General features: G+C 37.4%; 2 long non-coding RNA genes and 2 other non-coding genes across 5 annotated transcripts; all 4 read right to left on the bottom strand.

The window, feature by feature from the left end:
- Nucleotides 1-19,486: 19,486 nt before the first annotated feature.
- LOC141600122 (uncharacterized) lies at nt 19,487-23,269 on the bottom strand. 2 transcript variants are annotated; one of them, XR_012524173.1, is made up of 7 exons: nt 23,121-23,269; nt 22,828-22,919; nt 22,385-22,420; nt 21,722-21,852; nt 20,932-21,000; nt 20,601-20,654; nt 19,487-19,904 (listed from the first exon to the last, which is right to left on the bottom strand). It is a non-coding gene; the product is annotated as an uncharacterized LOC141600122 (long non-coding RNA). The 2 variants fall into 2 exon arrangements; XR_012524174.1 differs by lacking the exon at nt 21,722-21,852 and having other exon boundaries at nt 23,121-23,246.
- A 9,896-nt stretch (nt 23,270-33,165) lies between these two features.
- LOC141603537 (small nucleolar RNA R71) lies at nt 33,166-33,272 on the bottom strand. Its single transcript, XR_012525407.1, has one exon. It is a non-coding gene; the product is annotated as a small nucleolar RNA R71 (small nucleolar RNA).
- Nucleotides 33,273-46,975: 13,703 nt separating this feature from the next.
- Nucleotides 46,976-48,910, bottom strand: LOC141598324 (uncharacterized). The gene is made up of 2 exons (XR_012523420.1): nt 48,622-48,910; nt 46,976-47,205 (listed from the first exon to the last, which is right to left on the bottom strand). It is a non-coding gene; the product is annotated as an uncharacterized LOC141598324 (long non-coding RNA).
- A 3,640-nt stretch (nt 48,911-52,550) lies between these two features.
- Nucleotides 52,551-52,657, bottom strand: LOC141603362 (small nucleolar RNA R71). The gene has a single exon (XR_012525243.1). It is a non-coding gene; the product is annotated as a small nucleolar RNA R71 (small nucleolar RNA).
- Nucleotides 52,658-72,089: the final 19,432 nt, after the last annotated feature.

The raw sequence follows: 72,089 nt of genomic DNA on the forward strand, positions 1-72,089 counted from the left end.
GAGTTGGAGGATGGTGTAGGAGTGACGATGTTGAGATACGATGTGAGTTGTGATAAGGCCCAAAGGCGGGTTCTCGCAGACTTGCCCTGGTGTCCTCAACGAGCCGCGGATCGGCTACGGTCGATGTATATAGTCTACCGGGGATCGGTATGGCTGGGTTGTCCGGGGTATGAGATATGAGATATGAGTTGAGATGGAGATGGAGGTGACGGAGGAGCATGCATATCATATTTGATTGTTGCATTGTTTTCCCTACTCGCCTTCGCCGACCACCGTGTATTCGTGTACGCCCGTGATGATCCAATTATTGGGGAGCAGATTGACAGTATTTCGAGACTCGATGGGAGTTGGCCGGAAGAGAGAGCTTGGATGACCGACTTAGTGCCTAGCCCACCTTAGTCTTATTAGGAGTTTTATCAGACTTTATCTTTTGGTCATATGTTTGGAAGCTTTGTTTTAAATCCATTGTAATCTCACTATAAACATTTTAATAAAGTACTTGTGTTTCTTTCCTTTGTTATCTACTTGCCTCGGGTTTCGAGATGGTAACACCGTTATTTATCTGAGGAGTCCTAGTTCAGGCCCTTAAATAAATGGGGTGTTACAAAGTAATGCAACAGTTCGTGTCTGTTAGGTTTAAGTGATGTGTCAAAAGTGTGTGTTAACTGTGTTAGAAATGCGTGACGTACGTATGTACGATATACAATACCCTTCTGATGTTGAGTACGGGAGCGAACTTCGGGACGAAGTTCATTTTAAGGGGGGAAGACTGTAATACCCCGTATTTTATATCGCTAATTGAGTCGAGTTAATTGGTTAGTCATTATATATCATAAGATCGAGTTATTCGTAAACTTGTTGAGACGGGTTGAACTGAACTAAGTCACGTTAGCTTACCCAATCACGTTACCCATGACCCATTTACCAGACCCATTTATCATCTAACCTAAGTTTAACCTAATTCTACCCTAACATTTCACTACTCCCTCAACCGCCTCCCTTCTTCACCAACACCAAATCTCAGCCTTTCACGCCTAGAGAGGGAGGGAGAGTGGTCGTGGGTGTTGACGGCGTAGCAAGGAGGAACTAGGGGTGTTTGTCGACGTTCCTAGGCGGCTCTGGTGGCGGCAGTGGTGGCAGAAAAGGTAAGAACTTAACCCACCTCCTCGGTTTTCTCTTTTCTCGCGGTTTTGAGTGGTTACGTGCCTTAGGGAGGGGTTGCTGGTGGTTGTTGACGGGGTATATGGGTAGTGGCGTGTGTGGCGAGGGACGTGGTGGTTGTTGGGGTGGTTGTAAGCGGCTAGGGTGGCGAGAGCAGCAATATCGATTAAGGGGACAACACGGGTTTATACACGGGTTGCAGGGGAGTTTGAGACGGGTAGGTTTTGGGTGGCACCACCGTGGACTAGGGGAGGTCGAAACGGTGGTGCTATGAGGTCCGTGTGTGCGTGGGTTGGCGGGCGGCGAAAGAATGGTGGTGGTTTCACAGGGGTTTGGTGAGTGTTGCGGTGGTGGTAAGTCACGGACAGAGGGTGGTTGGTGAGGTTTGGCGGTGAACCAGGCCAAATGCCAGCCCTGGTTCGACTCACGGCGTGGCAATCGACCAGCCGGTGGTGGTTGTTGGTGGTGGGGTTGAAGTGGGGACCACGGCTGGTGGTTGTCGCGGTGGTATAGGTGGTGCGTGAGGAGAGTGGGTGCGTGTGAAGGGGGTAGTGTTGATGACGGGTCGTTTTGATTTCAAACGAGTTTTTATTAGTTAATCGTTATAATTCGTTAATCGGTCGTATTCTTAATTAATTAATTTACTTCCCGAGTTGATTAAAATAATTAAAGACGGGTTGTTGAGTTGTTCAAATGTTTGAGTCGGGTTTCTTAATCGTATAATTCGTTTAACCTTTAATTATCGTGTTGGTTATTCAATTTAATTCCCGAGCCAGTTAAATAATTCAAGTCGGGTTTTGAGTCGGGGTTTGTTAAAATGAAAAGTTACTATATCGGGAAAGTTTCCACTTTGGGAGATTTCTATATTTAGTAGTTAGTAATTATAAATATTATAATTGTTTTAGGTGACGGATTCGTGAAGGTTCGATAATCGATTCGTTGCTTTATTTTCTGACTCGCTTGAACTACTTAATTGGGATTTGCTGGCTCTTTGAGGTAGGGAAATACACTTGACCTATTATCGTTGTTGTTGAATTGTGTTGACTTGATCCGTGAATTGTTGATTTACGTTATGATTCATATACGGGAAGGTGATTGACTGAATTGATCGTGTTGAGTATGTTATCACAACATTCGGTAGCTGGCATGATTTCATTCATTAATATACATATTATGTTGCATTATTACTGTTGAGCATTTCATATGCATTGGAGTTGGAGGATGGTGTAGGAGTGACGATGTTGAGATACGATGTGAGTTGTGATAAGGCCCAGGCGGGTTCTCAGACTTGCCCTGGTGTCCTCAACAAGCGAGTCGCGGATCGGCTACGGTCGATGTATATAGTCTACCGGGATCGGTATGGTGGGTTGTCCGGGGTATGAGATATGAGATATGAGTTGAGATGGAGATGGAGGTGACGGAGGAGCATGCATATCATATTTGATTGTTGCATTGTTTTCCCTACTCAGCTTCGCGGCTGACCCTGTGTATTCGTGTACGCCTGTGATGATCCAATTATTGGGGAGCAGATTGACAGGTATTTCAGAGACTGATGGGAGTTGGCCGGGAAGAGAGAGCTTGGATGACTGACTTAGTGCCTAGCCCACCTTAGTCTTATTAGGAGTTTTATCAGACTTTATCTTTTGGTCATATGTTTGGAAGCTTTGTTTTAAATCCAGTTGTAATCTCACTATAAACATTTTAATAAAGTACTGTGTTTCTTTCCTTTGTTATCTACTGCCTCGGGTTTCCGAGATGGTAACACCGTTATTTATCTGAGGAGTCCTAGTTCAGGCCCTTAAATAAATGGGGGTGTTACAAAGTAATGCAACAGTTCGTGTCTGTTAGGTTTAAGTGATGTGTCAAAAGTGTGTGTTAACTGTGTTAGAAATGCGTGACGTACGTATGTACGATATACAATACCCTTCTGATGTTGAGTACGGGAGCGAACTTCGGGACGAAGTTCATTTTAAGGGGGGAAGACTGTAATACCCCGTATTTTATATCGCTAATTGAGTCGAGTTAATTGGTTAGTCATTATATATCATAAGATCGAGTTATTCGTAAACTTGTTGAGACGGGTTGAACTGAACTAAGTCACGTTAGCTTACCCAATCACGTTACCCATGACCCATTTACCAGACCCATTTATCATCTAACCTAAGTTTAACCTAATTCTACCCTAACATTTCACTACTCCCTCAACCGCCTCCCTTCTTCACCAACACCAAATCTCAGCCTTTCACGCCTAGAGAGGGAGGGAGAGTGGTCGTGGGTGTTGACGGCGTAGCAAGGAGGAACTAGGGGTGTTTGTCGACGTTCCTAGGCGGCTCGGTGGCGCGGTGGTGGCGAGAAAAGGTAAGAACTTAACCCACCTCCTCGGTTTTCTCTTTTCTGTCAGTTTTGTGAGTGGTTACGTGCCTTAGGGAGGGGTTGCTGGTGGTTGTTGACGGGGTATATGGGTAGTGGCGTGTGTGGCGAGGGACGTGGTGGTTGTTGGGGTGGTTGTAAGCGGCTAGGGTGGCAGAGGCAGGCAATATCGATTAAGGGGACAACACGGGTTTATACACGGGTTGCAGGGGAGTTTGAGACGGGTAGGTTTTGGGTGGCACCACCGTGGACTAGGGGGAGGTCGAAACGGTGGTGCTATGAGGTCTGTGTGCGTGGGTTGGCGGCGAAAAGAATGGTGGTGGTTTCACAGGGGTTTGGTGAGTGTTGCGGTGGTGGTAAGTCACGGACGGGGTGGTTGGTGAGGTTTGGCGGTGAACCAGGCCAAATGCCAGCCCTGGTTCGACTCGCGGCGGCGATCGACCAGCCGGGTGGTGGTTGTTGGTGGTGGGGTTGAAGTGGGGACCACGGCTGGTGGTTGTCGCGGTGGTATAGGTGGTGCGTGAGGAGAGTGGGTGCGTGTGAAGGGGGTAGTGTTGATGACGGGCTGTTTTGATTTCGAAACGAGTTTTTATTAGTTAATCGTTATAATTCGTTAATCGGTCGTATTCTTAATTAATTAATTTACTTCCCGAGTTGATTAAAATAATTAAAGACGGGTTGTTGAGTTGTTCAAATGTTTGAGTCGGGTTTCTTAATCGTATAATTCGTTTAACCTTTAATTATCGTGTTGGTTATTCAATTTAATTCCCGAGCGCTTAAATAATTCAAGTCGGGTTTTGAGTCGGGGTTTGTTAAAATGAAAAGTTACTATATCGGGAAAGTTTCCACTTTGGGAGATTTCTATATTTAGTAGTTAGTAATTATAAATATTATAATTGTTTTAGGTGACGGATTCGTGAAGGTTCGATAATCGATTCGTTGCTTTATTTTTCTGGATCGCTTGAACTACTTAATTGGGATTTGTTTGGCTCTTTGAGGTAGGGAAATACACTTGACCTATTATCGTTGTTGTTGAATTGTGTTGACTTGATCCGTGAATTGTTGATTTACGTTATGATTCATATACGGGAAGGTGATTGATCAATTGATCGTGTTGAGTATGTTATCACAACATTCGGTAGCCGGCATGATTTCATTCATTAATATACATATTATGTTGCATTATTATTGTTGAGCATTTCATATGCATTGGAGTTGGAGGATGGTGTAGGAGTGACGATGTTGAGATACGATGTGAGTTGTGATAAGGCCCAGTGCGGGTTCTCGCAGACTTGCCCTGGTGTCCTCAACAAGCGAAATGGGCAGATCGGCTACGGTCGATGTATATAGTCTACCGGGGATCGGTATGGCTGGGTTGTCCGGGGTATGAGATATGAGATATGAGTTGAGATGGAGATGGAGGTGACGGAGGAGCATGCATATCATATTTGATTGTTGCATTGTTTTCCCTACTCAGCTTCGCGGCTGACCCTGTGTATTCGTGTACGCCTGTGATGATCCAATTATTGGGGAGCAGATTGACAGGTATTTCAGAGACTGATGGGAGTTGGCCGGGAAGAGAGAGCTTGGATGACTGACTTAGTGCCTAGCCCACCTTAGTCTTATTAGGAGTTTTATCAGACTTTATCTTTTGGTCATATGTTTGGAAGCTTTGTTTTAAATCCAGTTGTAATCTCACTATAAACATTTTAATAAAGTAATCTTGTTTTCTTTCCTTTGTTATCTACTGCCTCGGGTTTCCGAGATGGTAACACCGTTATTTATCTGAGGAGTCCTAGTTCAGGCCCTTAAATAAATGGGGGTGTTACAAAGTAATGCAACAGTTCGTGTCTGTTAGGTTTAAGTGATGTGTCAAAAGTGTGTGTTAACTGTGTTAGAAATGCGTGACGTACGTATGTACGATATACAATACCCTTCTGATGTTGAGTACGGGAGCGAACTTCGGGACGAAGTTCATTTTAAGGGGGGAAGACTGTAATACCCCGTATTTTATATCGCTAATTGAGTCGAGTTAATTGGTTAGTCATTATATATCATAAGATCGAGTTATTCGTAAACTTGTTGAGACGGGTTGAACTGAACTAAGTCACGTTAGCTTACCCAATCACGTTACCCATGACCCATTTACCAGACCCATTTATCATCTAACCTAAGTTTAACCTAATTCTACCCTAACATTTCACTACTCCCTCAACCGCCTCCCTTCTTCACCAACACCAAATCTCAGCCTTTCACGCCTAGAGAGGGAGGGAGAGTGGTCGTGGGTGTTGACGGCGTAGCAAGGAGGAACTAGGGGTGTTTGTCGACGTTCCTAGGCGGCTCTGGTGGCGGCAGTGGTGGCAGAAAAGGTAAGAACTTAACCCACCTCCTCGGTTTTCTCTTTTCTGTCAGTTTTTGTGAGTGGTTACGTGCCTTAGGGAGGGGTTGCTGGTGGTTGTTGACGGGGTATATGGGTAGTGGCGTGTGTGGCGAGGGACGTGGTGGTTGTTGGGGTGGTTGTAAGCGGCTAGGGTGGCAGAGGCAGGCAATATCGATTAAGGGGACAACACGGGTTTATACACGGGTTGCAGGGGAGTTTGAGACGGGTAGGTTTTGGGTGGCACCACCGTGGACTAGGGGGAGGTCGAAACGGTGGTGCTATGAGGTCTGTGTGCATGGGTTGGCGGCGAAAAGAATGGTGGTGGTTTCACAGGGGTTTGGTGAGTGTTGCGGTGGTGGTAAGTCACGGACAGAGGGTGGTTGGTGAGGTTTGGCGGTGAACCAGGCCAAATGCCAGCCCTGGTTCGACTCGCCGGCGGCAGTCGACCAGGCTGGTGGTGGTTGTTGGTGGTGGGGTTGAAGTGGGGACCACGGCTGGTGGTTGTCGCGGTGGTATAGGTGGTGCGTGAGGAGAGTGGGTGCGTGTGAAGGGGGTAGTGTTGATGACGGGCTGTTTTGATTTCGAAACGAGTTTTTATTAGTTAATCGTTATAATTCGTTAATCGGTCGTATTCTTAATTAATTAATTTACTTCCCGAGTTGATTAAAATAATTAAAGACGGGTTGTTGAGTTGTTCAAATGTTTGAGTCGGGTTTCTTAATCGTATAATTCGTTTAACCTTTAATTATCGTGTTGGTTATTCAATTTAATTCCCGAGCCAGTTAAATAATTCAAGTCGGGTTTTGAGTCGGGGTTTGTTAAAATGAAAAGTTACTATATCGGGAAAGTTTCCACTTTGGGAGATTTCTATATTTAGTAGTTAGTAATTATAAATATTATAATTGTTTTAGGTGACGGATTCGTGAAGGATCGATAATCAGATTCGTTGCTTTATTTTCTGGACTGCTTGAACTACTTAATTGGGATTTGCTGGCTCTTTGAGGTAGGGAAATACACTTGACCTATTATCGTTGTTGTTGAATTGTGTTGACTTGATCCGTGAATTGTTGATTTACGTTATGATTCATATACGGGAAGGTGATTGACTGAATTGATCGTGTTGAGTATGTTATCACAACATTCGGTAGCTGGCATGATTTCATTCATTAATATACATATTATGTTGCATTATTACTGTTGAGCATTTCATATGCATTGGAGTTGGAGGATGGTGTAGGAGTGACGATGTTGAGATACGATGTGAGTTGTGATAAGGCCCAAAGTGGTTCTGCAGACTTGCCCTGGTGTCCTCAACGGGAAATGGGCGGATCGGCTACGGTCGATATATAGTCTACCAGGGATCGGTATGGCTGGGTTGTCCGGGGTATGAGATATGAGATATGAGTTGAGATGGAGATGGAGGTGACGGAGGAGCATGCATATCATATTTTATTGTTTCATTGTTTTCCCTACTCGGCCTTCGGGTGACCCGTGTATTCGTGTACGCCTGTGATGATCCAATTATTGGGGAGCAGATTGACAGGTATTTCAGAGACTGATGGGAGCTGGCCGGGAAGAGAGAGCTTGGATGACTGACTTAGTGCCTAGCCCACCTTAGTCTTATTAGGAGTTTTATCAGACTTTATCTTTTGGTCATATGTTTGGAAGCTTTGTTTTAAATCCAGTTGTAATCTCACTATAAACATTTTAATAAAGTACTGTGTTTCTTTCCTTTGTTATCTACTGCCTCGGGTTTCCGAGATGGTAACACCGTTATTTATCTGAGGAGTCCTAGTTCAGGCCCTTAAATAAATGGGGGTGTTACAGAGCGTGGTGAAAATCTTGTTTGCACCTTGGGCAATGAAGCCTCTCTGCAAATTGGTTTCCATTGCAAAGATGAGTACGTTCTTTATCGTACCCGCTTCCATAACGAAGTCACTATAAGCGAGTGACTCGTTGGCTCCTGCATTGGGGCCTGGGTTGACCGGTATTGGCTCAGTTAAGTACCTGAACTTACCGTCAGCAATGGCAGCATTCCGTAGTGCCGCCTCCCAGTCCGCAAAGTTGGACCCGTCATTTTTCAGACTTGTGAACTGATTCATTTGGTCCATAAAGATTTTAAGCCAGGACTCGCGTCAAAGTGTGACACTCGGCATTGGGATTTCGTTATTTCCAGCCATTTGTTGTAACAGTATTATCAAAATAAACGTGTTCTACACTGCGAGAAGAAGAATAAAAATAATAAGCATGTGCATCGTTTGTATTTTAAGTCTAATGAACTACTGTCATAACCGCGAAGACTCAAAACATTTATACAATTGACCTCCCTCAAGAATTATATAAATGATCCCAAGACTCAATTCTCTGTAAATTGATAAGCTAACCTTTTAGCTAATTCTACCGTTAGAATTATTGGTCGATAAATTTCTGTAAATTCTATCTTTAGTCCATCATAATCACGAGAAACTCTTCGGACTATGATGTTGAGGTAAACTAAGTCAACACAACTACTTACCCAACGTAGAAGGGGTCATATTAGGCCTACCGACGAAGAAGGGATTCATAGATGGTTGCCCTTATAAAGACTAATCTCAATTTCCGTTTTAGAGGAAGATCCCATCAACTTTATTTTAATTCATTTTAAGTGAACTATAATCTAGCATGCGAGAATGAATAAACTAAGGTGATGGCTTAAAGACTGTGACATCTGCATGTCCATGAAAACTAACATACAACCTATATGAGTCAATTTCATGCATTTTAGTAGTAGTAGGTGGTTTGGTTTTAGGCGGAATATGATGCAAAAACTAACATGTGAATGATAAGCAATAAGAATGAAAACGTAAAAACAGTAAAAGTCCTAGTGTGGCCTATCCTATCAAAATGAACAATAAATACAAGTTTGGAATCCTCCTTGGACCCGAGAAGCTTGTCTTGATGTTCCATCTTGATTCATGTAGCGGGAGTGAGCTCCAATCTCCATCTTTAGTCTTCTTTTGAAAATTACAATAAATAAAATTTACATAATAAACCTATTTATTACATTCTAATTTCAAAACCCAAAAACTAAAGGAAAAATAATGGAGATTCGAGATCTCATAATTACATTAAAAATCATGTTTCCTTCATTGCGAAAACATAATTTGACTAAGGTCACACTAAGTATTACAATTTACAACCGATTGCAAAATTAAATACGTAAATAAAAATTCATTCAATCGATTCATTCAACAAAATTAAAAGCATCAACTAAAAATAAATTAAACATACATGACACAATTCCTTAATTATGTTGACTAATTTATCCAAACCGCCTATTTAAATTAAATTAAGTGACAATTCCGCAATTAATAACATTAATTTCATTCTTAATCCATATTAAACTTGTAATATGAATTCTATCCGTCAAAATTTTAAACTGCTTTAAAAATAACTCGGTATCTTTAAATTGTGAACCGTTTCACAATATCTAATTGGCCAAAAACAAAACAAAACAAAATCCCCTTTTTTTTATTTGGTCTCGGCTGGAAAAATAAACAACAAAAAATTATTTTTTTTTTTTTTTTATAAAATTCCAGCTGCTCTCGGCTGAAAATAAAAACAGCCCCTTTTGTTTTTTTTTTTTCGGCAATTAGGCAAAACAAAAGAAAAAAAAAACTTTCCAAATTTTTTTTTTCTTTCGGCAATCCAAGGAAAAAAAAACAAAAAAACAGAAAACTTATTTTTTTTTTTTTAATCCCAAGGCAAAACCCTAAAAAAAAATTAAGCCGTCTATTTTTTTTTTTTCTGCGGCAATAAGCCCTAGATCAAAAACGATGAAGAAAAGTTTACAGTTGCTATTTAGAACATGATTTAGCAAATAAATTAATGAACATGATTAATCGTATATGCTAAAACTATATAGCAAAAACAAGTTCTTGAATCATCGTCATGACTATCCCATATACAATTCAATTTAATCCGAATTAAATCAAGGTATCTACAAATTCATTTTATTATCATCTTAACCGATTAAAACAATAATTTGTATGAATCATATGGAAATTAAATCATCAACAATAAGAGGGAAAACCGAAAAAAAAAACAGACGGTAAAAAAAAAATTTACCTCACGGCCAAAAAAAAAAAATTTACAGCCGAAATTTTATTTTCTCTTTTCGAAATTCCTTATGTTGTTTACATACACTTTTATGAAAATCATCAAGATTAAAATTTTGGCCTAGTGCTCTGATACCACTTGTGGGAAATAATCTGTATACTTCCCTTAATATAGAAGGATTATAACCAATTTAACAGTGATGATCAATAGTCATAAACAAAATACATAAACAAAGTATAAAGGATTCAGAATTAACCTTCGGTCCTAGCAAAATTGGCCTAAGAACAATATCAAAATTCATATTCGCCTATCAGTTGCACCCAAGACGATATGAGATATGCCCTATTGATTGTGCTAGAATCGATCTAAAATTTTCTGTAAAATTTAGTTGTTTTGTGTTTTTTCTGATGAGAGAGGAGGCTAGTTCAAGAAAAAGAAATTCAGGTAGAATAATTCTCTCCCTTTCTTTCTTATACTGACCGAAAATTAGGAAGAATAAATCTCTCCTAATTTCGGCCCATCTGACCGAATAAGGAGTATAATCTCCTTAATTTTGGTCTTTCCAAAAATATATAAAATGTGTTGAATTGTCATCTAGTGAGGATCGAACCCAAGACCTCTTGGTATGTGTACCCTCACTATTACCACTATGACACATTCATCTTGTTGATATTAAATATAACTGATTATATTTAATTACGAATTAACAGATTAATTCGTCCAAGCTAACATTACATACATTTAATTAGATATAACTTATTATATTTAATTTACGAATTGACAGTTAATTCGTCTCAACTAATATTATTTAATTTTCATTAAATAATTATCTCATCAACACATTGACTAACTTTTTAGTCATTTTGGGCATCAATGTGATTATATTTCTATAACCACATTTCTCAAACACATCCTATAGGTGTGACCTTTAGGGACCAGTTGATCACCGCCATCTGTATGATAATAACGTCAAACTTTCTAGCAAGCCAACCATTATTAGGTAAACGTTAATCAACTGATTAAATATACGAAGTATACCCTTGTGAACCTGTAAGAGATTTACAAATGTTATCACACTAATTTGTGGAGGACACAAGCTCCAACACAAAGATCCTATCACGATCTTCTGTGACAATAGTGGGGCGATCTTTCAAGCTAAAGAACCCAAGTCTAGCAATAAATCTAGACACGTACTTAGAAAATTCCATGTAATTAGGGATTTCGTTGAAAGAAAGGAAGTAGCGATTTGTAAGGTTGGAACGGATGACAACATAGCTGATCCATTGACCAAACCTTTATCGCAAACAAAGCATGACCATCATGTTGTATCCATGGGTCTAAGGCGTATGCCAAATTTTAATTAGATTATAAGATATGAAATAAAAATCTGAGTTTTTAGTTCATATATGATAATCGCATTTGTTGTTTGAGTTTATTTATACAAACTCGTTTATTTATAACCTTGTTCTATCCAAATGGGTTGTGGAGACAAATTGAACCCCATAAAAGTGAACTGGATTAACATGGTATATGCCCCTAGTTACTTATATGAGGTGACGTCTCGAAGTGACTAGAGTGTGATGCGATTGATGGCAAGTTCAAGTGCCATAGAGTCATATGGGATGACTAGTCGATCACATAGACAGACTGTATGGGACATTCTGTCGGGCATTGACCGCTTATAGAGTTCTGGTAATTCATAAAGTCTCGTCGTGGCAAGAGCTACTATAGTATTCTTATGAGTCAATTCTTTTGACTAGAGACTATTCACCCAAGTTGGCACATCTTCTGATTAGCTTTGATTTATACTTTACGATTTCGTAAATGAGGTCAAACTGGGTATATTTTGGGTTATGATGGACTGTGGCTGAATGAAGGGAATATGGCGATAGGAATTGTCCACCCCTTGTCAGGGTTGTTTGAAATCTCAAGGCCACTCGAGGAGTAGTTAACTGGAAATGCGTGGCCACGCTCGGAAGACATCTATGATAGATAATTCCGGTCGACGCTTAATCTCCGGATCGAGAAAACCACTCAAGATATGATCAAATGTAAGTACGACCTGCAAGACACCTTGCATTGAGTGGGAGATTGTAATAGGACAAGAGAATTGGTGACGCACACTTGTCGAGGACAAGTGGGAGATTGTTGGGAAATGTGTCCTCAACAATAGTGCGATCACATGATTTAAATATCATTATTAAATCTCATACTAAGAATACGTGAGGGATGATTCTTTATATAGTCGACTGACCGTCATTAATCGGTAATGATTGGCTAACTAGAGTTTGACATTACTGTCGTGTGACGGTGATGGTCAGTTGATCCCTTTAGGTCACACCTATAGGATGAGGCCCAAATAGATATTTAATTAATTGTATGCGATACAGATTAATTAATTCCTTAATTATGGGAGTGCAATTTTACGTCTTATTGTAATGTGATTAAATAAGATTTAATTTAGTAATTAAGTGTTAAATTATTAAATTAGTTGAGGTTTTAATATAAGTTTTGAGGTAGAGGTAATTAGTTATTTAAGGTTACAAGAAGTTGTAATTTTAACTAACTAGCAATTATGGGACCCATTATATGTTGATATAATGGTAGTATACTACTAAAAAAGTGGAGTGTATATTATATTATTAATTTTAATATTTAAGTGTTAAATGATTACATTAATAATTAATTATGTAAGATAGTTAAATATATGACTTATAAGCATTTGTGGGACAAATGACAAAAGGCAAAAATGGACCAAAATAGGTCCAATATTTTGGCCAAAATAAGAGAGCAAACGATGCTCTTTTGTCTTTGTTGTTTTTTATTAAAGCATGATAGTGACACTACTTAGAAGCTTTAATCATGCCTATATCTTACACTACTCTACCTAGACTTGATAAGAGAGTAAAACAAAAGCAAAAATATTCCCCTCCTTATGGAAGAGCCACCGGTTTTGTGCTCCATAAAATGAGCACTTGTTGCTCATTTTTCCACTATTAGTTTTTGCTTATGCTTCTCTCTATATTTTCCTTACATGCAATTGCTATAATCTTTCATAAATACTAATACATTAAATCTATTACTAGAAGTAGTAATAATAGAAATATTAGTATTGTTAAGGTTACATTTCTACTATATATCTAGTTAATATTAGTAGGAATTTTTGGGATTAATCTTGGGTGCAATTTATTGGAGTGGCTTCTATACTTGGAGTCTTAGGAAGATCATCCATCATATTTAGCTCAAGAACAAGTGAAGGAAGGTGACCTTACTTGTGCCCATATTTTCGAACCATATATCAATGTGAGGAACATTGTTTTTCTTATAAATCTTTCATTTTGTTATGCATGCACTAGATCTAAAGAACAAATAATTAATAAGTTAATTAGTTCACTATTAGAGGAGTCTAATAATAGGTATATGAACTTTACAGTCATGGGTTCATAGGGAATTCATGTGATTTGATCATACAAACATGTTTTCTACTAGATGCAAGCAATTATTGTCATGATGGGATCGAGTTAGTGTATATCTTACAATCCCTAGGAAGGTTTGGGTCCCGGAGCCGAATCGATTAGATTGTACAACACCTACAAGTCGACTTAATCCTCCCTCTCCAACTATATGAATGGTCTAATGAGACTCGAGTTGGTTTATGTCTTACAAGTCTCATTGAAAAGATAAGTGATGGGTAAAAAATGCAAGGATTCATAGGCTCGCATTTCATCAAACATAACATGTGCATAAGTTGAAATCACAACAAGCAAGCAAATTAATTATGAAAGCATATTAGATTAAGCATGAATCAATCCCCATGTTGGTTTCCCCTAATTCCCCATTAACCCTAGTTAAGATGACTACTCACTCATTATCAAGTTTAACATGCTAACAAGGTTGTCAATCATACTAGCAAGACAAAACATGATGAATAAATGAAGATGATTAACAATAATTAAAAAAGGATTAAGAAAATTATACCTAAAGATGATTCCAAATAATAAAGCAAAGAATAATAGAGTTACTTGATGATTGATGGAAGGTTGTCAATCCTCTAAATAAACCCCAAATAATCTACAATTACCCAAAATAAATGATGAACAATAGAGAAATTAAGGAAAGATTAAGAAATGAGATTTGTATTAATGCTAAATTAAGAGTTGATTACAAGATTAAGATTGCATAAGAAGAAAATGATAATCCAATTAGTACAATGGAGTATTTATACTAAGGATTAGGTACATAAATTAGAGTTACTATGGGCTTAAATGACGATTAAGACCCTTAAGAAAAGTTGAGGAAGTGCTCCTCTCGAAGGAGATGCGCATATCCGTTTTCGTAGTCTTCAAGAAATACGCTCGTCCCGAGCAGCTTGGCTGAGGGACGGCTTGCACTGGAGAGGAATCCGAGCGGATTAGGGAAGGCGACGCTCGGATCATCAGGCACCAAGACGAGCGTCTTGGCCACGGGACGCTCAGATTGTGGGAAGGCAGGACGCTCGTCCCGAGCACTGCGACGCTCGGATTGCTGGGCAGTCACTTCTTCTTCTTTTCTTTCTTCAACATTCCTCAAGGATCTTGTTGGAGATGCAAGGATCTTTTCATCATTCCCCAATTTACTTCATTATCTACATAGGCCTTCTAGCATTGTCTTCCCTTTGATGCTTGGTCATTAGATTCAATCAATTTAGCTCCATTTTGCTGAAAATGCAAGGTTCTTACTCCTTTCCTACCAAGGGATGAAAACCTCAAAGAATATGCAAAACGAAAGACTAAAGATAGTAAATGACCCAATTATGCACTAAAAAGCATAGAAACGAGGCTAATTCGGGGATTAAATATGCTCAAATATGAGTCACATCATCCATTTCATAAGGATCCCGGTCCCTGGATTGGGCATTCGAAGGTGCTTTGTGGCGCAAGAACAAATCATATTCTCGAAAACTTACATCATTGTTGTGGCCTTCCACTCTTGAATTATCCGTCCCTTCTCGCTTCTTAATCATCTCAACATTACTTCCCGAATTTGCCATTTCCGAAAGAGTGTGATACTTCGAGCGAAACCTCGCTCTGATACCACGTGTCACGCCCTTATTTCTGCGGGTATGAAATAGGCCGTGCGCCACTTGAGTCAAGGCGAGAGTCTTGACGCAAGTCAAGCAAAACCCATTGACAAGTATCACTCGGAAGAATATGGCTCGTAATAACATTGCGAAACAATAGATGTGCGGAAACATCGCAAAGTATTATAATATATAATAAAGAATATGTAATGTTTTACAAGAGAATGATTACAAACTATTACAAGATTGTTACAAGATTGTAGGAATACAATGCTTGTAAAATATATATATATATAAGTATTTGGATAATAAAAGAATACAAACTGAAATCTACTTGATGAATGAAAATGAGGCCTAATGCCATCTATTTATAGGCCTAGGAATTGTGATGGTTGGTGTGAAGAGGTGCCTCCTTCGTGCCTCTTGGGAAAACATGTGAATAGGGGAGATGAATCTCCTTGTTCCTCTTCAAGTATGATGTCCAAATGAGATGCATGGAACGAAGGGGTGCGACCTTCGTTCCCCTTGGTGTTGGCGGCAAAAAAGAGGGGAGGGGCGAACCATCGTTCCTCTTGAGATGTGGCGTGAACAAGGGGGGGATGTATCCTCTTGTTCCCTTTCAAAGTTGGCACCAAAATGGGTAGGGTAAGGGGGATGTATTTGTGTGTGAGAGAGGGAAAGGATAAGGATGACAAGGGGGGTGTATATGCTTCTCTCTCACAAAGGGAATATTCCTTAAAGATAAGGATAAGGATAGGGATAAGGATGAAAGTAGGGGGGTGTATGTGGACAAGGGACTTGGTACATGGCCCTTGGTCGCACCTCTTGGAATACTCGCACCTCTTCGGCATATATGGACTTGTGGACTTCATAGTAGCTTGTCCAGCTAACCTCAACTAAGAGTGAGCTGCCCCGACTAGGAGTGAGCTGAGTACACTTGAGTGAGCTAGTCGTGAGCTGAAGTGAACTGTTGTTGAGCTGCTTGGAGTTGCCTTGGAGTTCGATATACGCTTGTGCGCATGTGTTGAGTTGCCCTGGACATTGTTAGGCCATGATGCATGCTTAGTAACATCAAAATGGCTTAGAAAAAAGTGACGGGTGACACCATGGTGTAAGCATCCTCAAAGACCTCAAGGAAAGGATTATGGTGAAGGAGAAAGGAGGCGACGACATCTAGGTTTAGGAAGAAGGTGCGGAAATGATTTGGGGTTTCACGATTATCGATTTATAATTCCCCGCTACAAACCCGTTACTCGATCGAGTAACTAACTTACTCGATCGAGTGACCTCTACTCGATCGAGCTCCCAAGCTACTCGATCGAGTAGCCTCAGCTAGACCGAGTAACACACAAACCAAAGCTCACATCGTCACCAGTCATCACTCGTAAGATTTCCGAAGGTCAAGATATGTGTCTAAGGTCGGTCAACGAGTCCCTAAAAGGTCGGGTATTACAAAAACACATACAATACTCTAAGACTAAATATGAGGGACTAAATCTATAAAATATAATTAAAAGGCTACCCTAAAATGACAAATAAACGCTACCTAGACAAAGCCACGTAGGATCCAAAAAGCCACCTAGATTAAAATTTAGTGTGACGTGGCATATTCAAATGTGATGTTGCATATTTTTGATGTGACATGACGAATTAATGTGACATGGATTATCAATTTATTATTACATGTCATTAATTTAAATCATTTATCTATAAATTAATTTAATTCACTTATATCTATAATATAAAAGGATATTATTATTATTCTTAAATTAATTTTGTATATTAAATATATTGTCTTCCAAAATTTATATAACCCTTACAAATTTACATCAAATTTCATAATTTATAATTAATATTGACATTTTAATTGAAATTTTTGTAATAAAACATGTTAATAAATTTCATAATTTTTAATTAAAATTGAATTTTTAATTAATTTTTTTGTAATAAAACATGTTAAGGAATTAATTAAACCTCTTCATATTACTAAACACTCACCATTATTAACATTTTCCTATTTATTTCATTGTTTTTAAAATTTTTGTAATAAAACCTGTTAATAAATTAATTAAACCTCTTCATATTACTGAACACCCACCATTATTAATATTTTCCTATTTATTTTTTTTTAATTAAACATGGTAATAAATTGATTAAAACTCTTCATAATACTTAACACACACCAAATTAATTAAAAAATTTTCCTATTTAATTAATTTTCGTAATATAATATGTTTATAATTTTATTAAAACTCCTTATATTACTTAACACCCATAATCTTCATTAACATTTTGTTCTATTTAATTCATCTCTTGAGGTCATCGGCAATCAATTATCTAATTTAATAATACCACAAAATAAATTAAAAATTAAATTAAAATATGGGAATTTATGATTGTGTAATGACTATAAAACCTACAATACCTATAATAGTTTCTATGCACTTTATTTATTTAATATATGCACATTTGTCATGAGTTTCTAAGTTGTGGATTGTATTTTATGGTTTAATTTATTTATTTGATTATATTGAGTATTATTATCGAGTATTATTTTTGAGTATTATTGTTGTTGTTGTTGTTGTTGTTGTTGTTGTTGTTGTTGTTGTTGTTGTTGTTGTTGCTGCTGCTGTGTCCCATAAAGTATATTTTAGTTTGTTATGTTGTTGGTTTTATGAATCGTTTGCTTTATATTTGAATTCATGTTTTCCAGTTGGTTTAATTTAAGTGACTTACATGTGACAATGTTTTGATTCGTTTGTCAAGTTTTTGCCAAGTTGATGTTTTATCTTTTGGTCAATGATATTTTATATAACTTTAAAGCACCATGAAACGTATGTAAATGCAGATAAGGCAAACCATCACGTGGGTAATCTGAAGAGGGAAGAAATACAAAAGGCACGAAACTGAGGTAAAATTAAAGGTAAAAAAAGTAAGGTAGAAACCGATAAGTAATGGATGATTGTTGATCTCAAAATAGAAGTCTTATAGTACTTCTTTTAATTTGTTATTAAACGTATATTGTGGTGTAATTTTACTATTATACTTTCCCGATCAACCTATTTGAATTTGTATTTTTGTATTCACGAGTATAATCATCTCTAACGTATATTTTTCTTTTTCATTTTATATGAACTATTATCAAGGCGTGTAATAAAAGGAAGCGAAAGTGAACCTTCGGGTAAATATTAAATAGTATGATTTCTAAATTCTACTTCGTATGTTTTTAAGTTTATGTGTTTTTTTTTGTCAAAACAGGAATAATACATAAAACTTACTCTCAAAATTTCCTTTAAAAAAAACATACTCTCATAATTAATGGTAAATAAATAACTACAAATAATTGAATGAAAAATCTTTAAAATTTTACAATTTACTTTTTGAACCATCATGACAATAATTAATCATTTTAATTATATAATTTCCTCTTCCAATTTAAGTTTTCTCCAACTCCCACCTTTTGATTGTTTTTCTATAAAATTTACTTTACTTTTTTAAGTGGTTTATGCTTTTTTAACCATTATAAGATGATCGTTGATCTCAAAATGGAGATCTTATAATATTTCTTTAAATTTGTTATTAAGCGTATATTGTTGTGTAATTTTACAATTATGCTTTCCCGATCAACCTATTTGAATTTGTATTTTTGTATTCATGAGTATAATCATCTCTAACATATATTTTTCTTTTTCATTTCATATGAATTATTATCAAGGCATGTACTAAAAGGAAGCGAAAGTGAACCTTCAGATAAATATTAAATAGTATGGTTTCTAAATTCTAATCCGTATATTTTTAAATTTATGTGTTTTTTTTTTCAAAACCGGAATAGATTATTTTATTGTCTTTAATACTATTTTTATTTTTATATAAGATCATGGACATAAGTATAACAAGAGATGGATCAAATTCTTGAAATAGTAATAAGGAACTTAAAAAATTTTATGAACCTTTTGGAATTCGGATTTAGGGAATATAGTTTTTTAGATTATTGAACGATTGAAATGAAAATTTAATTCGTAATACATGGAGTAGATACCGACCATACCGTTGAATCGTATCTAATATTTTTCTATCGATATAATAAATGTTTTTCGGATGTAAATAATATTTGAAGCATGCACGGGGTAACAAGACTTCAAAGATATTTCTACGAGAGGGTAGATGTAGAGCTCTAAAAATAATTTGGAGATGACTATACTAAGGTATTGAGTTTACAATCTTATAAGGCCTGATTGAAGATTTTTCCAAACGAAATTTATTATATATGGATGGTTTCAACTTTTAATATTTAAAAAACTCACTTTATTATATTGTAGAGTAAAACACACTTATATATAATGAGTCGTCTTTGTCATTGCTCCGTTGTCAAGTTTCTCAAAATTAGTAGCTACTACATTGTCACTCGCAGGATTCGATTTAAAAAAATAAACCAATAATTGCTCGAACAAATATAATACGATAAAAATATCAAAACTAAAACATATAAACCCGTGAATTTCACGGGTCACAAACCTAGTTACAACATTACAAAGGAACTGAAGTTTGTTTCTAATCTAAAACTTCTAAAAATTCCAAGAGTATGATCCATGAGGGAACCGAAGTCTGATTTCCTGCAAGTAAAGACAACAACCAAGCCCTGATCCTCGACTACCTACACCAACACCACCATATTAGCTTATTCAATGATATAGAATACAAAAAAAACTTCAGAGGAGACATACGCCCTCAAAAAAAAGAAACTAGTCAGAATCTTGCACAAAGTTATCATGCAGTGTCCCAAACTCGGGATGGTTGGGGAATCTTGTAACCAGCTTCAGTGGAGACCGAGCAAACCTGAATCAAACAAAATAAAATGTGAAAAGGACAGACGACATCTAATGATAGAAAGATAGCTAGGTGATGTACTAAATGGGCCATAAATTACTTCCTTAACAGCAGCAAAGACGACATCTAATGATAGAAAGATAGCTAAAAAACTCTATTGTTTCTCACTTCCATCAATGATTGTTCGAACCCACAATTGTAAAATCACACAGTTACTACAAGAAATACAAATGATAGCAGGTCACCCCAAACCTTCAACTCCCACGACCAAAATCAACAAATCAACAGATTTGACTGCCCTACAGAGGTGCAACTAGTAGATCAGAAGCAGCGAATATGATGTTCTCACTCTAATAAGAATAAGAATATGAGGAATGAAGTTAAGCAACGCTAAACAAATCTAACATCGCCCTAGGTAATAAAACAGCGGCAAACCTACCAACCTACAGGTCTACTAGTACGCAATCAAGAAATTCAATATAATAATTTCTCAGTTTTCCACTCAAGCCCAAGCAAATCAAACACTCAATCAAATCTGCACATGAACCGTCAAGAAAGAGACACTTTAGAATGACATAGCAATAAGTAACACTTGCTCCGCATGTAAAACCCAACATAAATATGAGACGACGAGAACAATAAGGCGTTACTTAAAATTATGAATTTTTCTCAACAAGGTTCATCATTAATTCATTCAAACTCTACCTGTTCGAGGCTTTGATGAAATACATCCATATGAAATAAACCCAAAAACCACACCTGTACAACAACATACACAAGGAATTAGAAAAGTATCAACACCCAATTGCCTAATTAAATCACAAGAAAAAGATGCATGTAACAAAGATGAGAAGAAGAATGTCCAACATTATTCAAGTCGGCAAGACTAACTAAAACCAAATGACAACCCCTGAAATAGTACTACAAGCTGGAAGACAGATTTCAATTGCATAAAAAAATCCCAATTTCATGAGCTTTAAACCCTAATTATCACATCTTCACAAGAAATGTGTAAGAAGTTGATAAAACAAATTACCAGCAATTTCAAAGGCATATTGGTCAAACAGAACTTGCTTCGTTTTTTGCCACAAACTTTGTCGAGTACCTGTTCAAGTGTGTTAAAAAGCACTATGTGTCTTAGCCACCTTTACTTCATTCTGTTGGCATACAAACTATCAATCTGCAAAGTATATAGCTACGAGTTCCAATAACAGAACTAAATTCATAACAACAGCCTAACCATTATTCATCTATATATTCCTGTAGCAAATTAAAGTTACCCAGAAACAAAAGAAAACGTCTAAATATGACACAGAAATCAAAGATGCCGTCATCAACACAATTGAATAACATGACATATGATTGAAAATTCTAGCAAAAAATTGATGACAAAAGTAAGTTAAAAGACTACAATATCAAAAATGACGATAGTTCAACAGATAACGAATACACTACTTGGAAAGTTAATATGGTGGGTTGCAGTGATGATCTTTGGTTAAATGGGTTCAGCATGTATATCTGAGAGGGCATGACTAAACTGACTATGAGCCTAAAACAGAAGCAGTTGGGGTTGGAAAAAAATCTGTTCTGTTAGGAACAGATGAAGGAGAACAATGGAGGGAGCCTAGCATGGAATAATACGATCTACATATAGTAAATGATTGGTATGAAAAGTTCAGAGATAAAGGAATGAAATGAGAATGGCATAATATTATTTTGAATGATTGGCAAATACCAAAACACTCTTTCATAGGATGGTTAGTTGTTAGGAATACTTCTAATATTAAAGACAGACTTTACAAATATGGCCTCAGTGACAATAACACCTGCTATTTGTGTGCAATGGAGGAAGAGAGCAGGGATCGCCTGTTCTTTAAATGTATGTACAACAGTGAAATTATCTCCCAACTGAACAGTGGTGGCAGTAGAACATTCCTGGTAGTTGTTCACTGCAATGCTGTAAACAAAGTAGGGGATCAAAACTGAGGAGAAGGCTATGGGCATCATAGTCATCAGTCATGGCAATAAATGTAGACTTAATGGAGTGCTGCAAAGACCTAATCTGATTGCACAAGAAATAAAGATTACTATCATAATGAGAATTAGACAAATGCTCAAGGGGGAGATGCAAAGGAAAGATCAGCTGTTGATGGAAAAAATAGGAGCGCAAGATAATGACTAAAAGTTCTATGCTTGATTTTTGATTCATTCCTAATTTGTAATGCTCTAGCTAGCTTTCTGCTCTACTTCATTTTATAATTATACTGATTAGTGATAGAATGGATTGTGATGTAAATGTTTTTTGAGTTTTTATCCTTCAATGAAAAGCTTAAATTTTACCCAAAAAAAAACGAATACACTACTGATTTCAGAAATAGCATTCCCTTTACTATTATAATACTGTGCAACATCTCATGTTCATCACAACTTGGCAAAAAAATGACAGTATCAATGGCTAGTTTGACACAAAAAAAATCGGGAGAACATACCAATTTGCTTGCTTGCTTGTACGCTGTTAACTAATCCTGCAATTTTTCAGAGTAAGACAATTCCTTGTTAGTCCTAACTTGTATACTTGAGTATATTTAGCTACCAAGATTAAAAAAAAAAAAAAAAAAGCATATAAAAACCAAGTGCTTTTCTAGCAACCAGTTAAGACCCCTCGACACTTTCACTTACGACATCGTGTAAACATAATTATACAAAGAATCAACAACCGTTTTGAATTTGTACAAAAACCCCCCAATTCAATTGTAAACCCTAATTCTGTATCTAACTCTAGAATTGGTTCTGAAGAACATCCAAATAAATTTATAAAAAAATATAGGTGTTAGTATGAATTTAACTAACAATAATCAATTGCGAGGTAGGAGAAATGCATGATGGTAGGATGGCAATCGAAAGTTAGTAATTGCGTGATTGAAGAACTTACATGATGGTAGGAGAGATGCATGTCCAAATCTCATGTTCTGGTGGGCGATTCATAAACCCGTAAGATCAAATTGAATCTGTTCGACGCCAAAACTGAAAATACAGCAATCACGCTACGATTAACAATAGATAACATCAAATAAGAACTTAATGCTACTAATTAGAATAACTTTCGACTTAAATAAATAAATACCCAAAACCCTAATTATGAACAATACTCTTTAAAATTGAGAAATTATGCCTATTCTAAGGTGAATATGAAGAAAGCCGGAGGAGTAAGGAGGAGACTCATACAGGTCCGCATGCCGTTGTACATTATGCCGTCGTAGATCGTAGGCAAGTCGGCTACCAAGAGTAAGGGATATGGGTAGAAGGATAGTGGTGGTGGGTGCGTGATATGAGGGAACAAGAGAGAGATTGGGTTTCCAAATGAAATCGTAGTTGCTGTCGGTATCTCTTTCATGCACTTTTTTTCATTATTCTTTCATAGTATGCTCTTTGTCTAATTTTCTCTAATTCTCTCTATTCTCTCCCTCACAAAATTAATCAAATAAACAAAATTAAGCAAATCCGTCAAATTACACAATTATATATGTTAATTCTTGTATCGATCAGGTAATAATTCTAATTCTTAATTTTATTAATTATATTAAGGTTTGTTTACACTAATTAAATTAGGGTTCATATCAATCAAGTAATTAAACTCGCATAACAACGAAACCAACTCTAATAATTAGTCTAGCACATAGGCACAACAAATAGCACCAACTGTAATTAAACTTGTAGGATTTGTGATTTGTGGACATGACACATCCAAATCGCAATAAGCCACAACAAATAGTAGATGAGTTACGTTGATTACTCTGCATATTTTCGAATTTTTCATTTTCTTTTTTCTTTTTTTTTGATAAATGTTTTGTACTTATTTTAGTAAGTTTTACTATTTTTTTATTTTTATTTCGGGACTCTGAGTCGGAGTCGGGTGGTGGATGGTGGCGACGCGTGGTGGTTCGATGGTGGTAGTTAGAGTGAGAAAAGAGTAAATGAAGAAGAGAAATAGAGATTGAAAGGAGGGTATTAAAATGAAATTATTAAAATTAAAGGGATATTATGGTCATTTACGTTCATGAATGAGTAAAACTCGTACATGAATGAGCACCACCCAATGAAATAAGGTACCCATCTACAATAGGTGGGTAGCATTACATTCTAATTGATGTTAAAACCATAAATGAAATAAGGTATTGTATTGGTGTCCGACTTCGTCCGGGCTACCTCTACTTACCATTAAATTTTTTTTTTATTAAATAAAACTATTTAAAGTTGCATAACCCATAAATTTATTATCAATATATTTTTTATAACATATCCTAAAATTACGATGAAATAAATTTTGAGACAAATTCATTACTCCCGCTATTAATATTTTACTCTTATTAATGAAACAATAGTAATAAAATTTCAATACTTGCCCGTAATCATTGTTACTTTCACTACTCCCGTCGTAATTATTGTTACTGTCACTACTGCCGCATTAATATTGATCATTTCACTATTGCCGCATTAATATTGATTATTTCACTACTCCCGTTGTTGTTTTTACCACTCTCACTAATCTCGTTGATAATATTGTTACTTTTACTATTCAAATGAGTGATTACTATCATATAACTCTATCCAATGTTACTACAATTCTTTTCTTTACTGACGAAATTAATTTTACTACTTAGGCATACAATTTTAAGAGGAATATATATTTATATAAATATATTACATACATGCATCAAATCAAATCGAAAGAATTATGCAATATTATATACAGTATTATGAAATCTAACTTGAATTATTTATAACCTACTTATTATATTTTTGTATGTTAAATAATTAACATCTCTATACATCTAATATTTAATAAAATTGCATAGATTTTAAATTTAATATATAATTTTATGATGATAATAATTAATACCATAGGTGTGCATGTATATATACTAATTAGTTATTTTATTTTAAGGAAATTGACCCTCTTCTAGTTTTCTATAAATATTTAGGAAAATGATCAAACATCTTCTTTCTTTTAATCTCCTTGAAATTGACCATCTTAATTAATTATTTTATTTTAAGGAAATTGACCATCTTAATTAATTATTTTATTTTAAGGAAATTGACCATGTTTAGGAAAATTACCAAGCTTCTATATAATTTAATCTCCCTTAAACTAAAAGAATAAGAAACTCTAGAATTTTTCCCGCTCAAATTTTTAGTAAGAAATTGAACCTTCTATATTTGGCTATATTATTCTATTGAAATATTCTATACAAATTGGGCCTAACAAGTGAACATATAATTTTTAGTAGAAGTATCTTTCAAGACCAATGTGTGAACAAATCTTTCATCTTAAATAAAATATACCAAATAATATTCTTATTCTTACGAGATTTAGTTGTTGCCCCATTTTTAACTCATCCCCTCTAAACTAAAAGAATAAGAGTTGCTCACAATTTCCGCTCAATTAATTGATAAATATGATAGGCCCACCTTAAAATGATGACTTTTAATTTATTAACTAAAACTTTCATCTACAGAATAAAATATTACAATCGAATCAAATGTCAACTAAAATAGGATTAACACTGCCATTATTCACGCTTAATATACCCGTAGTATACTAATTTGTTATTTTTTAAGTTGGTGGTTGGAGTTGATAAAGTTTCAATTTTATTTGTTTTTTTCTAAAATAAATTGTCCTTTTTTTTTAAGTTAACTAATCTTCATTAATATTGGTTGTTCTTAATAAAGGATAAGGAGTAAGAATCAATAATTCTAATTTTCCTATTAAAAATAAAAGAAAAACGAATATAGGAGTAAATAATATTTTAGTTGTTTGTAATAAATCGTCCTTCTAAATGTAACGTATACTGTTTATATGTGTTTCCGTTATAAGGTCAATATATGCTTTATAATAACAGAGTACTGACCCTATATTAGATTATGTTATTCCATAATAGGCAGCTATCATTATTTTTAATAATAAAAATAGATTCACATAAAAATAATTTAATCTAAAAGTCCACTGAATAGTAAACCTTTTTTTTAAATTTTATTAATATTATAATCAGTACATGACAACATACTATTATAACTATCACTAATTTATGTAAAAAAATTTAATTTTTACAAGCTCAATTAATGTAAACCTCACAAATGTTGTGCTTTAGCACGGGATCTCAACTAGTTTTAAATCAAACTATATAATATTTGCATTGAGATCCCTTAATCGGGTCCATCACACGGTGCTATTGATTTAAAACTATATAGTATAATTAATTTGTATAACTTTCTTTAATTACATTGAAGTCCCTTGGTTTCTGGATTTAATATATAGTATTGATGTGAGTATGTGGCCTCTGACCTTCGTGTCTTGTATAGTTGCATTGGAGATGGATTTTATTTGCGGCGTTTAAGTAAAAAAAAGCCTCAAATGCAACTTTAGATTTAAAAAATAAAAAAAATGAATTTGTATTTGCTGCGACTTGCTAAAAACGCCTCAAATCAAGAGCCGCAAATTAATGTTTTTCTACTAGTGAAAGTTACGCTTATAAAGGGTCAAAGTTACACTCACAAACGAGCAGAGTTACACTAAAAAAGGACCAGAGTTACACTCATATAGGACCAGAGTTACAGTCGTAAATGACCAAAGTTATACTCGTAAAGGATCAAAGTTACACTAAATTACATTCACTTGACTAAAATTACATAAATTCAAAATTTTATATACAAAATGACCAAAAAATATCAAAGTTACATTAGTAAAGCACCAAAGTTACACTAGTAAAGCAGCAAAGTTACATTCATAAAATGCTAAAATTATATAATTTCAAAATTTTATATAAAGAAAAAGAATTGTTACAAGGATAATAAAAACTTGAGAGAGAATGTAGAGAGAGAAAAAGCTCTGAAAACAATACAATCAATTTGGGGATCTGAGTAATGGCTAGAGCTAGGAAACCTGCATTAAATAACTCCAAAATTAATAATAAAGTTACTATTAATCCTAAAATAGTAGCAGATACTATAACTACACTAAATATTGAGGATGGAGCAACGAGTAACAATGGTGCTGAAGTTTGAACAAACTTGGTGGCCTGGTAGGCAAGGTGATTAGGAGAGATGAAGCTACGGAGAAGAAAACATTTCTGGGATATGCATGATTGATGATAGAAGTGAAAGTGAATCAAAGTTTCCCAGATTCTCAGTGTTTTTTAGATGAGGAAGGGGTGGAAAAGAAGGTCAGACTGGAATATGATTGGCTCCCAATAACTTACAACACATGTAATGGTATTGGGCATGCTACAGGACAATGTAGGAAGAAAGCAGAACCTAAGAAGGTACCACAGGTCTGGCGAAAGAAAGTGATAGTACCTCTAGTAAACTTAGTGGTTACTCCCAACTTGGGTGTTATTGGGGATAAGAGAGTGGTATCTCTTGGTCAGCAAGTTTCTCATCTAAGTAGGCAGGATACTCACCTTCCCAACATCACTCCAAGAGGACACACATACTTGGAAGCAGTCACTAATTCACTGAAGAAGTTTGTTCTGGAAAATAAGGAGGTGGGAAGTGATACAGGTCAACAAAGTGATAATGGGTAGTATAGGATTTTGGAATATTAGAGGCCTAAATAAGATAAATAAGCAGATGGATATAAGAAGATTCCTGCATATGAATATGGTAGATGTTTTTGGTCTCATAGAAACTAGAATTGAAAATAACAAGTGGTTGAAAGTGAGAAACACTATCTGTAATAATTGGGCTATATGTACTAATCACCAAAGTCACAAAGGGGGGAGGTTATGGATGTTGTGGAATCCTCAAAATTATATGGCTGATATTCAGAATATTACTGCTCAAACAATCCATGCTAAGTTTACTGAAAAAGGGAGAAATAGAGTGTTTTGGATTACATTTGTTTATGGGTTTAACAAGGTAGCAGAAAGGAAGGCTTTGTGGAAAACTTTGAAAGCTTATCAGCAGAAGGTGTCAGGAGCTTGGCTTATTGGAGGGGATTTTAACAATGTGTATTTTCCTAATGAGAGAGTAGGATCTCAGATAACTTCTGCTGAGATCTCTCCTTTTCAGGACCGTGTACAATACTGTGGCGTTGAGGATATTAAAGTTGTGGGCTCTTTCTTTACCTGGACGAACAAACAAGAGGCAAAGGCAAGGGTGTATAGCAGGATTGACAGGGCTCTAATAAATGATGAATGACTTCAATTGTTTCCTGATTCCTATGCCAATTTTCTTCCTGAAGGCTTGTATGACTATTGTCCATGCATCATACAGCTTGAAGAGAATAATAAGAAGAGGAACATTCCTTTTAGGTATTTCAATATGTGGGCAAAAGTTCCTGAGTTTAAAAACATTGTCAAAAAACACTGGAGTGCAGAGGTATATGGGACTCATATGTACACTGTGGTGAAGAGGATGTGTAGATAACCATATCTCTCGATATTGGAATTTATAGAGAACTCGTCAGCCACCCGATGACGATAGGACACATGTATTCTCAATTGACGTGCTCGTGATATGGATACGTCACATGGATGTCAAGCAAGGTTATGTCAACGGTTTCTGTTAATTTAAATTGACATTTTGATTGGTTTTGAAAAAAATGGTTATTTGTTTCTTTACATTTGTGCTTTGAAAATTTATGAAATAAAATTTTTTATTTCATTTATTTAAGCTTTGATGATTCATGGAATAAATGTAATTTATTTCATTCGATTTGAATGTAATTCGAGTCGGGAGTTTTTATTTACGATTTATCGTTATAAATTGTTTTTAAAAGCTTTTAATTGATTTTGGTTTAAAAAATCAAGTTTGTTTATTTTGATTTTTTTTGGTTTAAAAAGATCAAATGTGATTTTGTGACGGTTTTTATTTATCGTTTTATTTAATTCGAAAGTTCGAGTTTTTTAAAGCGGTTTTAAAACCCGTTTTAAAGCGCTTTAAGGAGCGATTTTTGACGCGATTTGGGCCATGTTTTGGCACGAGTTTTGAGGAAACCTTTGAACCAATACCTTCCCCTCCAACCCAAGTTCGAGCCCCACCAAAGACAGCCCAAATCCCCTCCTTAATCTCGTCCAAAAACACGTCCAATGCAGCGCACCTCCAACCCGTGCCCCTGTTTTGGCAGCTCCAAAACCCGCTCCAAACACCTTCAATTTCGTCCTCTCTTTAGCCCATATTCCACCTTATGCCTAGCCCATATGTCAAGCCTTAACTAAACTCATAGCCACATCCAAGCCAACCACAAACCAAGCTCAAAACAGCCCCGCAAAACAGCAGCTCCAACCCGCACCATACCCTGTTTTGCGTGAGCTTTTGGAGCTCTTTCTTGAGCTCCAAGCTCCTCCACCGCCTTTTCTTGGCTTGCCAACTAAGTAACCTATATCCTATATCTTCTATCCTTCCATAGCCAGCAAGAAAAGATAGAGAAATCGTATGAAAAGATAGAGAGAAAGATCGCTTTCCTAAATCGAGTATATGACTTTCCTACTCTCTAAACGGCTCAAACCCTAGAACCAAAACCTATATAAGCTCCCATTGCCTTTCTCCATAATCTATATATATATATATATATATATATATATATATATATATATATATATATATATATATATATATATATAAAAGAGAGTTTTTTCGAGCGATCTGAGAGCGTCCACATCATCAAAAATCAATTTAGGAAAGTATAATTTTTGATGTAAAAAATAAAATGGAGAATCTTTTAATTATTATAATATGTATATTTCCTAAATTATATTCAAGTGATATTTCCAATTTTTATATCAAACTTTTACATTTCATTTGGCAAAAAAATATCGCTAAAAAAATTATGAAAATAATATAATTAGCTTTGTGGTAAAAAATGCTATCATTGGAGTATAGATTTCATATTATTTGCACATATTAAAGATGGTGTACTTCTTAATATGTAAAATTGTGTACTTTTTAGTATGTTTTGTCCCACATTGGAAAATAAGTAGGTGTGGTAAATATACTACATATAAATAGTATAATTGTCCCACATCGAAAGATTAGTATAAGGTAGTGTGATCCTATGATTATAAATAGGAGACATATTTGAAACTTATGTATCAGCCCAAAAATTTTTGAGTCTCATAAATATTATTTTAAAGAGCTCTCTTAAGATTTTCTATCATTATCTCTACGATATGATATAAAAAATAAAGTGGAGATTGATGATAACTACCTGGGAAAGAGTTAAGAACATGAACAAGAGAAGTAAAAATCACTTAATATTGGTGTCACATAGGCAACTTATAATGAACAACATTACAACATACACAAAGTTAAAGCACAGTACAAAACAAAGGGTTTTACTAATGGTAGTCTCCTAACACAGTATAAAACTAAAGATTTTACTAATGGTTGTCTCCTGAATGCACTAATAGAGCATTAATGAGTCATTATATGTACGATGTAGAGATCTCTATCTAATGAACAACATTACACATACACAAAGTTAAAGCACAGTACAAAATAAAGGGTTTTACTAATGGTAGTCTCCTAACACAGTATAAAACTAAAGATTTTACTAATGGTTGTCTCCTGAATGCACTAATAGAGCATTAATGAGTCATTATATGTACGATGTAGAGTAATGATCGAGACTAAGTGGTTTTACCTTCAAAGAAAAATAATATGTATACAATAGTGATTTTTTTAAGAAGAGACATTTACTTCTTGGTATGTTATATCTTTCACATTGAAAAATAATGTAGGCGTGGTGAACATACTACGTCTAAATAATTAAATTATATATCTCACAACGAAAGAATAGTAGGGTGATTCTATTGATATAAGATTTATTTGCACCAAATTTCCCTTTTTCTTTTACGCATTCCGACTCATATCGAGTCGGTTTTATATGCCTTTCCATGTATTTTGTGCCCAATCCCCGTACCTGTGATTTGGTGTATCCTCTTGCAGGAATCGAGTCGAGTATAGAGGAATTGGGGCAAGGAAGGCATTCCAATGCTTTTACATGAAGAAGAGGTGAAAAATGCTGAGAATTGTGTTCTGCCGGCAGACCGGCAGCCGGTCTGGACACCGGCAGAACACCCACCCCCCCACTTTGCCAAGGAAAAGGAAGAAGTATGCTGAAGGCTGTGTTCTGCCGGCAGGCCGGCAGCCGGTCCACCGGCAGAGCACAGCAGGAGGAATTTAATTGGAGTTAGAAGCTAATTTTTGTTTGGTCTCGCTACCGGCAGACACACCGGTAGCCGGTCAACCGGTAGAACGCAACACAAGGAAGAATTTGAAGACTTTGAAGACAGTGTTCTAGCGGCAGGCCGACAGCCGGTCCACCGGCAGAACACACTTGCCAGCTATTTCCAAACTTCAAGTTTTTTGACCGTGCTTTGCCCGGTAACCGAACCTGAAATCCACCTGCAGAACGCAAAGAAATTGGTGACTTGGATTTTGGGCTTTTCTCCTCTTTTCTCCTCTTTTCTTCTTAATCTTATGAGAGACTATATATACCCCTCCCCTAATCAATTGTAAACATAACCCCAGATCTGAAAACTTTCCCTAATTATTATAATCTTTCCTTAATCAAGCTTTAATCTTTCCATAATAATTATTAATTAATTAGTGAAATTAGTTAGTATTAGTGAGAATCAATTGTTTACACTTGGTTTTTGAGGATTGTATTGGGAGATTTTGGAGGATTTCCTTCATTTATTCAATCAAAGCAATCATCTTTACTTTTGTTGGTACATCTCTTCTCTTATTTACTTTGTTAATCAATTGTTTACATCTTGATTTGTCTTTTATAATTGCTAGAATCATTACTATGTCTTCTCCTTTTGTTGTTTGTTCTTCTCCATTTATTTGTTTCAACAATCTAAACATGAGTGAGTAGTTACCCTTCTAGGGTTTAGGGGGAGTCTAAATCGGATTATTGGGCATGATAGGTTGATTGTTTTGAGTCTATGGTGTAGAATTTGTCTTTCTTAGTATTGCATACAAGGTGTTTGATAAATTGTGTAAGTGAGAACTTGTGCCTTTTGTCTTGATTGCTTAATTCCTCCATTAAATGAGAGTTTGTGGTAGTCTTGTTGCATGCTTTAGAATGGGTAGTTGCTCAATGAGAGTTGGTAATCACCTTTAGGATAATCAAGAGATTGATTCCCATCCTAGGACAAACCTTCATCATAGACTATTTAAATCGACTTGTTTGCCCATAGTTCATGTAGATAACCCCGAAAACCCTAGCCTTTAATCAATTGAACATATATTTCTTCAATAGTTTGTTTAGTTGCATTAAGTAGTTTAAATCAAACCCCTTTTCTTCATTTTTTACTAGACTAGACTCTTACTTAGACTAAGTAGAAACCCCTTCCATCCTTGTGGTTCGACCCCGATTTAAGCTTAAATTGGGTTAATTTTGTTGGTGGTAAGCGACTTGACTCTATCGTTAAAACTTACACATCAAATGGCGCCGTTGCCGGGGATGGCGTTAGGTTATACTTAGTTTTTCTTAGAGTCTTTGCTTTAGTCTTATCTCAATTGTTAGTTTGTTTTAGTAGTTGTGTGTTCTTTGTAGAGTGTGTGATTTCTTGCCTTCCCCCAGTGTGTAAAGACACTAGGAGACTAACGGTTTGTTGAGTGCATGCCTAGAAGGAACCACCAAGCTCTACTCTTCAACTCCGACCCCGAAAGGCTTTTTAGAACCTTGAGGACAAGGACCCTTGAGAGTGTTAGGAATAGTTCCCCTCAAGCAAACTTTGACTAACCAAATTCACACATCCCACAAAATATTGATACCACAACTACACTTCAACCAAACCTCACAATTGAGACTCTACTAGAAAACCCTTTTCATAACTTCCCTAATTCTAATAGCCCACCTCAAACACCACCACATCAAATACCAAATCCACCACCGCAAATGGCTCTTAGAGATCATAACCGGCCTAACCATAATGATTCATGTAACCCTATCAATTTTGGCACCTTGGCCCCAAACAACTTTGAAATGCATCCCGCCCAAGTCGGGTTGATTGAGAAGGATTTGTTCGGGGGACATATTGAAGAGGATGCCCATGCTCACCTCCGGAAGTTTAAGAGGAAGGTTTCAATGATGAAAAAGAATGGGGTGTCCGAAGACACCTTGAGAATGATGTTGTTTCCGTTTTCATTGACGGGCAAGGCGGACCGATGGTTGAACATTCACCCACCGGATACCTTCACTACATGGGATGCCTTGGCTAAAGCATTCATGGCCAAATATTACCCTTTATCAAAGACCGCGATGCTCCGTAATGAGATTCATACATTTCAACAAGAGGACGGAGAGTCTTTGGGTGAAGCTTGGGACCGTTATCAAGACTTGATAGCAAGTTGTCCCCACCATGGAATACCGGAATGGTACATCACTCAAACATTCTTTCAAACTTTCCTACCGAGGACTAAGGAGATGGTAAATGCCTCCGCGGGGGGAGGATTTGATCACTTGAATGATGAAGAGGGCACGGCATTGATCAAGAAAATGGAAGATTCGGAAGCAAACTATGGTTCTAGAGGAAACATGCTAAGAAGGAATGGGAAGTTCCCTAAGGAAAACCCTTCCAACTCCGAGACAAATGCCAAGCCCGACTTACTCACAAAACAATTTGAGAAGTTTCAAAGAAATCAAGTGCACCAAGCCGCGACCTCACATGGGCCACCCATGGAGGAAGTGGTTCAAGTTTCAAGTTGTGAGCTTTGTGGAGGGAGTGGTCATACATATGACTTGTGTGCCAACAATTACAATGGTGTCTACGAAGAGAATGTACAAGAGGTTAACGCTTTTCAAAGCTTTAACAACAATTCAAGACCCACAAGACTACCTTTCAACAACCCAAACGTCTACAATCCAAATACCAATTTCTACCACCCCGGTTTAAGGAACCACCCGAACTTTAGCTATAAAAGTGACAATGTTCAAAACCCACAACATCTTCAACCACAAGCCCCAAACAATCCACCCGGTTTTGCTCAACCAGGGGGAATATTCCCCAACCAAAGAACTAATCCCGGGAATCAAAACCAATGGCCAAACAACAATCAAAACCAAAATTATGGGAATCAACCACAAGGATACCAAGATCTTGGTGGAAATCAGAGCAACCAAGGGTTTTACCAAGGGGATCAAGTGAACCAAGCAAACCAAGGATTTAGGCAAGGGTATGTTCAAGGGTTTTAAGAACAAGGTCAAGGATCAAACTTCAACAACAATGGTCCTAGAGCTAACTTCCAAGGGGGACAAAACAACAACCATGGTTCCAATGCTCGGTATGACTATGGGTTCCCTTTACCCATAGCCAACCAACCTTATCAAGAACCCCAAGGTGAGCTCTCTCAAGTTGAGCTTTTGAAGATGATAAAGAACATGCAACTTCAACATAGTCAAGAGATGACAAATTTTGCTAAGGCAACCCAACAAGAACAAGCAAACTTGAGGGCTACCTTCCTTAAGGACATGAGAGAGATGGAATCTAGGATGGCTTCTCATGCTATGGCTAACCCTCAACGGCTGCCCGGTGGTCTATTGGCCCAAGGACAAAGCTCCAAGGATGCCTCAAATAGCCACCATGCTCATGCGGTAGTGCTAAGGAGCGGTGTAGAGCTTGAGGACCCCTATAAGGACCTTGTGGTGGAGGTTGATGAAGATCCCAAGGGGAATGAGTTGGAAATGAATGGTGAAGGGGAAAGCTCACCCATTGAACCGTCGGGTAAAGCTAGTGAAGATAAGAAAGGGAAGAAAGCTTGTGAAGATTTGTCTAGAAGGGTAGTTCAAGAGGACAAGGATGTTGATAGATATGTGGAAGACCTCCCTTATGAGGAGGAAGCTATTGAAGAAGTGCCTTTGCAATACTCTAAAAAGGTAACAAAGAATTCGGCTCCTCCAAAGGTACCTTCCAATTCTCAACTTGTTCCAAAAATTCTTTACCCTTCAAGAGCCATAAAGAGTAGGGAAAACCTTAAGTATGCCAAGTTTTGTGATATGCTTGAGAAACTTGAGGTTACCCTACCCTTTACGGAGGTGATTATGAACATGCCAACCTACTCAAAATTTTTAAAAGATATTTTGACAAAGAAAAGAGTCTTGGGTGACCAAGAAATAGTGGCTATGGAAGAGGCATGTAGTGCTTATATCCTTAATAAAATGCCCACTAAGCTTGGTGACCCGGGAAGCTTTTCAATCCCATGTGTAGTTGGTGGTGTTTTCATATCTAGAGCTCTTTGTGATTTGGGAGCAAGTGTGAGTGTTATTCCTTTAAAGGTTACAAAGAAAATCGGCATTCAAAACCTTGCTCCCACTTCAATGACTCTCCAATTGGCGGATAGGTCCGTCAAGCACCCTATGGGGGTGCTTGAAGACATACCCGTCAAGGTTGGAAAGCTTTTAGTTCCCACCGATTTTGTTGTCCTTGATATTCTGGAGGATAGCCATACTCCCATCATCCTAGGTAGGCCATTTTTGGCTACCGGAGGAGTACTCATTGATGTGAAGAATGGGCGGCTAACCTTCCAAATTGAGGGCAACAACGTCGAATTTAACCTACCGAATTTGATGAAAGGACCAAAGATGGAAAGGTTGAGCACTATTGAGTTGATAGATGAGGTGGTACATGAAGTAGCCCGTGAAGAAGCGGAGATGGAAGAGGTTTTCTAAATCTCCTTGCATGATGAGGCTATGAAGGAAGATCATGAAGTTGATGAGGAACTTTTGAAGAAAGTGGAGGGCTTTCTCCCTCCAAAGGTACAACTCAAACCCCTACCTCCCTCACTCAAGTATGCTTTCCTTGATGAGGGGGAGGCTTATCCGGTGATCGTAAATGCTAACCTAAGTAAGTCCCAAGAGAAGAAGCTTTTGGAAATCTTGAAAACTCATAGAGGGGCACTTGGGTATAGCATTGATGACATCAAGGGCTTAAGCCCGAGTTTGTGCATGCATAGAATTGTTTTGGAAGAGGGGAGTCAACCCAAGGTAGATGGTCTTAGGAGGATAAACCCTAAAATGGCCGAGGTGGTTAAAAATGAAGTGTTGAAATTACTTGAGGCCGGTATTATCTACCAAATAACCGATAGCAAATGGGTTAGTCCGGTTCACGTGGTACCAAAGAAGGGGGGGGGGGGGGGTACAAATGGTTGAACAAGAGGATGGGACCACCCTACCTACTAGACTGGTGACCGGGTGGTGCATGTGTATTGACTATAGGAAGCTTAATGCCGCCACCCTTAAAGACCATTTCCCGATTCCCTTCATAAACCAAATGCTAGAGAGGCTCGCGGGCCATGCATACTATTGCTTTCTAGACGGTTATTCCGGGTTCTTCCAAATTCCCATCCACCCGGATGACCAAGAGAAGACAACCTTCACTTGTCCAATAGGAGTCTATGCCTATCGTAGGATGCCATTCGGGCTTTGCAATGCGCCCGACACCTTTCAAAGGTGCATGATGGCAATCTTTTCAGACTTTCTAGAGAAAAGCATGGAAGTTTTCATGGACGACTTTAGTGTCCATGGGGACTCGTTTGATCATGGTCTTGAAAACTTGACTAGTGTGTTGAAGAGATGTGAGGAGCACAACCTCGTCCTTAATTGGGAAAAATGCCATTTTATGGTAGAGGAAGGGGTTGTACTCGGTCACATTGTCTCTAGTAGGGGTATTGAGGTTGATGGTGCTAAGGTTGCCGTTATAGAGAACTTGTCACCTCCTTCCAATGTGAAGGGAGTGAGAAGTTTTCTAGGCCACGTCGGATTCTATAGGCGTTTCATCAAAGATTTTTCAAATATAGCAAAACCATTAACCTCATTACTCCTCAAAGATGCCGCCTTTGTGTTTGATGAATCTTGTCTTGAAGCTTTTCATAGGTTGAAGAGAGCATTGGTCACGACCCCAATAATCCGGGCTCCGGATTGGAGCCTTCCCTTTGAGATCATGTGTGACGCTTCGGACTTCGCGGTTGGTGCGGTACTTGGTCAAATGGTGGATAGGAAGCACCATGTGATATATTATACAAGTAAGACCCTTGATCAAACACAACGCGGGTATTCGACAACCGAGAAAGAAATGCTAGCAATTGTCCACGCCGTGGAAAAGTTTCGGCAATACCTTGTTGGGTCTAAGGTGGTTGTTTACTCCGACCACACCACCTTAAGACAATTGATGGTGAAGAAGGACGCTAAACCCCGACTTTTGAGATGGGTGCTACTCCTTCAAGAATTTGATCTAGAGATTAAGGACAAGCCGGGATCCGAAAACCTTGCGGCTGATCATCTTTCGAGGTTAACTAAAGAGTCCCGAGGGGACAAAGACGATGGGGTCCCTATTGATGAATGGTTACCCGACGATTCTATCCTTGCTATTACCCATTCCACCCCTTGGTATGCGGATATAGCCAATTTCTTGAGTTCTAGCTTTATCCCCGAAGAATTTGATAACCAAGCTAGGAAAAAGTTGAGATATGAATCAAAGAGATATGTGTGGGAGGACCCTTACCTCTATAGAAGGTGCAATGATGGGATTTACCGGAGATGTGTCTCTCAAGAAGAAGGCCGTGCAATTCTCCAAGCTTGCCATGCCACCACTTATGAAGGGCACTTGTCCACATCTAGGACCCAAGCTCGGGTTCTTCATTGTGGCTTCTATTGGCCCTCCCTATTCAAAGATGCATATGCCATGGTACACTCTTGTGATTCTTGTCAAAGAAGAGGTAACATTGGAAGGAGAGATGAGATGCCATTGGACAACATCTTAGAAGTTGAGCTTTTCGATGTGTGGGGGGTGGATTTCATGGGGCCATTCCCATCTTCATTTGGCAACCAATATATATTAGTTGCGGTGGACTATGTGTCCAAGTGGATCGAAGCAATAGCCGCCTCTACCAATGACTCAAAGGTTGTTTCCAAGCTTTTCAAAGACTATATTTTCCCCCGTTTTGGAGTACCCCGGGCCGTTATAAGTGATGGTGGTTCACATTTCATCAACCGAACCATTTATGCACTCCTCAAGAAGTACGGTGTCCAGCATAAGATAGCTCTAGCTTACCACCCCCAAACAAACGAGCAAGTGGAAGTCTCCAATAGACAAATCAAGGCTATATTGGAGCGGGTTGTGAACAAGTCTAGGAAGGATTGGAGTGCCAAGCTCAACGATGTGTTGTGGGCTCTAAGAACCGCATGCAAGACCCCAATCGGCACTACTCCTTACCGGTTGGTCTATGGTAAGTCTTGCCACTTACCTCTCGAGTTGGAACACAAAGCAAGATGGGCCCTCAAAGAGCTCAACTATGACTTAGATGTCGTGGGAAACAAGAGGTTTCTTCAACTCAATGAACTTGATGAGTTGAGGATGGATGCTTATGAGAGTGCAAGACTTTACAAGGAAAGGACCAAGAAATGGCATGACTCGAAAGTCACACGAAAGGAGATCGTTGTGGGTGATAAGGTACTACTCTTCAACTCCCGTTTTCAACTATTTCCCGGGAAGTTGAGGTCTCGTGGTCGGGACCCTTTGAGGTAGTCGCCGTGTTCCCTTACGGTTCCTTTTAGTTGAAGAATGACAAGGGAGAGTGTTTCAAGGTGAATGGTCATCGGGTTAAGTACTTCTATGAAGGTCTCCCCATTGAGACTCATAATGAAGTTGATTTGGAAGATCCCCCATCCTTGGGGGATGAATGATCCCAAAAGTCGAGCAATCATCGGTTTGGTGGAGTTCCACAAGAACCACCATTTGTATATAGCATGCATTTTAGGTAGACAATGAGAGATTTGGAACCATACTTTGTCAACTTTGGATTGGTGACGGAGGTCACATTTGAAGAAAACTAGCATTATTTTTGTTTGACCCGAAATCCCGACATGATGCATCGGCGTAGTTGTGGAAAACACGAATCCCAAGGTCAACGAAAAGTCTCGAATTTCGAGTTTGTGAAAATTGAACAAGTTGAATGAAAAAATGTTGAAAATGAGCTGAATGTTGGGTTCTGCCGGTAGGCCGGCAGCCGGTGCCCCCACCGGCACCGAGACCAAATTGATTTGTTGAAAATTTGAAGAGTGTTGTGTTCTGCAGGTAGGCCGGCAGCCGGCTCACCGGCAGGGCACACATGAGTTTGTTGAAAACTTGACAAATGCTGATAGGGAGTGTGTTCTGCCGGCAGGCCGGCAGCCGGCCCACCGGCTGGACACATCTGTCAAAGAAAAATTGGGATTGAGGAGAGTGTTCTACCGGTGGACCGGAAGCCGGTTCGTCCACCGGTAGCGAGAACAAAGATTTTGGAGGAAAAATTCGAAAAATTAGGAAAATTGGGGGTGTGCTCAACCGGCAGACCGGCTGCCGGTTCGCATACCGGCAAAACACACCCAGCAGACCCAAATTAAAACCACTAATCCCCTTTTTCCTCCTTCACTTCGACATTTTTTCATACTTTCCTCCTTCATTCCTCTTCCATTTCTTATCAAAATACACCCTAACTCCCTCAAATCTCAACCAAACTTCCACCTACCTTCACTAAACTCCCTCTAATCTTCACAATGGCGGGAAGGAGAACAAGAGCCGATGTTGCAAGGGCCCAAGCCGAGTTGATTGAGCGCGCCGCGACCGATACAAACCCCGACCCGGAATTTCCTACGGTAGAGTTTGCCACCCAAACTCAAAAGGGTAAGTTTATTCTATTTAAAAATCGTCCCCTAACCCCCACTAAGTTTCTACATTATCCGTCCTTATCGGCCCTCGGGTTAGCTAGGGAGACAGAAGCTCTTTTTGTCGGGGTAGGAATGAGGGGAATGTACTCTATGTATGAATATACTTACCCCCGACTCACTTGGGAATTTTTGAGTAGTTTACGGATTAGCAAGCACCGACAATCAAATATGGTGGCTACCCTTAGTTTCCGTCTTATGAACCGGGACCACACAATTTCATTGGGTCGGTTGGCTAACATGTTTGGGTTGGAAAATGCCGCATCACATAACCCACCCGCTGATTTTCATTATTCCCGAGTGTGGAAGGCGATTTCCGGTCTAGAGGATAAGGTTGGGGTAAAGAGGGCCGCAATTAGTTGTCACAACCCCGTCATTCGGGTGTGGCATCGATTTATGGGATGCACTGTTCTTGCGGTGGATGAGCCGTGGGTATTTCGGACCAATGAACTTGAAATTTTGGGGTCCTACTTGTTTACAAAACCCACCGCCTTCAAAATTAATGTGGCTCACCACCTTGCAATTCATTTATCAAAGATTGCCAATTCTCCGGGGCAAAAAGTCCCAATACATGTGGGTGGCATCATCACCCGAATTGCTCGAAATTTGGACCGTCCGGTAGACCTTTCTACCATGAATTGGATACCCGGGGATACTTATTTGACCAAACGTTACTTGGCCAACAACCTTGAGTGGATTAAGGTCAACCCCATCGATGATAAGGAGTATTGGCAAATCAATTACAAGAATTCAATCCCACTTCCCAATGTCACCGCCATTAAAATTGAGAAGGACAAAGATGACTACCTCCTTCAAATTGAAGAAGAACCACCGACCGACCAACCTCCTCCTAATGTTCCACGTGTGTATTCACGAGATCGTAGAGTGGACACTCCTTCCTCCCTCCAATACACCTTGCCACAAACTCACCAACCGCCACCATGGCAATTCCAACCCGGTGAGGGGTCCTCCTCGAACCCACCTTCCTATCCTCCCTTACCACCTTCCCTTACCGAGTGGATGGAGAGGATGCACATTACCACGGCAAAGGCCGCTAGTGAGAGGGATGTATTGGGGCGGAAATTGGACCGCATATACTATGATCAATCCACCGGTTCCTACCCGATCTACGACGACTTTTGTAGACGGGACTACGTCCCCTTTGATGCCCCACACCCTTCCTACTTTACTTGGCCCGACGGGAACTACCCTAAGGACGGGAGGATGGTTCACAGAGGTCTTAACCTCCAACCGGACTACTTCTCCGCCCCCATTTTTCCCCCTAGGCCCGAGTATCGACCGGAGGGGCATGACGCCCATTGGGTGGGGGGCATCCGACCCTACTTTGCTAGTGACGTGGGTGCTTCGGGATCCGGTGGGGCCTTTATGGGAGATGATTCTACGGGAGGTGATGGCGGTGTGATGATGATGAGTGGAGACTTCACGGGAGGTCTCATGGGTACCGGCTGTAGTGGAGGTGACCTCACCTTCAACCCCGATGACTTGATTCAAGGCTCCGAGTTTAGTACCGGAGAGAATGATGATGATGATGATATGGACTCCTAGTCCCGAGGGGCCGAGTTGGTGGCCCAATCTCCTCCCTTCTCAATCCAAAATGACAAGTATGATCTCTCCCTTAATCCAAATTCTCTCATTCATGTTTAATTTTTCGCATGCATTTAGTTAGAAATTCACATAGTTGCATTCATCTAGGATTGCATTAGATTTCAAATTTGTAAAATATTGTCACATTTAGTTATTGCATCCATATAGTATAGCTTGCATCGTATTTCAATATTGCATATAGGTTAGACCATGCATTGCATGCTTATTTGAAAACCACTAAAAAAAAAACTGAAAAAATCAAAAATCACCAAAAACATGTATTTCATTTCCGAGTTTCCTCCACACATTTATTTCCATTGGAAATATGTAAATAAATAAGTGTGGGGAGGAAATTCCACCAATTTAAAAATACAAAAACACGTTATTTCTTTTCAAATATTCAAAAATCCAAAAACAAGTTCTTTTATTTCTCCAACTTGCCCTCCCATGTAAATGAATAAGTGTGGGGAGGGCCTAAAAAAACAACATAAAACAAAAACATGCATTTTCATTTTTTTAATTTCCTCCACACATTTATTTCCATTTGGAACTCATGTAAATAAATAAGTGTGGGGAGGAAATTCATATATTCAAAAAACACAAAAATATGTCATCTTAATTTTCAAAAAAACAAAAATACCAAAAATATGTTATTTTTCTTTTCAAAAATTGAAAAAATACAAAAATATGTTCCTTACTTTTCCCTCTTCTCTCCCTAGACTTGTTCCATTGGAGACTTACTCGGGGACGAGTAATGTTTAAGTGTGGGGAGGGAAATATCCACTTTGTGAATATTTGTTTATATTTGTATATACCTTTAAATTTGATAAAAATTCAAAAAAATGCCTAAAAATTGAAAAATTTCAAAAAAATTTACAAAAACATTGCATTGTATATATATGTTGTTTGTTGACTAACTTTCGGCATAGACATCAACCATTTGAGGCAAAAAGGAGACTAGAAGACCGCTTGGTATACACGTTTCTATCTCTTCTCCTTTTCCATTCTCGCTCTTTCTATATTGTTGTATAATATGGAGGAGGACGGGTTTTTGTGCCTTGGATGTTCCTTTGGGGAACTGTTGGATAATTGGTGATTGATGTGCTGTTAGGTTTAGTTGACTTGTTGCACGTTTCTATCCTTGTTATTTTCAATTCTCGCATGCATATGTTCTTGTATATACATGTTTTTCAATTTGAAGTCTCACATCCGTTTGTATATAAATGTTTTGCATGAATATGGTCTAGGAAGGGAACCAAGTACCCCCATGATGAGTTATGCGTCCAATTGTGCCTTTCCCCTCCCCGTGACTCGCACCCGTGACCTCTTAGTTAGCCGAGGGAGGCAGGCTCGACCAATGAGTTTGGACCGACCTTGTGAGACCTAGGGCCGTAGACTAGACCTAAGGCTCGACTTAGCCACTCAAAGATAAGGGCAGAGCCCCCTAGGGCGGGTACATTCATACCCCACCCTCATCTAGGTTTGAGAGTAGGCCTCCTCGCGAGGCGTGTCACATCGAGACGCATAAGTGTGTCATTTTGTCCTTAGACCGTGAAATTGCATTACATTTTGTGCACGTGATATGAAGGAAAATCAGTTTGTATGAACCTCACATAGCCAAATAGCCTTATTTTGTCCCTTCCATTATCTGCCTTTTTGTTTCACCCCCTTTGAGCTTTAGCCTTTCCATTTGGCAAACCCACCAAAATAGCTACATTCCATAACCACCCTTCCTTGATCAAGAATTGGTCGGTTTTGTAGTTGTGTCATAGGAGGTGATCTGGGTCGTAATAGTGGATAGTGTACATATCCACTTGAGTCGAAATTCGGTATGTATTCGACATTGTATATAAATAAGAGGTTTTGAAAAAGAAATGAAAAACAAAATAGAAAAATGAAAAAAAAAAGTCATGAAAAAATCAAAAAAATGAGTAGCTTGTGTTTTATATATTTGTTGTCAAGAAAAGAAAAAGGCAAGAAACACCCCTCCTTATCATTTAAAGGGGTAGAAAAAGCCGTTGCTAAATAAAGGGGCAATTTGATGTTTTTCCAAAATGAGTCGGTTTTACACATTTTTTTGCATGGCTTGGGAAACCGAGCCTTTGTTACGGTGTAGACGTTACCATTTGTTGAAATAAGAGGAGTACTTTTGAGTTTTTCCAATTTGAGTTGGGTTTATGCAATTTTTGCATAGTTTTGGTGATCCATGCTATGTTAGGGCATAGACGTGTCTCATGTGTTGCAATAAGAAATGGGTTACGATGTGTCGGCAATTCTTGACTTGAACTCCACATATCCAAATGGTGCTTGCACCAATCCCGTTTTGACCTACTCCCTAGCCCCGTTACAACCCTTGCTTCATATTGTGTGCACTTTACTTTTGTTTGCATTTCATTGGACATAGGACGATCTTACACATTAGATTGTGGGCATGTTTTCGCTAGTCGAGTTAGGAGAGTGATTTTGGTTACTGCGTGTCACAAAAAAATCACCTTGTTCTTTCATTGAGTGACGAGTGAAAACCGTGAGGATGTCGTTGCCTAGGTCCCCTTAGTCATGGGCCCTTTGGTTGAATCTCGTGTTGGTTCGGTAATTCTCGGCGGACTCTCCTACTTCCCCTTTCCCCGCTCTTGAATGTGTTTCTTGAGCATTGGTCACACGAGGGTTGTTTGAGTCATGCTTAGGGGGTTGGCACCTCCATTGGAACTTCTGAGACGGTACTCCCGACCAAGACCATGTTTTGTTGCTTGAAAATCCGGCCACTTAGATGAGGAAAGTGGACCATTTTGTTAGATGCATTCTATTGCTTGATTACGTGCTTTCATGATAGATGTATCGCAATTTTGTAGCAAGACCCAACTTGCCTTGCAATAGGGCACTCTTCCCTCATGGGTGTCAAATTGCGAGTTGAAGGGGCGTTGAGTGCGCTAATACTCATTCAGATATTATTAGTAGATTGGTTGAGTGATGCTTATATTGTGCATACACCCTTGTTTACCACCATAGTAGTATCTTTTGCATTAATCTTGGACTTACTCGAGGACGAGTAAAGTTTAAGTGTGGGGAGGTTTGATATATGATTTATTTGCACCAAATTTCCCTTTTTCTTTTACGCATTCTGACTCATATCGAGTCGGTTTTATATGCCTTTCCTTGTATTTTGTGCCCAATCCCCGTACCTGTGATTTGGTGTATCCTCTTGCAAGAATCGAATCGAGTATAGAGGAATTGGGGCAAGGAAGGCATTCCAATGCCTTTCCATGAAGAAGAGGTGAAAAATGCTGAGAATTGTGTTCTGCCGGCAGACCGGCAGAACACCCCCCCCCACTTTGCCAAGGAAAAGGAAGAAGGATGCTGAAGGCTGTGTTCTGCCGGTAGGCCGGTCCACCGGCAGAGCACAGCAGGAGGAATTTAATTGGAGTTAGCTGCCGGTAGGCGAACCGGCAGCCGGTCCACCGGCAGAACGCAGCAGCTGACGGATTTTGGGGTTTTCTCCTCTTTTCTCCTCTTTTCTTCTTAATCTTATGAGAGACTATATATACCCCTCCCCTAATCAATTGTAAACATAACCCTAGATCTGAAAACTTTCCCTAATTATTGTAATCTTTCCTTAATCAAGCTTTAATCTTTCCATAATAATTATTAATTAATTAGTGAAATTAGTTAGTATTAGTGAGAATCAATTGTTTACACTTGGTTTGTGATGATTGTATTGGGAGATTTTGGAGGATTTCCTTCATTTATTCAATCAAAGCAATCATCTTTACTTTTGCTGGTACATCTCTTCTCTTATTTACTTTGTTAATCAATTGTTTACATCTTGATTTGTCTTTTATAATTGCTAGAATCATTACTATGTCTTCTCCTTTTGTTGTTTGTTCTTCTCCATTTATTTGTTTCAACAATCTAAACATGAGTGAGTAGTTACCCTTCTAGGGTTTAGGGGGAATCTAAATCGGATTATTGGGCATGATAGGTTGATTGTTTTTAGTCTATGGTGTAGAATTTGTCTTTCTTAGTATTGCATACAAGGTGTTTGATAAATTGTGTAAGTGTGAACTTGTGCCTTTTGTCTTGATTGCTTAATTCCTCCATTAAATGAGAGTGTGTGGTAGTCTTGTTGCATGCTTTAGAATGGGTAGTTGCTCAATGATAGTTGGTAATCACCTTTAAGATAATCAAGAGATTGATTCCCATCCTAGGACAAACCTTCATCATAGACTATTTAAATCGACTTGTTTGCCCATAGTTCATTTAGATAACCCCGAAAACCCTAGCCTTTAATCAATTGAACACATATTTCTTCAATAGTTTGTTTAGTTGCATTAAGTAGTTTAAATCAAACCCCTTTTCTTCATTTTTGACTAGACTAGACTCTTACTTAGACTAAGTAGAAACCCCCTCCATCCTTGTGGTTCGACCCCGATTTAAGCTTAAATTGGGTTAATTTTGTTGGTGGTAAGCAACTTGACCCTATCGTTAAAACTTACACATCATCTATAAATATAAATAGGAGACATCCTTGAAACTTAGGTATTAACCTAAAAATTTTTGATATAAAAGATATGTACTACTTAGTATGTTATATGTCCCACATTGAAAAGTAATGTAACTACGGTGAATATACTATGTATAAATAGGAGTAATTTTTGAAACTTAGGTATCAACCCAAAATCTTTTAACTCTCTTAAGTATTGTCTTATAGAGAGCTCTTAAAAGTTTGTAAAAATTTGTTCTCATCGCCTAATAATCTATAAATGGTTGGTAAAAAGTTTATGAATAATAATAATCTATAAATGGTTGGTAAAAAATTCATTTGTACTATTACTTTCCTTAGAATATGTTATTTGTCGCACATTGAAAATTAATGTAGGTGTGGTGTATACTACGTATAAATAGTAGAATCGACCCACATCGGATTACCATAAGGTGGGGTGATCTTATGATTATAAATAGAAGTAAGAGTTTGTATTATTGTCCCTACAATAATGATTACCAACCTAAATTAATTATCCCGTTGCAACGCACGGGCGTTCAACCTAGTAGACTAATGAAACATAATGCAACCATAGCCTCACGCACCCATAAAATCGTATAAATCTTCATCTTTAACCTCGAGACAACCCGAAACCCAGAAAAAAGAGCATCCCGTGTAGCTCTCGAAAAACACCTTCGAAACCCATCCAAATTACCATTACAATTCACCAAATTTGACATAAATAATTTAGGTAGTGCCCTTGATTGATTCGTGCCTTAAAAAAACGCCCTTGGTAACGTTTTGAGCGTTAAATTGCTCTATACTTTACCTTGCGCAGTTTTCAGAAGTTTCTGACCAACTCTATTTTTCTTCGTTTTTAATCATTTTAAAAGCGTTTTTAGTTTGCTTTCTTGCCAAAGTTGAAAAATTTGTCATTCAAGGATTCCAAAACATCTTTCGGTTTGAAAAATCGGTAAGAATTGAAGTCGTAGTGATCGTTTGAAGTTCGCTGCGCAAAATTGGTTTTACACGTGAAACGTGTTTGTTTAATTCAAAGTTTGATTTCGATTGTTGATTTAAAAACCGTCGTAGACGTACCAAGAAGCTTGCATCCGAGATACATGTAAGCCGAGGGCGCCAAATACTCTCTTTCTCCTTTTTAATTATTATTCTTGTTGCTTTTAATTTAATTATCGTTTTAATTATGCAATTGTAGCGGTAATTAATTTATTGTTGATAATTATGGAGGAGGACGGGTTTTGTAACAACCCGGATTTTCACAAGACTTAATTAAACTAATGGTGGAAAATTAATTAAGTCTAATAAACATTATTGAATAAAATAAGAAAATCCGGATCGCTATGGATCCATAATACAAAGTATTTCGAGACTTATGTCTCATTACAAAGCGTAGAAATTATGTCCAACATTAATTAAAATTTATCCAATTTATAAAATCACTACGGTTTCAGATTAAACTTCTCAATCACTCCCCTTGGTCATATCCTCATCTTGGATTCCTGAAAAGAAATATAGCAACAACACGCTGAGCATGAGCAACCTAACCGTTCTATTAACATCCCTAATAATTCAAAAGCAGGCATGCGAATTAGATCAATGATGCGTAAACAAGAGTCACATAATACACATAACACATAAATCTCATATTCTAGTTTGTTTAATCATGTGGGTGAATAGAACAGTAATAAAATAAAACCTTGTGGTAGCCATTTGATTTTGAAAATCACTTTTCACATAAGCATTCAATATACACACGAGTCATGGCTCCGTAGTGTATAACTATACATGCCCGGCTTGCATCTCACCTGACATATACAATTATCCACCATACTCGTGGACCATGCCAATCCTAAGATGGTTTACATCTCACACCAGAGGGCTTGGCAGAGCCGGACTCCGTAGTATAAATCAACTTACTTATCTGATAGCATAAAGGAGTGAACTGCAAGTGACCCGATAGTCCACAAGTCACGGCACCTCGCACACCTGGCCATAAAGATCGCGAATGTGCACACTAGCATCAAGCATAGTGCTGGTGATATCTAAAGAAAGTACGAGACTGATCAAGTCTCTGTCTATGAATGGCCAAACACTCGCTACTCTCAGAACACCAGCGACTGTACCCGGCCTATCCGGCGCTACATCATGTGTCCTTCGTACGCCGATCGACACTTCTCATTAGACAACTCCATCAAGAAGTTGGCTGTTCTATACTCGAAGTCCTCATAAAGAACACCTCTTGAGCTATCCCGTATACTAAGACTCCTAAGTATCATTATAGCACAGTCGCCCATGTTACTACACATAACTATCACATTTCATTTCTTACCTCGTGTGACGGTGTCACGATACGGATCTTTAGAATCTTAAAGTTCATTATCATCCATAAAGGATATTTATTCTAACATTTCATAATTATAATCATTATAATATTGAGAATGACATATATAACATAAATAGAATACAGATTATAATAGCCATATAAAATTAACAATTCAACAACAAAGCATCAAATAAAAATAAACATGTCATGGCATAAAATATTAAACATTGTATTTCAATATTTCACTCTATGGCCATTAATATCATTTGAACTTAACAAATATGAAAAATGCATAATACTTAATGAACATATAAAATGTATAGTAAACGATAATGTAAATTGTGATTTAGATACTTATCATGTTAATGCGCAAATTATAAAGTGTGTCATAAATAATTGAATTATTAACTCATTTAACAAGTAAGTTAGTCAATACGTATTATTACAAGATATAAATAAATTTATTGGTCTAATGTTTCTAATTCATTTTTAATATTAAACAAACTTATGGAACCCAAATTTAAACATAATCAATATAATTAGCATATCAAGTTTTGTAAGATTAAGGAGGTCAAGAGAAAGATTAGGTTACATCTTTTGGAATGTGATGAAGTGAGCAATTAATATAAAGTATGGAATGACAATAACCCTAAGCTTGAATCGAAGAATTATTAACCCAATTCTTCTTCCTTTTCTCCTTTTTGTTACTAGTAGAAATAGTAGTAAAAGTAATACTAGAAGTTTTAGAGATGTTTTCTGAGAGATAGTAGTAGAAGTAATAGTAGAAGTTTAGAGATTTTTAGAGAGGTAGTAGTAGAAGTAATACTAGAAGTTTAGGAATTTTTAGAGAGATATGGTTTTTGCATTGAATCTAAAGCATAACCTTACATCCATTTATAGAAAAAAGGATGATAATATTTTAATGCATAATTGAATGCCATTAATAGCAAGTTGTTAGCAAATTGATCAAGTGGGGGGGGAGGTGTATTCATCAAGTGGGTGGAGGTAGTAACCAAGTTGATAAAGGTAGTAATGAGCAAGTGGAGAATGTGGGCAAGTGGATTGGTATACAACGAATCTAATCTTCACAATACGGTTATTATACATTCATGATCATCAGCTAAAATTATTACCATTACGACAAGCTTGGAAAAATAATAAATCTTGGCTTTTGAAACGTATCAATTGGAGTCCGGATGATCGTTTTCGGAGGGTTTTAAGATGCCAATTTTCTACTTATACGGGTATTACATAACGACGTTAACTCGCATGCTAAAGTGGATGATTGGTCTTATTAAGTACTCTATTACATATGGCTATGCAAGTAGGATAGCAGGTATGAGTTTATAACATAAATCCATATATGACTCGGGTAATCCATGCGGTTTAGGTTTGCGTGTTCTACTAAGTCCTTACTTAACCATTACAACTATCGAAAGTTTGGTTTGCTATTTGAGGGTTGATCATGATCTAATCATACTTAATTACTCTAGTTACGGATAACGGTGGTGATAGGCTATTTATAGGAAGGAGAAGTAAAGAATGATGACGATTGAACAGTGAAGATGATTATGAGGGAGGAGGAATGTCGGTAACCTTGATGATAGCAAATAGAATAAGGGACATACTACGACTTGCAAACTACATAAATTTGGGCGGTAAACTTAATAAACTAGTACACAATTATAATAACGGGTAAGAAATCATCCGTAATTTTAAAATAACATTTAATAAAATAACTGGGATTTAAAACTCGATAGTCTTAAAATCACAAATACGAAATTTAGTAAACGTAAAGTATTTCACAAATTGTAAAAGATATAACTTTTGAATCCTATCGGATCAAGCTGAATCAGAAGTAAATATAATATTAATATAATATGTCAAAACATAAAGTTTGGGATTTTCATTTGAAATTAAGAGGTTTAAATTATAACCAAATATTATAATAGTTTGAAAATTCATAGCTAATATCATTTTATTATGTTAATATTTGAATCGGACTTAAAGTTTGTCCATAAACTTTAAAAGAACAATTTGAAATATAAGACAAATTTTGTTACACGTTAAAATTAAAATAAAATATATAAAAATAATGACTATTTGATGTGACTCATTTTAGAGCATATTTAGTCCCTGAATTAGCCTTGTTCCTATGCTTTTTAGTGCATAATTGGGTCATTTACTATCTTTAGTCTTTCGTTTTGCATATTCTTTGAGGTTTTGATCCCTTGGTAGGAAAGGAGTAAGAACCTTGTATTTTCATGGCAAAATGGAGCTAAATTGATCGAATCTAATGACCAAACATCAAAGTGAAGACAAGACTAGAAGGCCTATGTAAATAATGAAGTAAATGGGCAATGATGAGAAGATCCTTGCATCTCCAACAAGATCCTTGAGGATTGTTGGAGAAAGAAAAGAAGAGAAGCTGACTGGCTAACAATCCGGGCGTCGCAGTGCATGGGACGAGCGTCCTGGCTTGCTACAATCCGAGCGTCCCGTGGCCAATCCGCTCGTCCTGGACCCTCTCAATCCGAGCGTCGCCCTCAGCAAGCCGCTCGGATTCCTCTCCAATGCAGACCGTCCCTCAGCCAAGCCGCTCGGGACGAGCGTATTCCATGAAGACCACCAAAACGGATATGCGCATCTCCTCCGAGAGGAGCACTTCCTCAACTTTCTTTAAGGGTCTTAATCGTCATTTAAGCCCTTAGTAACCCTAATTTATGTACCTAATCCTTAGTATAAATACCCCATTGTACTAATTAGATTATCATGTCCTTCATATACTCTTTTTATGTTATTCTAATCTCATCTTAATCTTGTAATCAACTCTTAATTAGCATTAATACAAATCTCATTTCCTTAATTCCTCTATTGTTCATCATTTATTTTGGGTAATTGAAGATTATTTGGGGTTTATTTGGAGGATTGACAACCTTTCATCAATCATCAAGTACTTCTATTATTCTTTGTTTATTATTTTGGAATCATCATTAGGTATAATTCTCTTAATCCCTTTTCAATTATTGTTAATCATCTTCATTTATTCATCATGTTTTGTCTTGCTAGTATGATTGACAACCTTGTTAGCAAGTTAAACTTGATAATGAGTGAGTAGTCATCTTAACTAGGGTTAATGGGGAATTAGGGGAAACCAACATGGGGGATGTTCATGCTTAATCTAATATGTTCACATAATTTATTTGCTTGCTTATTGTGATCTCAACTTATGCATATGTTATGTTTGATGAAATGCGAGCCTATGAATCCTTGCATTTTTTTACCCATCACTTACCTATTCAATGAGACTTGTAAGACATAAACCAACTCGAGTCTCATTAGACTATGCATATAGTTGAGTAGGGAGGATTAAATCGACTTGTAGGTGTTGTAAAATCTAATCGATTCGGCTTCGGGACCCAAACCTTCCTAGGATTGTCAGATATAAACCAACTCGATCCTATCACAACAATAATTGCTTGCTTATAATTTGAGAATATGTTTGTATGATCAATTCCCATGTATCCCCTACGAACCCATGGCACCCTAGTGCTTTTAATCAATTGTTTACATCTCATTTTAATCATCTTGCTTGTTTATTTACATTGTTATTTAGTTCAGTGATCTCTTATCTCAACCCAAATTGTGACACCCTTAGACACGACCATTTGCAATCGAAAATCCTACATCAATACCCGTCCCGTGGGATCCGACCTTTAATTACCGCTTTACTAATAGTAGAGTAGTCTGTGAAGTTATAAATATTGTTTTGGTCTAGGTAACGTTTGACGTGTAACAAAACCGATGAACCAAAAATGGCGCCGTTGTCGGGGACGGTGTTAACTTGATTTTATTTTCTTTGATTGTTCTTAGTTGTGTCTTTTTTTGCCTTGGGGAAGTAAAACTCCTTAAGGTTGGTTCTAATTGTTTTCAAGTTGTTTGATATTTTGCATGTCTAGGAGATCACAAGGTAACTTGTTACCCATTGATCTTGAAATTGAAAGAACTTTAACCAACAATAGAAGACTTGCTAGAAATACTTTGAGAGGTATTGGTGAGGTTGTGGATATTCAACCAAATAACATTGAGTTCATCAACCCTTTTGAAAGAGAAGGAGAGGATAACCCAACACAAAATCAACCACCCACAATGCCTAAATTTTCATCACATTCCGTACCAACCGAGGAGAACCTACCAAATGGTACTCCCACACCACAACATTTGACCGGTAATTTCATTGCAAAATCCGCATTTATCCAATTAGTCGAAAGAAGCCAATTTGGAGGGATACCTAGTGAAGACCTTCATTCTCACATAGAGACTTTTTATGACTATTGTGATGCGATTTCTCAAACCGGAGTGACTCAAGACCAAATTCGATGGGTCTTATTTCCTTTTTCTTTGATTGGTACCGCGAAACAATGGTTAAAGAGCCTTGATAAGGCTACTCTTGGTATTGACTCATGGAAGAAATTGGTACTTGCTTTCTATAAAAAGTTCTACCCTCCGGAAAAGACTAACATGCTAAGAGCCCAAATCACGGGGTTCAAACAAAGGGACGAAGAATCTTTGTATGAAGCTTGGGAGCGATTCAAAGGAACTTGTCGCTCATGTCCTCATCACGGACTTAGCGAGTGGTTCTTGGTACAACAATTTTGGAATGGTCTATATGAAGACTCCCGAAACATTCTCAATATGGGATCAAATGGTATGTTTACCGAAGTTGATGATAATGAAACATGGAACAAGATTGAGGAAATGGCGGTCCATAACTCACAATATAGTAGACCTCGGAAGGCTACTAGAGGAGGAAAGCATGAAGTGGACTCTATTACTCAATTGGGTGCTCAACTTAGTGCTCATATTGATACCATTAATTTGAAGTTTGAGAAGGCTATGGCTAAACTTGAAGAAGCCTCCAAATCACCTAAGCAACATGTTAATGCCATGGTGGCATCTTCATCAATTCCAAGTGGAGTATGTGAGAGTTGTGGAACTTTGGGACATGACCAAAGTGAATGTAGGGGAACAAGTGAACAAGTGAATGCTTTCCAAGCATACAAGAGTGGTACCCTTTATTCCAACTATTACAATGAAAATACCAAATTTTATCCCAACCTCACATACAAAAGCCAAAATGTTCAAAACCCTCAACCAACATACACTCCACCTCCAATGAGAAACCAAAATCAAAGACCCTTGTACAACCAAAACCAAGGTTACCAAAATCAAACTCCATACACTCAATCAAATGACCAAGGTTTTGATGTTCAAAAAGTGGTCCTCCAAATGCAAAAGAACCAACAAGATTTTTTCACTCAAATGCAAAAGGATAGCCAAGCAAAAGACGTCACCATTAACAACATACTAGCTCACACAAAGATGTTGGAGACCCAAATGTCTCAATTGGCATCTTCAAGTTCACAAAGACAAAAGGGGCAATTACCACCTCAAGGTAATCCCCCAAGACAAGAATCGGTGAGTGCCATCCATTTGAGGAATGGTACAAGGTATGAAGGGCCGAAGAGGCCCGTTGATGAAGATGTTGTGAATGCTAGTGACAAGGAAAGAGTTGTTGAAAACTCTAAAGAAGAAGAACCCACCATTCAAGAAGTTTCAAAGAAGGATGAAGAAAAGGCCAAAGAGAAGGAACCTATTGTGATTAGACTCCCTTTTCCAAGTCGTCAAGCTAAGCCTAAATTTGATGACCAACTTGGAAAATTCATGGAGATTGTGAAAAACTTGGAAGTCTCAATTCCATTTACGGAATTAATCAATCATGTTCCGGCCTATGCAAAGTATATGAAAGATATTCTTACGAAGAAGAAATCCATCCGGAAGCTTAAGACTAATGCTTTCATTAAAGTGAGTAGTGCCATCCTACAAGGAAGTTCACCTCCAAAACTAAAGGATCCAGGAAGTTTCTCCATTCCATGCAGTATTGGCGACACTACGATCAACAAAGCTTTATGTGACCTTGGGGCAAGTGTGAGTGTCATGCCATATTTGGTAAGCAAGAGGCTAGGAATGGGAGAACTCAAGTGCACTAATATCACACTTCAAATGGCAGATCGATCTACGAAGACACCTTTAGGGGTATAGGAAGATGTGCCCGTAAGAATTGGCAAATTCTTCATCCCGGTGGATTTTGTTATTGTTGACATGGAAGAAGATTCCAACATTCCTATTATCTTAGGAAGACCTTTCTGGCACACCGCGGGAACGGTGATCGATGTAAAACATGGAGAGCTCACCCTTGAAGTGGGATATGAAACCATCACTTTCAATCTTGACAAGACAATGAGAGCTCCCCGATTACACGAGCCATGTTTTATGGTTGATCACTATAGCCGGCAAGATTATATGAAGAAGTTGGAATTTCAATGGAAGAAGAAAGTGGATGATGCTCCATCCAAAGAGCAAGGAAATTGAAACAAAGAGAGCTTGAAAAGCTCACCCATGACAAGTGAAGAAGAAGGCCTCATTGACCAAGACAAGAAAGAAGGAGAGTTGTCTTCATCAACTCATGACATTTTTAGTGATCAAGTAGACGAAGTATACGGTCTTTGGGATGATGAGTTTGAAGGGATATTCAATACCTATATCGGTAATACTATGACCCAAGACCACCATGAAGAACAACAAATGCAAAGGTCTATTGAAGATCTTTATCATGACAATAAACAAGCTTTCGACTACTTTTTCAAGGTGTTGAGCAACATCAAAAACACCTTGAACATGCCTCCTTGACATCTCATTATTGGATGAGAGTTTGGTGGAGTCCTCCCTAAACCACCACTTGTAAATATTCTAACTCCCTAACTTGCATTTTAATTATTGTACTGCATTTTTGTCAATTTTGGATTTACATTTCTATCCCTTGATCAAGATTTTCATCATTTTTGAGAGAAGTGAGGGAGGGACTCAATTGTTTATTAATGTGTAGTGTTTTGCCTTAGTGTGGGGATGGGAAATTGCCTAGGCTATCCAAGCCTTTGTAGTGCCCCCACAATGAAGACCACAAGAAATAAAGGGTAAGAATGACATGGGTTACGAAGCACCCATGGATGGACCTGAATCCGTGTGGCAGAGGGACAATTCGAGCGACCCGACGAGGATCCGCTCGTCCTGAAGAGAACCCGAGCGTCCAGGGCCAAAGACGCTCGTGTTGAGAAGCTGGGAAAAGCAACTTTTGGGTCTGACTGAGAATCCGAGCGTCCTACCAGAGAATCCGCTCGTCTCAGCCTGGACGGTCGTCCCAGAGGAAATCCGCTCGTCTTTTCACTGGCAATTTTTGGGATTTCTCCCCGGAAAGGAATCCGAGCGTCTCCAACTTAGGACGCTCGTCCCAGCACAAGAATCTGCTCGTCTTGCTGATAAGACGCTCGTCCCCAGAGTATTTTTCCTGAACCAATTCTGCAGCAAAAGACGCTCGTCCCGACGCCAGGCCGCTCGTCTCCCCTTTGATTTTCAAATCCAACGGGTCTTAAAAACCCCCTTTCCCCAATTCATTTTCATTCATTCAAACATAAACACTACCCCAAAACCCTCATTCTCTCCATCAACCAACAACAAATTTCTCAACCAAAATCAACCAAATCAAATCCAAACTTCCTCAAAACAAAATTAAATCACTCCTTTACCAACAATAAGTGATTAAAACACCAACATCTTCAAGGTTTGAGTCGAGTTTTGGGATACAAGGCAACATTCAAATATCCTAAATTGATTTGGGTATTACTTGAAATTGAAGATTTCAAGCTTTCTTTGGTGTTAATAAGTAAAGGAGCATGGCAAGAACAAAAGGTGAAAGTAAGGCACCCCAAAAGAAGAACCTTTCTAAGAGACAACAAGCTCTTCAAGCTATTCAAGCATCAAAGGCATTGGTAGTTCATAATGCAAGGCTGGAAATTCAAGAGCAAGATCCTCCTATGGAAGCTACTACTTATACTACTCCGGTTGTTGACAACTAACCGATTATCCGGAGGTAATTTTCACTTCCGACTCCCATAGGAAGAAATTTATTTCCTTTGCTAAGAAAACTATCTTGCCCACCAAGTTCATTTGTTAAGAGACTTTGTCGAAATTGGGTGTCTTAGAGCAAACAAAGACCTTTTTCGAGTCTATGGGATTGAGTACATTGTTTAAAATGCAAGAATTAACCTACTCTTCCCTCACCTTAGAGTTTTTGAGCTCTTTGAAAGTCACCAAGGCGGAGACCCGAACCAATATTGAGTTTCGTCTCGAGAATGTTGATAGGAAATTGTCTTTTGAAGAGTTTGGTAAAGTCTTTGGCCTTAGCAATGACCCGACCTACACAAAGAAACCTACCAAGTACGACCCCGCTCCCTTATGGAAGGCCATTATCGGAAAAGAATTTACATCTTATCATGATTGTCGTACTCTCTTAGTCCATCATCCGGGCATAAGAGTATGACACAAGGTTATTGGGCATACTTTGATTGATAGAAAAGGTACAAACCATTTCACCGAACTTTACTTTATTCTTCTTGAGTCGACTTTGAATATTGGAAGAGAGTTCACAAAGCCATACAATGCTTTACGACTTTTGATTGAAAGATGGCTCAATGTTGATTGTGGCAAAGAAGGCACGACCTTTATTGTCAATGGAGGATTAGTGACTTATTTGGCTAAGCACTTTAACCGGGATTTCAACAAGAACGACACATATACACCGGTAAAGGAAGGCCATATTATTGATTTGCACACCATGGTCCAAAAGTTCAAATGGGTCAAGAATGATACTCTTGATAACAAATTTGGGTGGTTGACAAATGAAGCTAAATCCTTCACGCTGCCTAGCAAAATTTGCCGCTTGAATGTTCATAGGCCGAATTACCTTCTCCCACTCTCCGAGGAAGCCGAATATATTATTCAACACCAAGGGGAAGAAGTTGCCGAGCCCTCCTCCTCCATTATCACCCCACCTTACCCATTCACCTACCATGAATTTAAACCCGAAAATGCTAAGGCGGGAAACAACTACTTGACTCTATTGATGAAGGAAATGCATAAACAAGCTTATGAATATAGAGTCAATGCTTACAAAGCACAATATCCGCCCCTCCTACATCTTGCTAGGCAATTACTTCTCGATCCATCTTGTCCTTTGCCTAGTTGGGCGGATAAGGAGACCTTCTTTCCTTGTGCTTCTAGAGGTGGTAACTTGGGTGAAGAGGAGATGGTTGTTGATGAGAGTGGTGAGCAAGAAGGTGAAGAAGAAGAAGAGAATGAAGAAGAAGAGGGAAGTTCAAGTGCAAGTGATGATAACTCCGGCTCTATGGAGGTTGATGATGATGATTCAAGTGAAGTTGGTCATGATGATGGAGATGATAGTGATGACGCCATGGGCGAAGATTGAGGTTTGTCTATTTCTCTTGTTTTCCTTATAATTTTTTTATCTTGATCATGATTTTTTGAGTCCTAGCATCATCTAGAGGACTAACACCTTGGTCCCTTAGAGGTGTTCATTTTATTGTTCCCATTTTCAAAATCCAAAATGACAAATTTTAGTTTCATGCATAGCATTTTTATGCATGAACTCCCCCAATTTTTGACATTAGAAATAGTGTCTATTTTGGTTTGGAGAAGTTTATGCATATGCATTGGGAGCTAATCAAAATTATGCTCTCCAACATAACAAAAAAACCATGAATCATATAGCATAGCTTTATTTGCATTCACTCTTGTTTATATGTCATATATTTGCATTTAGCTTAGAAATCATGCATTTTCATATAGATTGCATAATTTCCTATCGTATTGGCCATTGAGGACAATGCCCATACTAGTGTGAGGATGAGAAATTCTAACTTGACTTTTTAAACAAAAATAAATTTTTTTTTTGAAAATTTCGAAAAATGCATAAAAATTTGAAAAATTGAAAAATCCAAAAACATGTTCATTTCCTTTGTAGTGTAGTCTTGTATGTATTATTTTGTATATATTGTGTTTGTTCATCCTTTTCACATTAATCGACTATGCCACATCCGAGACATGAGGATATAGAAGACCGGATGGTATGATCTTTCCAATCTCCTTTTTCCTCTTTATGTTAATGACTATGTGGCTTTATTTTGATTGATGCGGTATAAACAATGTGATTATAGGATGACATTTAGATTATTTGGCATACTAGTTGGTAGAAGCATATGCATTAGGTTGTATATATGTTAGTTGCATCATGGCATATAGTTGCATTTAGTAAAACATTTGTGAAACCGTCTATTTGGGAAGCTTGAAAAGTGTATATAAGGCCCTTGTAGATGCTTTTTCTTCTTAAGACTTTGCTTGTTATAATACTTGTAAAACACCCTAGGATGTGTCATGCTAGTATCCTTTGACCCATGGATTAAGGCCTAGTCAAAAGTACCTTGTGGTGTGATAACTCCTTGGCTACCGTTTATTCCAAGGTGACCCTTGAAACCATGCAACCATCTTCCACATTCTACCATATTTTGTCATCAAAGGGAATGGGCACAAAAATTGTTCAAATTTGAGTTCAAGAATTGAAATGAAAAAAAATGAAAAAGTTTGCAATTTGCATCAAAGAAAAGAGGAGTAACAAAAATAAAAACTCCTATGCTTCAAATATAAGGCACCCTCGTTACTAATTGGGGTGACTTTGAAAACGTTCAAAAAGAAATGCAAAGAAAAGTTAAAAGTTGTCAAGTATTGAAATGCCAAACATCAAAAGAAATGGCAAAAAAATAGTGTTCTCAAATGACAAATGCCACAAATTGGGGGGAAAAACAACAACAAAAGCAAACTCCCATATGAAACTCAAATTCTATTGATCCCTTTTCCATCGAATCCACTTTTGTGCATGGTAGAGAGGGGACGACCCTTCTTCTTGTCTAGGCAAGAAGGGGAATTCCGCGATCCTCCAGTGTTTCTAACACCATAGGGAGTCTACTCTTGACGAAAGCATTTAACGATTGAGGACAAAGGTAACCTAGCTTGACATAACTTGGAGGTGATTTATTGGTATCCTTCTAGGCTTAGTAGTTTGAAGAAACCGTATCTATAATGGAATGTGTACCCTTGAACTGCTTCCCCTTTAGATAATTTCCGCCACTTAGATGAGGAAAGTGGCTATTCATTTTTGTAGATGCATCCATTACTTGATTTTGTGTGCTTTAATGTTTGGATGTGTCGCCATTTTGGCAAGACCCACCTTGCCTTGCAAGAAGGCATCCTACCTCATGGTTGTCTTGTTGTGAGTTGAAGGGGAGGAGTAAGACCCGCTAATTGTCTCATATCGGCTATATTAGTAGGTTAGTTTAAATAAAGGTCCTAGTTTTTGCCACCTCTTTACTCGGGACGAGCAAAGGTTCGGTTTGGGGATATTTGATGTGACTTATTTTAGAGCATATTTAGTCCCCGAATTAGCCTCGTTCCTATGCTTTTTAGTGCATAATTGGGTCATTTACTATCTTTAGTCTTTCGTTTTGCATATTCTTTGAGGTTTTGATCCCTTGGTAGAAAAGGAGTAAGAACCTTGCATTTTCATGGCAAAATGGAGCTAAATTGATCGAATCTAATGACCAAACATCAAAGTGAAGACAAGACTAGAAGGCCTATGTAAATAATGAAGTAAATGGGCAATGATGAGAAGATCCTTGCATCTCCAACAAGATTCTTGAGGATTGTTGGAGAAAGAAAAGAAGAGAAGCTGACTAGCTAACAATCCGGGTGTCGCAGTGCACGGGACGAGTGTCCTGGCCTGCTACAATCCGAGCGTCCTGTGGCCAATCCGCTCGTCCTGGCCCCTCTCAATCCGAGCGTCGCCCTCAGCAAGCCGTTCGGATTCCTCTTCAGTGTAGACCGTCCCTCAGCCAAGCCGCTCGGGACGAGCGTATTCCATGAAGACCACCAAAATGGATATGCGCATCTCCTTCGAGATGAGCACTTCCTCAACTTTTCTTAAGGGTCTTAATCGTCATTTAAGCCCTTAATAACCCTAATTTATGTACCTAATCCTTAGTATAAATACCCCATTGTACTAATTAGATTATCATGTCCTTCATATACTCTTTTTATGTTTTTCTAATCTCATCTTAATCTTGTAATCAACTCTTAATTAACATTAATACAAATCTCATTTCCTTAATTTCTCTATTGTTCATCATTTATTTTGGGTAATTGAAGATTATTTGGGGTTTATTTGGAGGATTGACAACCTTTCATCAATCATCAAGTACTTCTATTATTCTTTGCTTATTATTTTGGAATCATCATTAGGTATAATTCTCTTAATCCCTTTTTAATTATTGTTATTCATCTTTATTTATTCATCATGTTTTGTCTTACAAGTATGATTGACAACTTTGTTAGCATGTTAAACTTGATAATGAGTGAGTAGTCATCTTAACTAGGGTTAGTGGGGAATTAGAGGTAACCAACATGGGGGATGATTCATGCTTAATCTAATATGTTCACATAATTTATTTGCTTGCTTGTTGTGATCTCAACTTATGCACATGTTATGTTTGATGAAATGTGAGCCTATGAATCCTTGCAATTCAATGAGACTTGTAAGAAATAAACCAACTCGAGTCTCATTAGACCATGCATATAGTTGAGTAGGGAGGATTAAGTCGACTTGTAGGTGTTGTACAATCTAATCGATTCGGCTCCGGGACCCAAACCTTCCTAGGATCGTAAGATATAAACCAACTCGATCTTATCACAACAATAGTTGCTTGCTTATAATTTGAGAATATGTTTGTATGATCAATTCCCATGTATCCCCTATGAACCCATTACACCCTAGTGATTTTAATCAATTGTCTACATCTCATTTTAATCATCTTGCTTGTTTATTTACATTGTTATTTATTTTAGTGATCTCTTATCTCAACCCAAATTGTGACACCCTTAGACACGACCATTTGCAATCGAAAATCCTACATTAATACCCGTCCCTTGGGATCCGACCTTTACTTACCTCTTTACTAATAGTAGAGTAGTCTGTGAAGTTATAAATATTGTTTTGGTATAGGTAACTTTTGACGACGAGTAACAAAACCGATAAACCACTAATTAACACAGGGTGTTACAAACATACCCCCTTAGAAAAAGTTTCGTCCTCGAAACTGGTAGATAAAAGTCAGATAAAAATGTTTGACTTTCCAACATTTCTAAACTCGTGAAATATTTCTACGATCATTAGTAGATCGAATTTCTAATATTGTAAGGGTGAGGTAGGGTGAGACGGACTCGAAGATTTTCGCAAAAATAACTATTGGTCTGGCTAAATATTAAATCTTAACTAGTACAATACATAACATAGACGAACAATTTACACTATATATGCATATCATGTAGTAAAAATTAACACTATGCATAACATGAAAAAGAAATATACTTTACTTAACCAGATTATCGAAAATAAAATTTAACACATATCATGCAAGCAAGCATAATGCTGACGATTCTAGAATAACTACTTAACTACCCTTGGTAAAATTCTACCCCATTAAATTATTCGGTAAGCCTTATTTGTTTCTAGGTGATCTCTCAATTTAGTGATCTAAGTTGTTCTAGTTATTAACAAATTATTGATCCTATAAGTCAGAGTATTCCCGGGGCGTCCCTCGTTAGGTAATTGAGAATAAATTCTCTTTTACGGTCACAAGGTCGCTCTGATACCAACTATAACAACCCGGATTTTCACAAGACTTAATTAAACTAATGGCGGAAAATTAATTAAGCCTAATAAACATTATTGAATAAAATAAGGAAATCCGGATCACTATGGATCCATAATACAAAGTATTTCGAGACTTATGTCTCATTACAAAGCGTAGAAATTATGTCCAATATCAATTAAAATTTATTCGATTTATAAAATCACTACGATTCCAGATTAAACTTCTCAATCACTCCCCTTAGTCATATCCTCATTTTGGATTCCTGAAAAGAAATATAACAACAACACGCTGAGCGCGAGCAACCTAACCGTTCTATTAACATCCCTAATAATTCAAAAGCAGGCATGCGAATTAGATCAACGATGCGTAAACAAGAGTCACATAATACACATAACACATAAATCTCATATTCTAGTTTGTTTAATCATGTGGGTGAATAGAACAGTAATAAAATAAAACCTTGTGGTAGCCATTTGATTTTGAAAATCACTTTTCACATAAGCATTCAATATACACACGAGTCGTGGCTCCGTAGTGTATAACTAGACATGCCCGGCTTGCATCTCACCTGACATATACAATTATCCACCATACTCGTAGACCATGCCAATCCTAAGATGGTTTACATCTCACACCAGAGGGTTTGGCAGGGCCGGACTCCTTTGTAATACCCGTCCTTCTAAGGACCAGTTGACCGACGTTGACCAACCTTAGACACCGATCTTGACCTTGGGGAAACCCCAAGAGGGATGGCTTGTGACGTGATAAGCTTTGAGTGTGTGGTACTCGATCTAGTCGAGGCTACTCGATCGAGTAGCTTGGGAACTCGATCGAGTAGAGGTCACTCGATCGAGTATGTTAGTTACTCGATCGAGTAACGGGTTTGCAGCGGGGAAGTATAAATCGTGATTCGTGAATCCTCCAATCATTTTCGCACCACATTTTCTAAACCTAGATGCCGTCACTCTTCCTTTTACTTCACCATAGTCCTTGCCTTGAGGTCCTTGTGGAGGCCTACACCATGGGATGAGAAGCTTGAGTCAGGTAGTGGTCTTGACGACGGTTTGCTATGCGTAGGTATGTCATCGTCATCATCATCATTGTCGTTGTTGTTTCCAGTTAGGTTTGTAGTGGTAGTGATAGATGTTTGTACTGTTTGTATAGGTGTGTTGCGTGGTTGATTGATATCTTTTAGTCGGATGTGGAATCACTGCGGTTGGCTAAAGGTAGATTCTCCTACTCAGCACTTTTGGTCATCTAGAGTGTCTTTTGATGTGGTTTGGTTGTTGTAGTTTCGATGTGGTTGATCGATTGTGATAACTGGTTGTTGTTGCGTTGTTTCATTTATCGTTGTTGTGGTGTAGCTGATTGTGATTGTTTGTCTATGGTTCTCAAGGTGCGTCCTCGGCTGAGTGAAGTCACTTGCGGGAGTGGCTTCACGCCCGTTGTTCGCCCTCCATGGAACCCCCCACGGGAGGGGATGTGCACATTAATGGACATGGGTTTATCACTCAGTATGATGAGCGGGGATTTGGTGGGTACGGCTGCGGTCCCCCACTAGTAGGGCTGGTCCAGTGGACAGTCGGTGATGGTGATTGGTTGGAGGAGATGTGATGTTTGTATGTTCTGTTGTGCCTGTGTTGTGTCTGTGGTTGTTGGTGTGTTTCTTCAGTTACTGACCTTGTGTGGTTTTGTCTTGTTGTTTGTTTTTGTTGTGTCTGCCGTGATCCCTTATGGTGAGCAGTCAATCTTAGTAGGTTATGATGTGGATGTTAGTTGGATGCTTGGCGGGATGAGTCTTTCACGAGTTACGACAGAAGTAGTCCACATAGCTGACAGTAGTTTGAGTTGTACGTTTATATACATGTACCTTTCGTTTTGTTAATCACTATAATGTAACTTAATTATTCTTTTATTGACATTTGATTATTACTGAACTCGGGCAAACGAGATGGTGACGCCCTTATATGCTAGGGAAGGTCTTGTTAAGGCTCCTGAGTGCCCCTTACTCGATCGAGTAACTGCAGGTGTGGCACTGGAAGGGTGTTCTGATCTCAGCCTACTCGATCGAGTAGCTGATGAACTCGATCGAGTAAGCTCAACTCGATCGAGTAGCACTGTTACAACTACTTTTCGTTTTGAAACTTGGTTGAATCATCATATTTTTAAGTGTTGTTTTATTATTTCTTGTTGTGGGTGCCTCATATCATTGTTTAGCCTCAACGGTGGTTATATTATTGCGCATGGTCGTGCGATATATATATTATTTTCAATGCTATGCATACAAATTAAGATGATAAAGCATATTGTTTCAGGTTACGTGAGGTTCAATGGTTGTATATATATATATATATCATGTGAGTCATGTTTGGGTAATGTCAAGAAGGTGTCGTGGCTGTCATGAGTCGATCATGCATAATGGTTATTTTGTACAACACAGGTGGTATTTATATAATTTGTATTCTATATCAAGCTACCTTAGAGAAGTAGTGTACAATGATTATAATGTTGTTGCATAACTGATGTGAGCATATAACAACTAATAGATAACTCGTGTGTTAGTTGGTAATGGTATATTTTGTGGTGTGAGACACGATTTCAGTGATTTTAAATTTATTCGAGTTAATTTGTGTAATGTCAAAAGTATGAGGCAAGATCGCGTTATGGTTGTGAGTAATGTCAATGTGATATTTACGTGTTTGTTGCGGGGTAGAAAAGTTGTTTGATGGTGAACTTCGGGGACGAAGTTCTTTTTAAGAGGGGAAGAGTAATGTCGCAAAGGAAAAATGACGTAATTATAACAATTTTACAGTATTTTTGGTTGTATTTTAAAGTATGTGAGTGTTTGTTTGAATAGTTTATAGTGGTTATTGTGTCATTGAGTAAGAGTTTATAATTGTTGAATGAAATAGCATGTTGTATACTTTATGTTCGGTAATTATTCGTTATGTTGGCTTGAGAATTAGATGTTATTAGCAATAGTGGAGTTGTCTTTAGCAGAAAGGTGTTGTGTGGTTAAAGTAATAGAGTGGAATGAAATATGTGTACTATGAATCAGTAACATGTGTTGTTGTGAATCCATGGTAGGACCGTTGTTTTGTATGTTTTGTAATTGGTAATTTCTGACGGGTGATGAATGGAAGTATAGTCTGATGTTTGTGTTGGTGTACGTTTGAATAATAGTATATAGAGGGTGCAGGTGATAGTTGAGTAGTCGTTCGTGTGATTGGTATGTGTTAAGTCATTCAAAAGGAAGTTGGTGATTAGCTGAGAGCCCTGTGGTGTATTGTGTGCTAAGGTGGACGATGATGATGTCTGATGAACATACATAGTGGGGTGGTATTTCTTAAACGATAATGTTGACCTGTGTCGGGTAAACGGCGGTGTTTATCTTGGTTCCTTTGTCTTGTGTTGCGGGAGAGGGTGAGTCAAACTTCGGGGACGAAGTTCTTTTTATGGGGGGAAGACTGTAATACCCGTCCTTTTAGGGACCCGTTGACCGACGTTGACCGACCTTAGACACCGATCTTGACCTTGGGGAAACCCCAAGAGGGATGGCTTGTGACGTGATAAGCTTTGAGTGCGTGGTACTCGATCTAGTCGAGGCTACTCGATCGAGTAGCTTGGGAACTCGATCGAGTAGGGGTCACTCGATCGAGTAAGTTAGTTACTCGATCGAGTAACGGGTTTGCAGCGGGGAATTATAAATCGTGATTCGTGAAACCTCCAATCATTTACACACCTCATTTTCTAAACCTAGATGCCGTCACTCTTCCTTCTCCTTCACCATAGTCCTTGCCTTGAGGTCCTTGAGAATGCCTACACCATGGGATGAGATGCTTGAGTCGGGTAGCGGTCTTGACGATGGTTTGCTATGCGTAAGTATGTCATCGTCATCATCATTGTCGTTGTTGTTTCCAGTTAGGTTTGTAGTGGTAGTGATAGATGTTTGTACTGTTTGTATAGGTGTGTTGCGTGGTTGATTGATATCTTTTGGCCGGACGTGGAATCACTGCGTTTGGCTAAAGGTTGGTTTGCCTACTCAGCACTGTTGGTCGTCTAGAGTGTCTTTTGATGTGGTTTGGTTGTTGTAGTGTCGGTGTGGTTGATCGATTGTGATAACTTGTTGTTGTTGCGTTGTTTCATTTATCGTTGTTGTGGTGCAGCTGATTGTGATTGTTTGTCTATGGTTCTAGAGGTGTGTCCTCGGCTGAGTGAAGTCACCTGCGGGAGTTGCTTCACGCCCGTTGTTCGCCCTCCGTGGAACCCGCCACGGGAGGGGATGTGCACATTAATGGACATGGGTTTATCGCTTGGTATGATGAGCGGGGATTTGGTGGGTACGGCCGCGGTCCCCCACTGGCAGGGCTGGTCCAGTGGACAGTCGGTGATGGTGATTGGTTGTAGGAGATGTGATGTTTGCATGTTCTGTTGTGCCTGTGTTGTGTCTGTGGTTGTTGGTGTGTTTCTTCAGTTACTGACCTTTTGTGGTTTTGTCTTGTTATTTGTTTTTGTTGTGTCTGCCGTGATCCCTTATGGTGAGCAGTCAATCTTAGCAGGTTGTGATCTGGATGTTAGCTGGATGCTTGGCGGGATGAATCTTTCACGAGTTACGACAGAAGTAGTCCACATAGCTGACAGTAGTATGAGTTGTACCTTTATATACATGTACCTTTAGTTTTGTTAATCACTATAATGTAACTTAATTGTTCTTTTATCGACATTTGATTATTACTGACCTCGGACAACCGAGATGGTGACGCCCTTATATGCTAGGGAAGGTCTTGTTAAGGCTCCTGAGTATATGGGGGTGTCACATCCTTAGTATAAATCAACTTACTTATATGATAGCATAAAGGAGTGAACTGCAAGCGACCCGATAGCCCACAAGTCACGACACCTCGCACACCCGGCCATAAAGATTGCGAATGTGCACACTAGCATCAAGCATAGTGCTGGTGATATCTAAAGGAAGTACAAGTCAAGTCCCTGTCTATGAATGGCCAAACACTCGCTACTCTCGGAACACCAGCGACTGTACCCGGCCTATCCGGCGCTACATCCTGTGTCCTTCGTACGCCGATCGACACTTCTCATTAGACAACTCCATCAAGAAGTTGGCTGTTCTATACTCGAAGTCCTCATAAAGAACACCTCTCGAGCTATCCCATATACTAAGACTCCTAAGTATCATTATAGCACAATCGCCCATGTAACTACACATAACTATCGCATTTCATTTCTTACCTCGTGTGACGGTGTCACGATACAGATATTTAGAATCTTAAAGTTCATTATCATCCATAAAGGATATTTATTCCAACATTTCATAATTATAATCATTATAATATTGGGAATGACATATATAACATAAATAGAATACAAATTATAATAGCCATATAAAACTAACAATTCAACAACAAAGCATCAAATAAAAATAAACTTGTCAAGGCATAAAATATTAAACATTGTATTTTAATATTACACTATAAGGTCTAGTATCATTTGAACTTAACAAATATGAAAAATGCATAATACTTAATGAACATATAAAATGTATAGTAAACGATAATGTAAATTGTGATTTATATACTTATCATGTTAATGAGCAAATTATAAAGTGTGTCATAAATAATTGAATTATTAACTCATTTAACAAGTAAGTTAGTCAATACGTATTATTACAAGATATAAATAAATTTATTGGTCTAATGTTTCTAATTCATTTTTAATATCAAACAAACTTATGGAACCCAAATTTAAACATAATCAATATAATTAGCATATCAAGTTTTGTAAGATTAAGGAGGTCAAGAGAAAGATTAGGTTACATATTTTGGAATATGATGAAGTGAGCAATTAATATGAAGTATGGAATGATAATAACCCTAAGCTTGAATCGAAGAATTATTAACCCAATTCTTCTTCCTTTTCTCCTTTTTGTTACTAGTAGAAATAGTAGTAAAAGTAATACTAGAAGTTTTAGAGATGTTTTTTGAGAGATAGTAGTAGAAGTAATAGCAGAAGTTTAGAGATTTTTAGAGAGGTAGTAGTAGAAGTAATACTAGAAGTTTAGGAATTTTTAGAGAGATATGGTTTTTGCATTGAATCTAAAGCTTAACCTTACATCTATTTATAGGAAAAAGGATGACAATATTTTAATGCATAATTGAATGCCATTAATAGCAAGTTGTTAGCAAATTGATCAAGTGGGGGGAGGTGTATTCATCATGTGGGTGGAGGTAGTAACCAAGTTGATAAAAGTAGTAATGAGCAAGTGGAGAATGTGGGCAAGTGAATTGATATACAAAGAATTTAATTTTCCCAATACGGTCATTATACATTCATGATCATCAGCTAAAATTATTACCATTACGACAAGCTCGTAAAAATAATAAATCTTGGCTTTTGAAACGCATCAATCGGAGTCCGGATGATCGTTTTCGGAGGGTTTTACGATGCCAATTTTCTACTTATACAGGTATTACATAACGACGTTAACTCGCATGCTAAAGTGGATGATTGGTCTTATTAAGTACTCTATTGCATATGGCTATGCAAGTAGGATAGCGGGTATAAGTTTATAACATAATTCCATATATGACTCCGGTAATCCATGCGGTTTACGTTTGCGTGTTCTTTAAGTCCTTACTTAACCATTACAACTATCGAAAGTTTGGTTTGCTATTTGAGAGTTGATCATGATCTAATCATACTTAATTACTCTAGTTACGGATAACGGTGGTGATAGGCTATTTATAGGAAGGAGAAGTAAAGAATGATGACGATTGAACAATGAAGATGATAATGAGGGAGGAGGAATTGTTGGAGTAGTGTCCTCCACAATAAGTGCGTTTACATATTAAATCTCGTTAAAGGAATATCAGGGATTTATTTATTTATTTGTCAGCTGATCGTCGTTAATCGGTAATGATTGGCTGACTAGAGTTTGACATTACGTGTCGTGTGATTGGCGGTGATCAAATGATCCCTTTAGGTCACACCTATAGGATGACGCCCAAATAGAATAAATTAATTGTTTGTATGATATACGAGATAATTAATTCCTTGTATTATTTGACTCTTAGTTAGTCACATAAATGTATTATTTGATGACGGGTTACGAACTCGGGACAAAGCGATTTATTATTTAATTATGAGATATTTAAATAATAAATGATTAGAATTTATTAATTAATTTTTAATTAATTAATTTTATACGATATGTGTATATGTTTTGAGGTGGAATTAATTAGCTATTAAATTTTACAAGAGGTTGTAAAATTAGCTAAATGGGTTAATATTGACACATTGTATGTTGATAAAATGGTCTTATGATTACTTAATAGTTAAGTAGTCATTGATAGTTAATTTATATTATTTAAGTGTTAAATAAATTAAATTAATATTTAATTATGTAAGATAATTAAATATACGACTTATAAGCATTTGTGGGGCAAATATCGAAAACCGAAATGGACCAAAAGTAGTCCACATATACTGTTTTTTTGAGGACATCACAAGTGTCCTTTAGGTGGATTTTTCCACTTATAATTGTCCCCTCAAATTGCCTATAAATACCATTGAAACTCCACCATTTCTCTAGTTGGAAAAATTTGAAGAAAAATTGGTCTAGGTTCATATACACTACCTAAAGACCAAATTTTTCTTCTTATTTTGTTCATCTTTTATATCAAAAACATATATAAATATTAACTAATAATATTATCAAAGTAATAATATTTATTAGTACATCATATATACAATTAAACAAGGTTTACTACTACATATATCTAGTTAGTATTGTAGTAGTATTTTGAGTTGATTCTTGGGTGTATCCTTAGGAGACCATCTTTTTGGTGGTTTGTTGTCTTGGAGGATCGTCCATTTTCATAGCTCAAGAACAACATCAAGGAAGGAGTCCTTGAGTTGTGCCCAAAACTTGCCTTATACAATGTAAGGAACTTTTGTCTTAAGATGGTTTAATACCATCTTTTATACTTTTATTTGCATGCATGTAGATTTAGACCATTTTAAATTAATTTATAATTTTAATATCATAAGATGAGTATTAATATGGTCTAAATAACTAACAAATGGTATCAGAGCATTGTTAAATACATGCATGTTGTCTTAAGACGATTTTAGTAACTTATGAGATAAATTAATAAAATTGATATTATGTTACTAAAATTCGTTTTATCACATAATATAGTCTTGCATGTAAATAATCTGGTCTTAGGATGATATGGGACGAAAATTTGTTTTTTGTTAAATTTTCCACTTTTTATAACTTAAATTGGCATAAAATTGAGTAAAAATGCATTAAAATTAATTAAGAGTTAATTAAAATTGATTGCATGTTAATTTTATGCATATTTATTTATAAATAACCACATGCATGTTCTATTTATGAGATAAGTTGATACTTTAGGTTAATGTGATTAATTTAGGTTGTTTATTGATTTTTATTTGATAAAAATGGGTAAATAATGGTTATTTTGTAAATAAATATTGATTTAACTTTAGGGCTCGAAATTTCTGAATTTTTAGCTCCTGGAAATTGTTCCAAAATGTACTAAATTTTATTTTAAGTCATTTCAATTTTTATGGTTTGATTTAGAATTAAATCGTAAAAATTATCGCTTTACCGATTAAATTGTGAAATCGTTTTTAAATAAACTTCAAAAACAAAAATTTTCACTTCCATGACGTTTTTGGTGTAAGACCAGAATATTCATGGTTTTGAAATTTATTTTTCCATAAATTTTAAAATTAAATGGAATTTTTGTATGATAATTGTGAATTATTATATCATTTTTGTCATAATTGTGTTTTAATTCCCATATAAATTCAAGATAATTGTTGAGACTAATTATTTTGATATTAGACCAGATTAGTATAATAAGTAAGTCTTAAAAGTGTTTTAATAATTGATTATGAATTTTTATTGGTAAAAATTCCGTCAAGGCAAGCTCAAATGATCGTTGTTGGTAAGTTAGACGATTTGGCATGTCATTTTCCATAATGCATTTTATTATGGGATAATTCACGCGGTACCCCTAAGATTTGCCACTTTGCACGGAATACCCAAATTTTTGATCCGAAAATCTTAAAGAGGTCATAACTCGTGTTTACGAGTTCCAAAAGTGACTAATTTTTTTTCCAAATCGCTCATCTTTCCGAGAACTACAATTTCAAACAAAAAATTGTCGCAATTGGATTCCGCTACTAGGAGTTATTGTGCGTCAAAGTTTTTTCGACCGAACAAACTTTGAGTGACCATATCTCCTGGTCACGAGTTCCAAACTCGTCAAACTTTTTATTCAAATCGTAGTACTCGGAAAGATGATCGATTTGAAAAAAAATCTTCACTTTTTGAGTTCGTAAACACGAGTTATGGCCTCTTTAAGTTTTTCGAATAAAAAATTTGGGTATTTTGTGCAAAGTGGCCAACATCAGGGATACCGCGTGAATTATCCGTTTTATTATTCATTTGGATGAATGTTTTTTTTTATCATTTTAATTATGTAATTTTTCCTAATATGGCCATAGGTAAAAGTTGGTATTTTCCGTAATGTAAGGGAATATCGACTTGTTTTGTAATTAATTGCGATTTCGTATCGCCTAATTTGTAATTAATTAATAGTTTTTATTTTAATTTTATTACAAATTGTATAATAGGGTATTGTTATGTAATTTAATTATTAGTAATTAGATGAAGCTTCTAAAGACGGAGTTTTCATGAAGACGGTGTTTTCGGAAAGGCGTTCCGAAATCCTAAAGAAGGAGGCCAATTTATGAAGCCCCAAGGGACCAAGGAGTTGGTTTCCGAAGTGTAATAATTTTAGTTAATTAGATTAACTAGGTGGCCATATTAGGACTTGTTTGTTTTAATTCTTCTATGCATTCATGCCAAATCGTCACTACATGTTTTATTTATTTTTTGTTGTTATCGATTTAATCATCTAGCATTCACTAATTTTGTTCACTTAAAAGTGATAGACAATTAAATTGATAAGATCTCTCACATTTGTTTAAAATTGAGATTAAGCCTTACCAAATAATAGCACCTATGAATCCCTTCTTCATTAGAGGTAGGTTCGGATCACCGAGGTACACTCTTTTTACGTTGGGTAAGTAGGGTAATAAAAGTTATTACGCGTGAAAATTGGTTGGACTCAACGGGATAAATATGGGTTGAATCGGTCCACCGTGCCCATATTTATTCTGGGGCTAAAAGATAGATTTTAAGAAAATCCGTCAACCAAGAGTTCTAGTAGTAGAATCAGTCAAAACATTGATGACACGTCTGTCGCGTACCTGTCAAAAATAACCAACTGGCTCTAACTAACTAATATAGCTAGGGAAGTCGGGTCGAATC

This window comes from Silene latifolia, chromosome 9 (assembly GCF_048544455.1).
Source record: "Silene latifolia isolate original U9 population chromosome 9, ASM4854445v1, whole genome shotgun sequence".
NCBI lineage: Eukaryota > Viridiplantae > Streptophyta > Magnoliopsida > Caryophyllales > Caryophyllaceae > Silene > Silene latifolia.